Source organism: Nicotiana sylvestris, chromosome 12 (assembly GCF_000393655.2).
Source record: "Nicotiana sylvestris chromosome 12, ASM39365v2, whole genome shotgun sequence".
Classification (NCBI taxonomy): domain Eukaryota; kingdom Viridiplantae; phylum Streptophyta; class Magnoliopsida; order Solanales; family Solanaceae; genus Nicotiana; species Nicotiana sylvestris.
In genome coordinates this window covers 49,819,103-49,891,191 of record NC_091068.1, presented here as the reverse complement: position 1 = coordinate 49,891,191, position 72,089 = coordinate 49,819,103, and the positions used below count along the sequence as shown (strand labels likewise).

The 72,089-nt window shown below is 37.7% G+C and overlaps 4 protein-coding genes across 4 annotated transcripts; all 4 read right to left on the bottom strand.

Moving 5' to 3' along the window:
* Positions 1 to 18,954: 18,954 nt before the first annotated feature.
* On the bottom strand, positions 18,955 to 19,863 carry LOC104246603 (protein MIZU-KUSSEI 1). Its single transcript, XM_009802447.2, has one exon. The coding sequence runs from the start codon at positions 19,851 to 19,853 to the stop codon at positions 19,110 to 19,112; it is 744 nt and encodes a 247-aa protein (XP_009800749.1). The 5' UTR covers positions 19,854 to 19,863; the 3' UTR covers positions 18,955 to 19,109.
* Positions 19,864 to 33,029: 13,166 nt separating this feature from the next.
* On the bottom strand, positions 33,030 to 35,935 carry LOC104239080 (small ribosomal subunit protein uS10y). Its single transcript, XM_009793609.2, has 3 exons — positions 35,667 to 35,935; positions 34,841 to 34,954; positions 33,030 to 33,353 (listed from the first exon to the last, which is right to left on the bottom strand). The coding sequence occupies exons 1-3, from the start codon at positions 35,776 to 35,778 to the stop codon at positions 33,211 to 33,213; spliced, it is 369 nt and encodes a 122-aa protein (XP_009791911.1). The 5' UTR covers positions 35,779 to 35,935; the 3' UTR covers positions 33,030 to 33,210.
* Positions 35,936 to 42,456: 6,521 nt separating this feature from the next.
* On the bottom strand, positions 42,457 to 44,559 carry LOC104249983 (uncharacterized). The gene is made up of 7 exons (XM_070163670.1): positions 44,397 to 44,559; positions 44,214 to 44,305; positions 43,695 to 44,090; positions 43,576 to 43,640; positions 43,416 to 43,473; positions 42,827 to 43,256; positions 42,457 to 42,590 (listed from the first exon to the last, which is right to left on the bottom strand). Exons 1-7 carry the CDS (start codon positions 44,557 to 44,559, stop codon positions 42,457 to 42,459), a joined length of 1,338 nt encoding a protein of 445 aa, XP_070019771.1.
* Positions 44,560 to 44,584: 25 nt separating this feature from the next.
* Positions 44,585 to 45,911, bottom strand: LOC104249982 (uncharacterized). The gene is made up of 2 exons (XM_070163669.1): positions 45,316 to 45,911; positions 44,585 to 44,948 (listed from the first exon to the last, which is right to left on the bottom strand). The coding sequence occupies exons 1-2, from the start codon at positions 45,909 to 45,911 to the stop codon at positions 44,585 to 44,587; spliced, it is 960 nt and encodes a 319-aa protein (XP_070019770.1).
* Between the last annotated feature and the right edge of the window lie 26,178 nt (positions 45,912 to 72,089).

The following is a 72,089-nucleotide window of genomic DNA, read 5'->3' as shown; positions in this document are numbered from 1 at the left end:
GAAGAATCTTCTTTGCCAATACATATCCGCTCATATGTGGCCCACAAACTCCCGCATGTACCTCTGTCATCACTGCCATGGCTTGACCAGCATCTATACATCTCAGCAATCCCAAATCTGGTGTTCTTTTGTATAACACTCCTCCACTGAGGAAAAATCCATTTTCCAATCGCCGAATGGCTCTCTTTTGATCTCCGGTGGCCTGCTCTGAGTATATCCCATCCTGAGGTATTCCTTGACATCATAAAACCATGGCTCGCCATCCATTTCTTCCTCTATCATGTTGCAATAAGCATGTTGATCATGAACCTGGATATGCAATGGGTCAACATGAATTTTGTCTGGGTGGTGCAACATCGATGCTAAAGTGGCCAAAGCATCGGCAACCTCATTGTGAACTCTTGGGATGTGTCTGAACTCCAGTGATCGAAATCGCTTGCTCAGATCGTGCAATCATTGTCGATATGGTATAAGCTTCAAATCCCGTGTTTCCCATTCACCCTGGATTTGATGCACCAGGAGGTCCGAGTCTCCCAAGACCAAGACGTCCTGGACATCTATGTCTGCAGCTAACCGTAAGCCCAAAATGCATGCCTCATATTCAGCCATGTTATTGGTACCATAGAAACGTAGTTGTGCCGTAACAGGATAATGATGTCCTATTTCAGAAATAAGTATCGCTCCTATTCTAACTCCTTTCGCATTTGCAGCTCCATCAAAGAAGAGCTTCCAACCTAGTTCTTCAGATAATTCCAACTCATCTATATGCATCACTTCTTCATCAAGAAAATATGTCCTCAATGGCTCGTATTCTTCATCAACAGGATTCTCAGCCAAGTGATCGGCCAATGCTTGGGCTTTCATGGCCGTCCTCGTCACATAGACGATGTCGAACTCCGTGAGTAATATTTGTCATTTCGCTAACCTCCCTGTGGGCATAGGCTTCTGGAAAATATACTTCAGTGGATCCAAGCGTGAAATGAGATAAGTAGTATATGATGACAGATAATGTTTAAACTTCTGTGCCACCCAAGTTAGAGAGCAACACGTCTTCTCAAGTTGAGTGTACTTAACCTCATAGATCGTAAACTTCTTACTGAGATAATAGATGGCTTGCTCCTTCCTTCCTGTGATATCATGTTGCCCCAGTATGCAACCAAATGAATTCTCCGGTACCGTTAGATAGAGAATCAACGGTCTTCCTGGTTCAGGTGAGACCAACACAGGTGGGTTTGATAGATACCCTTTGATTTGGTCGAAGGCTTCCTAACATTCTGCCATTTATTCTACCGCAGCATCTTTCTTTAGTAGCCGAAAAATGGGTTCACAAGTCACCGTGAGTTGAGCGATGAACCTGCTGATATAATTCAACCTTCCCAACAGACTCATTACTTCTGTTTTGTTCTTCGGCGATGGCAATTCCTGGATGGATTTAATTTTTGACGGGTCCAAATCAATGCCTCGTCGACTAACGATGAATCCCAACAGCTTTCCAGATGGAACACCAAATGCACATTTGGCCGGGTTGAGCTTAATGTCGTACCTTCGAAGTCTTTGGAAAAACTTCCTTAGGTCTGCCACGTGGTCTTCCTGACGCTTAGATTTTATGATCACATCATCTATGTACACCTTAATCTCTTTGTGTATCATGTCATGAAACACTGTAGTCATTGCTCTCATGTACGTTGCCCCAGCGTTCTTCAAGCCAAAAAGCATTACCCGGTAGCAATAAGTCCCCTACGGCGTAATGAATGTCGTCTTTTCCGCATCTTCTTCATCCATCAGAATCTGATGATACCCAGCATAGCAATCTACAAAAGACCCGATCTCACGTCCGGCACAATTATCGATCAAGATATGGATGTTAGATAATAGAAAGTTGTCCTTGGGGCTTGCCCTGTTCAAATTGCGGTAATCGACATACACTCTGATCTTCCCATCTTTCTTCGGCACTGGCACCATATTAGCCAACCAATCAGGATATCGAGTGACCCGAATAACCTTTGCCTGAAGCTGCTTGGTTACTTCTTCTTTAATCTTCACACTCATATCTGTCTTGAACTTTCTCAATTTCTGCTTGACGGGAGGGCACGCCGGATCAGTGGGCAATTTGTGAACCACTAGATCGGTGCTTAAGCCCGCCATGTCATCGTACGACCATGCAAAAACATCTTTGAATTCAATGAGTGCTTTGATTAGTTCCTCCCTGATGTTAGGTTCAATGTGGATGCTTATTTTGGTTTCCCTGACATCGTCTGCATTCCCTAAATTGACAGCTTCAGTGTCGTTCAAATTGGGCTTGGGTTTCTCTTCGAACTGGCTTAATTCTCTGTTTATCTCTTCAAAGGCTTCATCCTCATCGTATTCCGATTCATCATCATAATCGACCTCTTGTACAATTAGTTCGGAATCAGATTGATTTTTTAGACTAGGTTGAAGATCCGTTGTGCATGCCATGTCATTAGAACCAGTATAAAGAGAACTGTTCAGAAAAAGAAAAGAAAAAGAAAACAGAATTAAAACAAAATAAAGAGAGAAAACTTTCACTTTATTAAAATGCGGGATAACAGAGTTTCACGCTTTTGTCGAAATAAAAAATAAAACAAAACTAGATTACAACTCTGGAATAATCCAGAAAACAAGAAAGAAAATCCATAGCCTACTACCAAGACTCCCACCGGGTAAGAAGAGGAGTAGCTGTCCAATTGTTGATATTGGCCCTAGGCCCCACAAATTGTATATCTGTCCTACTAGAACCTTCTCCAGCTTCTATCACGTTGACGTCGGCGAACAACCTTTCAAAACCCTAATTCAAATCTTCATCTGACCCAATCAGAGGTCCAAGAATTTTGGGGACTGACAACCTTCTGATACCTGCTCTGACAAAGGATCTGGAAAGACGTGGAACTGGCTTGGGAAGAACCCAAACTTTCTTCTTCAACTTTCGGGCCCGCCTTACATCTGTTGCCGTATGCTTGAATCCTAGCCCAAAAGTGTCCAGGTTCTTGGGAAAAGAAACTGGCTGGACCATACCTTGCAGATCAACCCCCAAACCTTTTTCTGGTACAAACCCGCTGTTTAGCGTTTCCGAGGCTACCATGAAGGTCGCAGCTGCAATCCTGGGAAGTGGAAGGTCCTCGCCTTCAGAAATTTTATCCACTGAAACCGCGTCGAAAACCTGGTACACCCATGGACCTTTGTCATCATCAGTTTCTATGAATGGCACAACGGCATCACTCACAATGCCTGTACCGTCATCCTCGTGCACCACTATCTCCTGCCTGTCCCATTCAAATTTCACCATCTGGTGCAATGTAGAAGGCTGCTTTGGCGGCATGGATCCAGGGTCGCCCCAATAGAAGATTGTATGATACTGCCACGTCTACCACTTGGAATTCCATGGTGAATTCCACTAGACCAATGGTCAATCCCAGTATGATATCACCCACCGTGTTGGTACCACCTCCATCGAAACCTCGGACGCAGACGATGTTCTTGTGAATCCGGTCATGATCAACTTTTAGCTTGTTCAGAGTAGTCAAAGTACAGATGTTGGTGCTTGATCCATTATCAATCAATACTCGGGTGACCAACGAGTCTTCGCATTTCACGGTCAAGTATAGGGCTTTGTTGTGTTCTGTACCCTCTGCTGGCAATTCATCATCAGAAAACATCACTCGGTTTACCTCAAAGATTTTATGCACTATCCTCTCCAAGTGATTTACAGAGATTTTATCCGGAACATAGGCCTCATTCAGGATTTTCATCAGTGCCTGGCAATGATCGCTGGAATGGATCAGCAGTGATAGTAACGAAATCTGCGCTGGGGTCTTCCTTAACTGCTCCACAATGGAGTAGTCTTGTGCCTTCATTTTCTTCAAAAACTCCTCAGCCTCTTCCTCCGTCACTGGCTTCTTTACTACTGCTGGGTTGGACCTTCTTAACTCTACGGGAGCAAAACACCTTCCCGAACGAGTTAAGCCCTGGGCCTCACATACTTCATCCACAACCTCCTTCCCTTTGTACATTACCATCGCTTTACTGTAGCTCCATGGCACGGCTTTCTCGCTGGTTATCGGCATCTGCATTACTGTCCTGATGACAACTGGCCCTATGCATGCTGGCTTGCTTGGTACCCCTCGCACCGTTACTTTGACCGGCTCTGGATTCTTTGCAACAACAGGTGAACTCTTCCCCATCACCACTACTGGCTTGACATCTACCTTTTCCAACTGTACCACCTTTTCTCCACCTGTTGACTTTTCTTTTGGACTGGCACGGATCATCATCACCGTCTGTGAGGGTTTCTTTAGTTCCCCTCCTTCGTGCACAAGCTCGATCATGTGGGTTTCGTGGTGTGCTGGCAACGAGTTCTGATTGATATTGGGTGCCTCTAGTGTCTGAACCTCGATCTTGTTGGTGTCAATAAGATCTTGCACTGCACATTTAAACTTCTAACACTTCTCGGTATCATGTCTGGGAGCCCCCGAACAATACTCACAGCTTACCGAGTGGTCCATATTTTGGGGAAGGGGATTCGGCAATCTGGGCTCAACATGACTCAACAAACCTAACGGCCTTAATTTGTGGAACAAAGCAGTATAGGTTTCTCCCAACTCGGTGAATGTTCTTTGTCTCTGCACCCATTCATTTCTGAAAGTCTGATTCCCCCGGAAACCTGGCCCTGCGGGATTCCTGTAGGCCTTTGGTGGTGGATATGTGTTTTGTGGAGGTGGATATGTATTCTGTGGAGGTGGATAGGTATTTTGGGGAGCCGGCGCACGCCACTGTGGGCGAGCCGGAGGCTGGGTATATGTCTGGGCTTTATGGACGGAGAAATGTGGTTCTTGTGGTGGGTAGTAGGGCTGTGGAGGGTAATTTGGAGTGTGTGGGTAATTTGGGTGATGGGGTATGGCTTGGCAGCGGGGTAAAGGACCTCTCGATATGGACCAATTACCTGCCTCTATTGTTGCGACCTCTTCTCTTTTCTTCTTCCCGAGTGCACCTCCCGTGCCGCTCTGAATGTCATGAGTTGTTGCTTTGATTGCCGAATAGCTCAGGATTTTGTTGGACTTAAGTCCCTCTTCAATCATACCGCCCATTTTCACCACCTTGTTGAAAGATTTGCCAACTGACGTCACCAAGTGACCAAAGTAAGTTGGCTCTAGAGTCTGCAGAAAGTAGTCCACCATTTCCCCCTCTCTCATCGGAGGATCAACTCTTGCTGCATGTTCTCTCCATTGGAACCCAAATTCTCTAAAGCTCTCTCCCGGCTTCTTCTCAAGTTTCAGCAATGTGAGACGGTCAGGGACGATCTCAAGGTTGTACTGGAAGTGACCTGCGAATGCTTGTGCTAGATCGTCCCAGGTGTACCACCTGCTCGGATCTTGTCTTGTGTACCATTCCAGTGCGGACCCGCTTAAACTTTGACCAAAATAAGCTATCAGCAGCTCATCCTTTCTACCTGCCCCTCTCATCTTACTACAGAAACCTCGTAGATGTGCCAGGGGATCACCATGTCCCTCATATAGATCAAACTTTGGTATCTTAAAACCTGCCGGCAATTGAACATCGGGGAAGGGACACAGATCTTTATAGGCCACACTAACTTGGCTGCCCAATCCATGCATATTGCTGAAGGACTGCTCCAGGCTTTTCACTTTGCGAAGAACTTCGTCCTGCTCCGGATTCTTAGCCGGCCTCTCAATTTCCGCCGGGAGCTGAAGGGGAGGGGTGTATATGTATGGCTCGGGTGCTTTGAAGGTGAGTTCGGGAGGACAGTATTGGTTGTCATGAACCTTAAACACTGGTTCATCGGATGATTTTTGCAATGTGGCGGGTGGAGGTGCCACGAAAACAGGAACAGTTGGTGGAGGAGGGTTTTGTTTGGGTAGTGGAGCTTGGGGATTATAGGAAGTTTCCCCCTGATAGTATTGGGCAATGGGGAAGCTCGTTGATGGACCAGTGGAAGGGTGTTCCGGAGTCCAAGCTTGTGAGAGGGTAGGAGTAGGGGGAGGGATTGGTGATGTTTGTCCCCTAGCCCAGGCTAGGTGCATCCCAGCTATCTCTTGTCTCAACCTGTCTACTTCCTTCTTCATCATTTGCATCTCCGTCTTTTCCTCCTCAACACTTTTGTCCGAACCAGACATGCTTTTCGAAATGGGCCCTTTAGATCTTGTGTGGTAATGGTAATCTGCCAGAACGTTCTAACGAGCTAACTGTTTCGAAATCTGGATTCAACAAACTGGTTAGCGTTAGAGTTTAACAAATATTGCAATTACACGTTGGGGATGAAATGTTCCTAAGCAGTTTAACCATTTCTATCATGTCTTTGTTCTGACTGCATGCGTCATTCCGGCTTCTTTTAAGTGCCTCCAAACTTTCCTTTATTTGTTTTTTTTTCTACTCTTCTCCCTTTCCCTTTTTAGTGGTGGTCGAATCTTATATCAGACCGTGACTCATAAATACGAGAGCAAATTTTGGGAATTTTACTGAAACATTATAATACAAACTAAACATTTTTTGGAAAGGAGAACAAACCCGAAGTAAAACCAAGTACGGACTAAAAAAAAACTACTGACACATTTTGATGCAAAAGAGAACATATAGACAGACAACAGACTCTAAAAACAAGAACACTGAGTCGAACTATGAATGCATTAAAGCTCCAAAAGTTGGTGCCCGCGAGGCATCGTTCGGCCCTGCCGCGGACTTAGGTGCGAGATCCCTTTCAAGTTGCTCCAGTTCGTACATTGTCCGCTTGACAAAAATCATTACCGCTGACAAGAAGGTAGTGCGGGTCATGTCTTCACACATTCGGCATCTCCTAATAATGGCATGGGCAATAGCCCAAATCTTGTTCCTGGTTCGACCTTTTTCTATGAGCAGGCGCCTTATCTGATCACTACGGCCTCCCAAAACCTGAGAATCCTGGAGATGCTGCCTTTGCAGCTGCTGTATTTCATCTTCCATTCGAGCCATAAATCGTAACATTGTCCACTTTCGATTTCATAAGCTTCAGCTTGCTTAGCTGCCTTGTCCTCAAGGGTGGTCATTTTTTCCTTTAGTTTGGCAATGGTTTTTTCATATTCCTTCTTCACCTGCTGCAAGTACTGTGTGCGCTCTTTTGTTCTTTTTACCCATTGTGCCCGGAGCTGTGCTACGGCACCCTCGGATTTCTTCAAGTCATCCCGACGCTCAATGATTTCCTTCTTTAGTCCGTTAATCAATCTTTCATCCGACCGACTCCTTTGCTGGTTGTCAGCATCTATCCTCATTTGTCGGATCTGAGCCTTGAGAGCCTCATTTTCTTGGGCTAATTTGTTCTTCTCTCCTTCGTCGGCAGCAACTTGCACCCTGTTCTCAAATTTCAGATCCTTAATCTATTGTTTCAGCTTGCCTACTTCGGTCCGGTATTCACGCTCTTTGGCTAACCAGCCCCACGGTTCTTGTGACGCCTCAACGAACTCTTGAATGTGAGGTTTTTTGGTTGGTTGTTCTGGTTCGTCTCTTATAATGCCCTTCTTTCTGTACCAGGCGAGATAAGCCGGTGAGACTTCGCCTCTGGATAGGCCGCGCACTCGAGTGTTTACCGTCAAATACTGGCATTCATTCCATATATAACGGACGATTTCTTCATGAAATTGGCCTTTGGTGCTTGTCTTGACTGTATAAACACTGAGATCTTCATCTGGGTGTACCACCTGACACCTTCCTAATTGTCTCATCACCCGGTAGGGTGCTTAAGGTTGAATACCTCGGAGTCCCATTAAGAGGAAGTAAGGCCCTGTGGCGGGCATATACACAATTTCTTCAACAGGAAGCCAACCCAATGTCCACCCTATTTGTGCCGCAGTGATGGCGCGAAGGCAAGATACCCAATCTTCAGACCCTTCTGGCAATTTGAGCCCTGAAACCCTCGTGTTATATCCTTCAATGCAGCCTTCGTTTGTGGATATATAGCTCATATACTAAGGATGATGACACAAGTGCTCGATCATCCACATCTGCAATAAAAAATTGCATCCTTCAAAAAAATTTGCCCCGGCTTTACAGGCTGTGAGAGCTCGGTATATCTCGGACACTATCATAGGGGCAAGCGTGCTTTTGTTGTTGGTAATCAAGACCTTGACGACTCCAGCCACCTTCAAATCAATATTTCTGTCTTTCCGAGGAAACACCACAATGCCCAAGAATGTCACCATGAAGGCGAACCGCCTATGTTCATCCCATTTTGTCCGATTCCCTCTGCTGCAAACCCCGCTTTCCAGATCGTCGAACCCTCCTATATGCCCATACCTCTGGTATATGAACTGCAGAGTATAAAAACCCATATCCAACTCAGAGTACAGAACTCCCTTGCTTATCTTCAGTAGATTCATGAACTTGTGTGAATTGACGGCTCTTGAAGCAATCAGATATTTGTGCCTTAGCCCCTCAGTAATGTCCATATAACCTGCTACCTCTTCTAAGGTGGGGGTGAGTTCAAAATCTGAGAAGTGGAATACGTTGTGGGCTGGGTCCCAAAATGTAACCAAAGCCTTTATGATGTCACATCTGGGTCTGACGTTCAACAAACTGGTGAGACCTCCCAGATGTAGTTTGGTCTTATCTCGCTCTGACTTTTCCAAATCTTCCCACCACAAGCACAACTCCAAAGGGATCTTGCTCCTAACTGTTACCGGCAAACTTGGACTCGTGCTCATTCTGCATGTTTGTTTGGGGTGATTAAGACTCATTGGACTCAAAGAAAGAATAAATTAAAATTGACACACATTTAAATAAAACTATGGTCTTGTCAATACGGCCTTTCAGCACTTCGAAGAAGATTTAAAGGCTGTGTTTTACCAACCGGACTAAAACCTTGAAAATGACCAACAGTGGCTGTTCTCACAAAAACAGCCTTCCGACGTCTTTTCAGGGACATTCGGCTATTTTTTACAAGAATGGAATCACCCGACTTATTTATGACGAAAGATTTGAAATTTTGACATTTTTGGCTATTTTTGCAAAAAGGGAGGTTGGACCTGATAAGGGTTGCCTACGTATCTCACATCCGGTGGGAATCAAACCAGCGCAATTCGGACAACGAAAATAACCTAATTCTGAAAACAAGACTTGTTTAAATAAATTACACTAAAAACATTTTTTTCATTTTTTTACTAAAAAACAAGACTTGACAACATTTTTTTAAAAGGTAATTATCTCTCCACACTGCCATTTTCTTTTTCTCTTTTCCCGATATTCCAGTATTTTCAGAAGCTGGTCAGCATGCATGTCTGCAGTAAATAAATGCGTAAAACAAACAGGATGCAGCAGGATGGTCTTTTTCATTTCAGGTCGCTTGTCCTAGACGGACCCAACCCCTGTGTTGAGTCCCCTAAGTCAAGTACACATGATGCAAATAAGCGTTCCTACTAGGGATCCGGCATGAGGTTTTGTTATACTAGGTTTATCCTAGGTGTTTATCCTAGACCTGGCTTACCCGAGCGAACAACTCGAGCCGAAGGTGGGAACTGCGTACCGGTAACCAAAAGATCATCCGGTTTTGCAACTCCTCCGAATCCTCATTATATTTTGGGATATGACGCTAACAGAAAGAAGTCACGACCAGCGTGCACTCCTCAAGAGAGAGAAGAGAGGTATTTTGTAGCAGTTTATGTATACAGTTCAGATAATATCAAAGCGGTAAAAGCAACATTTAGCACATTAGGACAAAACATGTAATAAAATAAGATAATAAATAAAGCCAAATATAACCATTCATCTAAGCTCGAATTCTGAACCCTGAACCAGAGATTCTGGGTTCATTCCCCAGCAGAGTCGCCAGAGCTGTCACGCCTCCTTTTTACCTACACCCCGCAGGGGCGCAGAGGGATTAGGGGAGTTTTTCCAATTAAAGGACAATCGAAACGGGATTTATTATTTAATTCAGAGTCGTCACTTGGGAGATTTATGGTGTCCCAAGTCACCGGTGAATCCCGAATCGAGGAGAATATTGACTCTGTATTATAGTCCGCGAACCAGAAATCCGGATAAGGAATTATGTTAACCCGGGAGAAGGTGTTAGGTATTCCCGAGTTCTGTGGTTCTAGCACAGTCGCTCAACTGTCATATTCGGCTTATTTATCTGATTTTAATACATGTTGAACCTATGTGCAAATTTTAACTTTTTACCGCTTTTATTATTATTATTATTATTTTAAAAGAGAATTGCAATGTTATTAAAACACGTTTTGAACCACGTCACATCAATGCACCCATAATTTTGGACACGTTTTAACATTGTTGAGATTTGGATTTGGGTTGCATAAATGCGCACCCGAGTTAAGGGAAGTAATGTTATTAAAGGCGCGCCTAAAGCGACTAGTGTATTATTATTTTTGGGTAAAGCCGTGAAATTTTGCTAAACGGCCCATCCGAAATCTACGTAATTTTACCAACACGTATAGAGGGCCCCGTAGCTTGTGTACTTTTGTTTGTCGAGGCTCGTCTCATTCATTATTTTTAAAGGAATTTGCAACGTCGTAAAAATGCATCTCGAACCACGTCACAATCAATGTACCCATGATTAGAGACACATTTCGACTCCGTTGAAATTTGGATTTGGGTCACATACATGTGCACCCGAATTTGAGAAGGAAATGTTATTTAAAGTATGCGCCTAAAGAGATTAACGCGTGGTTATTTTTGGAAAAAGGCCGTGAAGTTCGCTAAGCGGCCGATCCCGAGTTCTAAGTAATTAATACGTACATTTGTGAGGGCCCCACAATCTATGCGTTTTACTAGGCGAGGCTCATCTCGTTTATTTTAAAAGGATAATCCTAAAATGACTACATTTTTTCTTTTTTTTTTCGTAAAAATGAAAGAAGAAAAAGTTCTAATTAAATTATATGCTTCGCAAGTTTGGGCCTCTTATTAATTATTAGATTACAAAAGATGCTTAACGGAAAATTGCACTCGAATTCATAAAAATGAAAAATTGTTTCGTGCCTTATTCTATAAGCGAATATCGCTAAAATTGAAATTATATATATAAAAAAAATACGAGATTGCAAGTTTGGTTCTAGTGACTCGTAACGCCAACTACTGAACTTACCAATGTCTGCTCTAAAATAATGAACTCAAAGGCATATTAATTTTGACAATTGAAACCTACTCTACTGATTTTTAACTATTGTATTTACTAAGGAGGCATGGACTTACCGATTTCAATCTAACAGCATGCTTAAACTGTTCCTAATTTTTAACTTCAAACAAAAAAATGCTATCATACAAATAAAACTAACTACCGCTATAAATACCACCTAATAGTTTATTATAACAATATATTCAATTAATCCAAATCAACTGAAAACAGTCCAGCTATACAAAGCAGCAGAAATCTACATAACAGTAGTATACAAAATGTTCTAACTACAATCAGTAAAAAAAGAAAAAAATGAATCAAACTTCAGACTTCCATTTTTATATATATTCATGCTTCCACATATTTCAACTTACAATAGCCAATGTTATAGTCGTATACCTTGTATTGGAAACAAAAGAAGAGGAAGATGAGAAACAGCACATGCAGTAGCAACACAGCAACAGCAACAAACAGCAACAGCCCAATAACAGATTAAAATCAGAAAAATCCCAGCAGTAACCAATGGAACAGTAACGAGAAACCCACAACAAAATCAGAAAAACCAGTTGACAACCCCAGCAATATCAAACTGAACCAGAGAACTCCCAGAAACAAACAGAGGGCAGAAATTAACTCAGAAATGAAATGAAATAGTACTTTCTGATTATCTATTCTTTAATTCTCAAAGAAGAACAATTTCAAGAAACTCTACTCTTTTAACTGATTTTCAGCAATCAAAGAAGACTAGACTTCCTTCGTCTCAATATTGAATTCTTAGTATTGAAATCCGACCTGTTTTCACTCTCTAACTAACTGAAATTTTGTGTTAAAATTTAGCCACTTTCACTCTCAAACTAAACTGACCTCTTCAACATTAAAAGCCAGCTTATTTTTTATATTTCTAATACTGAAATTCTGATCTCCAAAATTTCCCCTATTAATTAGTCCAAATGTCTTCCCTTTTATAGCCATTACAGACCTGCCCCCTCTTTAAAACTTAACTACCAGACCCTTTTGACCACTAAAATCTGCATATTTCCACTTAAAACCCACTAAGGAATGCTTTTCCTTATTTTCCGCCCCAATTCCTCTTGTTCCTCATTAACTTATTAATTTAAAGACATTTAATACCCCACTAACAAGATACTAACATTAAAATATTATCCTAACTGTTCCATTCCCAAATCACCCCTGAAACCCCTTAATATTACTGCCCTAATACAATCTATTCATCTGCATTAAAACCTTTAACTCTAAAATCAGTTCAAGCTAACAATTATCTAAAACTAATTCTGATTAACAGCTATAACCAATCCTCCTGACAACTGAATGACTAAGGTTGAATTCTAATTAAAACAAATGAACTGAATTTAAATCAAAAACTAACACAACACAGAACTCAACAGAATCATTAAAGCTGAGCTGAAACTGAATCAAAATCACCTGAATGCAGGGATTAAACTAACACAATTCTAAGTCAAACCTATACAAGAATGCAGGACCATTGTCAGTATATTGACAATGCCCTAAAGCTAATTGCCTAAAGATCAGTACATACAACATTCGACCTCAAACCATCTGACGAAAACTACTAGTAAAACTGAATTAATCGACGATAACTAATTAACCGATTGCCTACAACAATTGACAACAATCAATCAGAAATAGATAATCAGGCAATTCAAGCGCATTGACAAGAACAGGGATTTATAATAAGACTTAACTAATCGACGAAACTTATTCGAATCGATTACACAGCCTATAATTATACACAACAACGAGCAGAAACAAATTCGACCAAATAAAAGGTCTGAGGGAGAAGAACAGAACAATCGACAAAAAACTGAAAAATTAATATAACAATACTAAACAAATAAACAGACATTTAAAACATCAAAAATAGAATAAAAGGAAAGAAGGAAAAATACCTTAAATGGAACAAAGAACAGACGGACTTGAATTGACTCGGACTTGAACTTTTTGAGGTCAAACAGACCTTAATCGAGTGTTTTCAACTGAGAACACTTCGACTAAGGTCAGTTAAACACCCAAATTCCCTTCAATTTCGGACAGAAACCAGTTTTGGTTTTCTAGGATTCTTACGTTTCGATTTGGGGTTCGGGTGTTTCTAGCCAGATTCGACCCAAACCAAAGGTGGTTTAGGCACGAGGGAGGTCAGGGGGTGCCAGGGTATGAATTTGGGGTGGATTGGTTTTGGTTTGTGGTTTGCTCGAATCTTCAATTGAAGATTCGAGAAGTTGGGGGATGATTCGAAGGGAAATGAGTATGGGACTGGAACGAGGAAGTCTTGGGGAAGCTGTAGTGTCAAATTGGAGGCCATTGGACGAGATAGGGTTCCGGCCTGATTTTCGATCTAATATTCGAAGCACACGGCTGGGATTCGAGGGATAAGAGTTAGGGATTCGGAATGGGGAGGTCGAGGGGAATCAGTGGTGAAAAGATGGGGTCATTTGGACCACCGGAACCACCGTGAGGCGATTTCCGGTGGGCGGAGCACGGTGGTAAGAGGCGGAGGGTCTGTTTGGTCTCTGAAGCTCAGAGACAAAGAGGTGAGGGGGGGTTTGGCTTTGGGGGGGTTGTGGTATATTAAAATTGTTGATTTAATCAGGGCCGCTGGATGAATGAAATCCAACGGTCCTAATCGAGTCAATAATCAAAACGGAGTCGTTTCAACCACATGGGTGCTGGACCGGACTGGGTACAAGGTGGGTCGGGTCAGGGTTTGTGAATGGGTTAACTTCTGGACCGTTTGATCAAGCTGATTCAACGGTCCAGATTGACATGACCAAAACGTCGTCGTTTGGTCGACGCTGGGGCGGACCGGGTTGGGGCGAATTTGATTTGGGCTTTTCAATTTAAACTGAATTTGGCCCAAAATTCTGATAAACTATTTATTATTCTTTTCCTTTTATTATTCTAGAATTCTAATAAAATAAATATATATAAAAAAAATCCAACCTAAATTTAAACTTGATTAATTTATCCTAAAAATGTTAATTAACTCTAAGTAGTAATTATCACAGAATAATTAAATACCAAATCACATCATTAAATACTAAAATGCAAAGTGCATTATTTTTTATGCTTTTCTTGTAAAAATACAATTTTACTAAAAATAAAATCCTAAATTTAAAATGCTATATTTTTGTACTTTTCCATTAATTTACACAAATAAACGTGTACACACAAATGCAATCAATAGCTGAAAATATCTCGAAAAATTCACAAAATTGCACACAAAAGAAAAACTATTTTATTTTGAATTTTTGGGAGTAATTTGTGTGAGGCAAAAATCACGTGCTCACAACGACGGCTAGAGTTCATGAGAGTTTCAAAGAGAGTTGAGAGAGAAGAGGATTCAAGGGCGGTGGTAGGTGAGAAATGAGATAGGTTTAGGGATCGTTTGGGGTTTAAAAAGGAAAGGGGGAATGGTGGTCGTTGATCTAAATGATCAACGACCAAGATTAAAGGGGTTAGGTGGGAGACTGGGTTGGGTCATGTAAATTGGGTTAAGGGTTCGGGTTTGAGTGGGAATTGGTCCGAAAAAATTGGGTTCAAATTGGGGTCAAATTAGGCTATAATTGGAATGAAATTGGGCTATCATTTAAATAGCCAATTTTCCTCTTTTAAAATTATAAAAATAGTAAAATTTATTTCTGGAAATAAATTGAAAGTACTAAAATGTTTTATAACATATAATTATCAATTTAAAAATACTGGACTTAATTTTTATAAATGTAAATGCAACTAAATCTTAAAAGAGGCTAATATTGCAATTATATGCAATTTGGTTTTAAAAATACTAAATAAATTCGTAAAAATATGCAAAAATTATATTAGCTATATTTTGGCATAAAAATTAAAATCCAATAAATGAATCACCAAAATGATAATTTTGGGAATTATTATTGGATTTTTTTTATGAACAAAATATGGAAATAAATTGGTTAAAAAATCTTTAAAAATTAAGAAAAAATAATAAAGCATTTGGACATACTTATATATTCACACATATGCTATTTTGAAGGTATTTTCATATTAAAAAATATATAGGGAAAAATTGGATATCAACAGGTCCTGTATCTCTTGTTTTGTATATAACATTTTGAGGTATAGTTGGACCCTTGTTGTCGGTATTGTTATAACACTCTTTTGTTTCTGTTAGAGGCTCTATAGACATTGTGTGTGTCTTATCTTGTTTTGGGAAGGTTAAACTAAAAATGTTGTAATCGTATCACCTGTTCCACTTCAACTATGATTGTATAGTGTACTATTTTGGAGACTTGTTAATGATGTAACTTATGGCTACGAACTGGTGTTGTTCACATGACCTCTTACTGTCTAATTAATGAAATGTATTCTTCTCTTTATTCATGGGTGAGTTGGGTTGACGGCATTGCGCAGGCTTGCTCGACCGGGGTATCTCTGTTGAGTGCCGGTCGCGCTCCCCAAGGTCAGGGCGTGACAATAAATTGATTAAAAAAATATCCTAGGTCAATTAAATATAATTGAATTTCCAATTGATCCACTGGTCAAGTATCTGAGCAAAGTACTAATCAGGTGATCGAGAATAACTAGATTATACAATCGACGTTCTATGTGAGTGCCTTACATCACCTGATTAGTATGTTGCTCGAATACCTGATTAATAACAATTCAACAAAATTAATTAGTACTTTGCTCGGATACCTGATTAATAACATTTCAACAAAATTAATTAGCTGGTACAAGTTAATGTAAGTTTTGCGTGTGTGTGTATATAATATTACAATTTAGGATGTTTAATATATGTGGATTGTAGATAAACATAATCTATAAATGGCTGACCATGTTTGACCACTAATACCGGCCAATATCGGCCGGTATTTACATCAATTCTTTTGAAAAAATTATATTAGTTACAGAAAAATAAAACATACATTGGGTGGGAAAAAATGAATTAAATATTCCGTTCGATATCGGCAGAAAATGAGGATCTTTTTTTATTTAAAGATTTTTTTCGTACATAATGTGCAAGTTTGACCAACTTTTGGTCAATGTTCATTTCGACCTACATCGATCGATAATGTGAAATGTGTCAGATAAAATAATATTTCGATATTATGGGACCACATTTACCGACAGATGGTGATCGGTATGTTTATTTGAAATTGGTTATTTGTCTTTTGCAATCAATTTATATTCTTTCCGACCAATTTCGGTTGGTTTCCTCTTCCGTCCGATTTCGGTCCGTAGGCTGTGGACGGTTTTCCGCCAATTTCTAGTAGTGCTTTTACTCGCCTTTCAGAGATGGCTGTTGGGCATCGCTCATGTTAGCTATAGTTTGTTATCCAAGTCCATTAAGCAAAGTAGAATTCCAAATTGTTCTTTATTTTTAGCAAAATTGTTCTTAACTAGATTAGTTACCTCCAATAGCAAAGGTTGATACCTTAGTTATTTTAAATAAATACCCTTTTAAAAAATTATATTCCATAGATACCTTTTATTTTTTATAGCCAAATATCTATTTATGGTCACCTCCTACCTTTAAGCCATAAAATAAGCTTTGTATTATTTTTTTCTCTCATATCTCCTCAAATTTCTCCTATCCCCTGCCCCATATCTATTCTCCCTCTCTCTCTCTCTCTTTACTTCCCGATGTCTTCTCCTCCGCTGGACGCTGGAGCAATTGCCACCGTCACCTTTTTGACCGTGGCCGTTATTCATTGATACTGCCGCCCTCAGCCTCCCAATATCATTCACAGTCAAATTTCAATCTCGCTGGAGAAGGAGAAGAAGTCATGAAATTTCTCTCTCAAGTCTAATGTTTTTATTTGCTAAAAGAGTACACAAAGCCTATACAGCCAAACAAAAGACAATGAAATTGTCGTCATTTACAGACAGTTGCTCTTGAAAAAGCAATGGAAGAAGGAAAAATTTTGATAGATATTTTCTCGTTGTAATGGAACTTGTATTTTCTGTTAATATATTTCAATGTATCTCGCTGTATTTTATTGTATTCATTATTTTTTTTCATTGTATTTCAATGTATATCGTTGTATTCTATGTATTTCATTGTATTCGTTGTCTTTTTTATTGTATTTCAATGTATCCTTATGTATTCTATGTATTTTATTGTATTCACTATCTCGCTATATTCCATGAATGTATTCATATGTTTTTTGTAATTAATATAATTTATTTATTCAGATGTATTATATAATTTCTCTGAAGATTGTTATATTTTTGGGGTATTTTTCGGCCGAGAATCTTTTTTCTAGTTGGAAATACAAAATTTGTGTGTTATAATTGAGTTTGTTGAGCTATATTAGGAGTCCATTATGTTAATTGATTCACTTTCCGTTTAAAAATAGTGTAATCCCCTGTTTCACGCCATGAATACAGTCGAATACAATAATCTGTCCAGTTATAATCCCATGTTTCACGCCATGAATACAGTCGAATACACTCGAATACAAAAATCTGTCTAGTTGTAATCCCCTATTTCACGCCTAGAAATGTTACTGTATTCATGAATACGGTAGCTTAAATACATCGAATATACTCTAAAAAATCTGAAAACATAGTTATAGGAAGTAATATAGTAAATGGTAGCTACAACTAGCTAATAACCACTAAGGGTGTGTTTGGTATGAAGGAAAATATTTTCAGGAAATTTTTTCCGATTTTCCCGTGTTTGGTTGGCTAAAACGTTTTGGAAAACATTTTCCTTATCAATTCATTTTCCTCCTGGAGGAAAATATTTTCCTTATCAAGAGAAGGGAAAACATTTTCCAAAGCTCCTTCCCCACCCTCACCAACCCACCCCACCCCCTCTCCAAAAAAAGGTTTTTTTTTTCAAATTTCAGTTTTTCCGTTACCACCCACCCTACTACCCCTTCACCCCTTCCCCCGACCCCTGCACAAAAAATCTTTTTTACCTTAATTTTTTTTTTGGCAATTTCAAATTTCTGTTTTTTCATTTTTCTACACCACCCACCCCTCCCCCACCAACACAAAATTTTAACTTTTTTTACTTTTTTTTTTGTAATTTAAATTTCTATTTTTTTTCGTTTTACTGCTCCCCCCATCACCCGAAAAAATAATTTTTTAAAAAAAATTTTAAAATTCAGTTTTAATTTTATTATTTATCAGTTTAAAGGCTCAAAATTTTATAAGTTCCAAAATTATGAGTTCGGATGTTTATGTGTTTGGAAGTTTACAGGTTTAGAAATTATAAAGTTTACGGGTTCGAAATTCCGCGATTTTGAAAGTTTAGCGGTTCGAAAGTTTATGAAATTTGTGGGTCCGGAAGGTTGTTGGTTTGAAAGTTTATGGCTTCATGTTTATTATATCTAAATTATTTATGAATACTTTTGAGAAGTCATTTTCCTTAATTTGCATATCAAACACCGAAAAATAAATAAGATTACTACTTGTTTTCCAAGAAAATATTTTCTTGGAAAATATTTTCCACGGAAAACATTTTCTGTTACACCAAACACACCCTAAAACATAGTGGTTTTTGAAAGTTTCTCTTCTTAATTAGCCCCTGCAATTAGGCACTTTTTTGTAGTGATACTATCATTTTCTCAAACCAACACTATGTTATTATTAATCGTTTATACTTAAAATTTTATTAAAACACTATCTAATTTGCTAATATTTTTATTAATTTTTAATATATATTTTAAAAATATTTTTCACTCACCAACCAAATAAAATATTATCTAACAAACATTAATAATGATTTTCATTGAACTAAACATATGTTGATGTAATTGACATGCTTCATATAAGGTGCGCTTTGATCCCTTCATGTTGCTTTGACAATAAGAAAGATTGCTCCGATGTATATAACCGAGCTATCTAAACGAAAATTCAAAAGGGGGACAAATGAAAAGGAAAAACAGAATTAAAAAGACAATTCTCTTTGCTATTTCACCCTTTCTTTCTATTTGCATTTGAATATGTATTGAGATCAAACCCTAACGAAAAAGATGCTCAGCTCAGGGCCACTGGTGCCATTGGGGTTCATCATGTAATAAGTCTCCGAATCTTTAGATCCAATTGCCCGTTCAAAGAATGCTCTCATGTAAGTAAGCTCCCCCTCTGGGGAGTCGGCCTTCTGACTGGGCAGAACCCCGGCTCCCATGGACACTGCATGCAGGTTCTGCATGACCTTCAAATCATCCTCAGTGGGTCCTCTCTTCACAGCATAGCCAGCTTTCCGTCCGTTGCAGTACATGGTCCATATGGGTTCATCGATAAGTTTGAGTTTCTCGGAGGGGTTCTTTTCACACTCAAGAGCAATTCTAACAAGTCCGGAACCCATGTCTTGGAGCAGCTTACCTGTATGTATGGACAGTTCCAGCACAAGCAAAGGAACGCTTCTAGGGGTTTCTTGAATGGCAAGATTAACCCTAGCTTTTCGGTACCCAAATAGGGTTCCTGTCATTTGTTTTCCACCATGTATGTGTCCTTCGTGCATCCGGTTTCCATGGAGAGAAACCGGCATCTTGCACGGAGGGTTTATCACTGGAAATGACCGGAAAACTGACTTAACTGCACGTCGGAAAAGTTTTGTGGATTTCCATTGACCTTTCTTGTGAGATGATTGTGGCAAGAGAACCGGGGCGGCAGGTAACCGGGAGGGTGACCTGTCGGGAGCGACAACATTTCCTGGTTGAAGACGGCCCATCGGCAGTGTTTTTGGTGATGGCATTATTATTTGTTAATTTTCTTGAAAGAGCTTCGACTTCGAGGGTTCAATACAAGAAGGGAAATATATGATATGCCATGATTGTAGACGTGGAATGTGATATGAAGAAGATGAAGTGGAAAGCACGTTTGTGTTTACTCGGATATATCATCGTGCTGATTTTGTTTTGTTTGAGGCTTTAAAGGACCTTTTTGACTTTGGTTAGGTAGCTTATTTTATTAAAAATGTATTTAGTATGAGTATAGTTACAAAATGGATTAAAATCGAGTAATTACTCCTTTCCTTCCAATTAAATGATAGTTTTGACTAAATACCAAATTTAAGAGGAATTTTTTTTTGACACGCTTCAAAAATATTCTCATCTTGAATTGTGGTGTTAAACATATTATGTCATTTATGTGGTTATAAGAGCATAATATTAAAGATAAAGCAAGAAAATTAAATCAAAGTATTCTTAAATATAGAAAGATAATATTCTTTTAAAAAGAATAAATCAATACGTGGAAAAAGGGAGTAGTATTCGAAGCTTGGCTAATTAGAACTGCTCCGCAAGGTTGAAATACTGGAGACATGATTCGATATTCAATCTGACAAGATCAAAAGTATTTTACTTTCTAGAAATACATTAGCTCTGCTCATATTATAGAAACTATGATTTTTTTTTTTGGTTAAGTGGATATGTATACGGTTAAAACCGGCAGGCCTGCCCGATTCTACTATTTGATCGAGACCAGGGAGTTGCATCAAAGGTCGGCCCCGCAGTGAATCAGACCAAAGCACGAGGATAAGGTATCGGGTTCGAGAATCGAGGTACCTGTCGAGATCCACTACTAGAATTCCGGAAAAAAGCGACCAAACTTTAGCGACCAAAGTTGGTCTGTCAAGAAAAGTGGCCAAAGTTGGTCGCTAAATTGGCGAAAATAATAAAATAATTATTTGATATACATTAGCGACCAAGGTTGCTCGCTAATTTCGTCAAAATATTGACCGGACTGGTCAGACTTGCTTGGTCAAAGGTATACTGAGATTAGCGACCAACGTTGGTCACTACAGGGGGACCCACTTATAAAATTATAATAATTATAATATTATTTTAAAAAAATTATAAAATACAAATAAATATAATTTAAAATTAGCGACCAAAGTTGGTCGCTAATTAAGGGGTAAGTTGGTCGCTAAAATGGGACCCAGTTATAAAATTTTAATAATTATATTTTTATTTAAAAAAATTATAAAATAAAAAAATATATAATTCAAATTTAGCAACCAAAGTTGGTCGCTTACAAAAATAGAGACAAACTTTGGTCGCTAATCTGGGACCCAGTTCTAACGTTTAACAATTATATTATTATTTTAAATATTATATAAAATATAAATAAATCTGATTTAAATTTAGCGACCAACTTTGATTAGTGTTGGTCGCTAATTTAAATTTATGTATATTTAGCGACCAAGGTTGGTCTCTTTTCAGTTCAACAATGGTTAAAATTAAAAATCACTTTTGTATGTACTATCTAAATAATATAAATGTAACTCATTAACACTTTTGTAATACAAAGGATGAATAGACTAAAATATACTCTAACATGTTATATATGCAGTTAAGCAGTACTACGAAGTGTGCGTGTGTGTCTATATATATATGCACACTTACACTATACTATGCACTAAGTATTAGTGCATTAGCTAATATTATATCGAATATATATATATACACACACACACACATACTTATACTATACTATGCACTAAGTATTAGTGCATTATCTAATATTATATCGAATATAGCTTATATATGTATAATATATATACTTACATTATACTATGCACTAAGTATCAGTGCATTAGCTAATATTATATCGAATATAGCTTATATATATATATATATATATATATATATATATATATATTTACACGATACTATGCACTAAGTATCAGTGCACTAGCTAATATTATATCGAATATAGCTTATATATATACATATGTACATAATTTTAAATTGAATTAAAAGTAATTTAATTTTTTTTTAGAAATAGCGACCAACGTTGGTTGATATTCTGGTCAAACGGTCAGAAATTAGCGACCAACTTTGGTCGCTATTTTGGTCAAAATAATCAAAACTTATTTTGCTACCAAAATAGTGACCAAAGTTGGTCGCTATTTCTAAAAACAGTGTCAAAATCGGGTTTCTCTCGCATTCTCTTATTTTCTTCAAAATATTTCCCCAAACTCTCTCTTTTCTCTCTTACACTCAACCCCCCCCCCCACTCCTAGCAGCTGTGGTGCCACCGACGCCCACCGACGGCAGCAGCTCCACCGCCGACGTCCTCCACTACCCAGGTATGTTTCTCTCTCCTTTCTTTGTTTTTTTTGAAATACAATGATTTTGTTTAATTTCTCCTAGTTTGATTTGTAAAAATTAATTATTCTTAGCTAAATTAAATCTATGATAATTGTTAGTAACTAAAATATTTAGTTTTACCTACTAATTTGGGGAAGAAATGGTTTGAAGAGAAGAAACCCTAAACCCTACTAATTTCTATTAAATTTGTTATGTGTTGTCTTGAATAGTTTAGTTATAATCTAGGGTTTATGATTTGTTCTTGTGAATCGAACTTTTAGGGAATGGGTTGAATCTTTGTTATTTCTAGTTTTTGTTTCAATTATACTTTGTATTGTCTTGATAGTTTAGTTAGAATCTAGGGTTTAGGATATGAATTGGACTTTTAGTTTATGAATTGAACTTTTAATTTATAAATTGAGTATTTTAGGATATGAATTGGATTTTTAGTTTATGAATTGGACTTGTAGTTTATAAATTGTAATTTTAGGATATGATTTGAACTTTTACTGTATGAATTTAAACTTTTTGGATATGAATTGGACTTTTAGTTTATAAATTAAAATTTTAGGATATGAATTGAACTTTTAGTTTATAAATTGAGTATTTTAGGATATGAATTGGACTTTTAGTTTATTAATTGAACTTTTTGGATATGAATTGAAATTTTAGTGTGAATCGAATTTTTTGGATATGTATTGAACTTTTAGTTTATGAATCGAACTTTTAGTTTATAAATTGAACTTTTTGGATATGAATTGGAATTTTAGTTTATAAATTGAAATTTTAGGATATGAATTGAACTTTTAGGATATGAATTGAACTTTTAGTTTATAAATTGAGTATTTTAGGATATGAATTGGACTTTTAGTTTATGAATTGAACTTTTTGGATATGAATTGAAATTTTAGTGTATGAATCGAATTTTTTGGATATGAATTGAACTTTTAGTTTATGAATTGAACTTTTAGTTTATAAATTGAACTTTCAGTTAGTAAATTGAAAATTTAGGATATGCGTTGAAATTTTAGGATATGAAATTAATTAATTAAAAAAGATTAGGATATGAATTAACTAAATTAATTTGTTCTTGTTTTATTTGTATAGATGGAATATCGTACTTGGATGTACAATAGGAATTATCCTAATCGGCGGGGATTGCGGGAGGATTTTGTAGAAGGGATTGATGACTTTATTAGACATGGAAATTTTCATCTCAAAGCTCGCAAGCGGTTGTCACATACTTTCTCCAAAGCTAGAAAGTTGAACCAGAAGCCTGGCTGGTTGCTTCAAAATTTATGGGATGATTTGCAAAGGCAATGGCTTACTGCAACATTCTTAGAGAAGAGCGAAAAAGGAAAGAAAGTGCGCGCATCTGATAAGGGAGGATCCTTGCACATTGGAGGTGCGATCAGCCTAGGGACAATAAAAAGAAGAATGGTATGTAATTGCTTCATTTATTTTAATTTTCAAAGTGTATCTATTCTATTTATTAGCTAAAATTTATGTGTTTTTAGGAAAAGAAGTTGGGGCGTCCGATGAACCAAGATGAGTTAATCAAGGAGATTCATATTGTGAAGAAGAAGAAAGAGACGGATCAAGACAGGTGGGTCGAGGGACGAGCCTCGACTGTACATGTAAGTTTTCACTTTTCATTAAGTATTTTGATTTACTTTTATATAAATTTTGAAATACTAATTCAATGTAATTTATTTTATAGGGTCGCTTCACAGTTGAAGTGGAGGAATTCATACGCAGTCAGCCACCTAATGAGTCGGGCGAGCCAATCCAACCTTCGGACGAGGATGCTGAAAGAATGTGGACGGAGGCTGCAGGCGGTCCAAAATGGGGGAAGGTATACAGGCTTCCTACTAAGAAATTTCATCACTATAAGTGTGGAAATGGAAGGAATAGGGACTTCCTCGCAAGCCGAGCAACTTGATGGGGAGAGCCTCTCCGCTATGCGTGAGACTGTGACAAAGCTCATATCCGAGCTAGAAGCGGCTAAGGAAAGAGAAAAGCTTAGAGATGCTCAGTACATTGGCGTGGTCGCTCAGTGTCAGGGCATGCAAGAGCAACTCAAATCTCTCCTAGCTTCTGGAGGTTTTCCGATTCCCCGGTCTCGTGAGTCATCGCCAGAGGCTCGCCTTCCCCATGCTCGTTCCTCCCGTCCTCCAAGTGCTCATTCCTCCCGTCCTCCCCGTGATTGTTCTTCCCGTCCTCGACAAGTAGACCCTTCTAAATACCGTCATGGTGATGAAAGTTCATCAGACGGTGATGATAATGATGTACACAACACTCATTGACTTTTATAAACTTTGAACTAGACAATTAGAATCGGTTTTCGAATGGGCTTGTAATAAGAGTTAACTTAGTTTGGTTAGCTTAATGTGGTAGTTCTATTGAACTTTAAACTTTGTTAGTTTTAATGTTAGTTTTAATGTTGTTTTTGTGTTGTTGTTGTGTTGTTGTTGGTATTGTTGTTGTTGTTGCTTGTAATAGGGATTTGGTATGACTGGCAGGTGGTGTAGCTACCAAAACAGGCAATTTCTGCCAAAATAATACCCAGAAAAGCGACTAACTTTGGTCTCTTTTTGGTCTCTTTTCTATTAAAAAAATAATTTTCTGGGCAATAGCGACCAAAGTTGGTCGCTTTTTACCCAAAATTCCCCAAAAGCAACCAACCTTGGCCGTTATTCCATTAAAAAAATATTTTCTGGAAATATAGCGACCAACTTTGGTCGTTTATATTTAAAACAAAATTAAATTCTTGAAATTAGCGACTAAAGTTGGTCTCTTATTTTTAAAAAAAAATTAATAAAAAAGCGACCAACCTTGGTCTCTATTTTTCAGATTTTAAAATATAATATTTGGATTAGAGACCAAAGTTGGTCGATTTTTTATGATTAATAATAAATAAATAAAATGTATTTTACATTTAGAGACCAACTTTGGTCGCCAAAATTATATTATTAAAATAATAAAGCGACCAAAGTTGGTCGCTATAGTCTTTACCCGGAATATTTGATCCTTTTACCTTAGAGACCAGCAATATTACGACCAGACATGTTTGGTCGCTTTTAGGCCTATAAGCGACCAACTTTGGTTGCTTTTTGTGGTTGCTTTTTACCGGATTTCTAGTAGTGATCGAGGCCAGTAGCGATCGAGGCCAAATGAGACAGACATCGAGCAAAGCACAATAACAGCAAAGCAAGGTATCCGTGATTGTTCGAAGATCAAGTGGGAAGCTCGGAACAAATCAAATCAAGGGCGGTTGTTTAGTTAATCATGGGATTTACTTCCGTAATTATAATTGTACCATAGATAGAGCCGAGTCATAGGTTCACAAAGTCATCGGAGCAGGATACTATTGGGCCGATATGGAAAAGGACACTAAAGAGTTTGTTCGAAAGTGCGACAAATGTCAAAGGTATGCACCGATGATCCACCAACCCGGAGAGCAACTCCACTCAGCCCTATTCCCATGGCCGTTCATGAAATTGGGGATGGATATCGTCGGCCCTCTATCATCAGCCCTGGGTAAAGCTAAATCCATTTTGTTTATGACTGACTATTTCTGTAAGTGGGTTGAAGCATAGGCCTTCGAGAGAAAGTCAGAGAAAAAGAAGTCATAGACTTCATTTGGGACCACCTTATATGCCGATTCGGAATGCCTGGCGAGATCGTATGCGACAATGGAAAGCAATTCGTCGGCAACAAAGTGACAAAAATTTTCGAAGACCACAAAATAAAAAGGATCCTCTCAACGTCGTATCATCCTAGTGGGAACGGACAGACCGAGTCGACAAACAAGACCGTCATCCAAAATCTGAAGAAAAGATTGACTAAAGCTAAAGGAAAATAGAGAGAAATATTGCCCGAGGTCCTTTGGGCATATCAAACAACATTGAAATCCAGTACGGGGGCAACACCATTCTCTTTAGTCTATGGTGCCAAAGCCCTGATCCTGGTCGAAGTCGAGGAACCTAGCTTTAGGTTTCGGTATGCAACAGAATAGTCAAATCACGAGGCTATGAGTACGAGCCTCAAATTTCTAGTTGAAAGACGAGAAGCAGCCCTCGTTCAAATAGCCGCGAAAAAATAGTAGATCAAATGGTATAACAACCGAAGAGCCAATCTTCGACATTTTAAAATCGGAGACTTAGTTCTGAGAAAGGTCACACTCAATACTCGAGACCCAAACAAAGGAAAACTTCGCCCAAACCGGGAGGGTCCGTATCAGGTCCTCATTATCATCGGAAAAGGATCCTACAAACTTGGCACGATGGACGGCGAGAAATTACCAAATAATTGGAACGTATCACTCCTCAAACGATACTACTGCTAAGGTACGATCTTCTCCTTTTTCATTTACATTTTATACTAATCAATTGTAGGTGTTCAATAGAAGACATTAAAGGATTCTTCATCACAAAGTCCTTAGGTCTGAAAGCACGCATTGCACTCTTTTTCCCTTAGACAGATTTTTGTTCGAAGTGGGTTTTTTCTGGCAAGGTTTTTAATGAGGCAACCATTGTTCGTGCTAACTTAGAGAAATTCAACAGTATCCGAGGCTTCATTACAATCAACCTCGAATACTGGGTGGCATCACCCTTGTATATTGACTTTGTTAGAACGAAGATATTTTGTGTCGACCGGGTCTCGATAGGTAAAACATTGTAACGGTCAAACAAATCATCCCCATGTAGATTACTCGAGCTCTAAAGGCAAATGTGTATGCATGTATAATCTATTGAGAGAAGTATTTTTAACTTGCCAAAAATTTCATGCCTTAGAGAAAATTTTACCTTACAATTTCATACTTTGGTCTGTTGTGGAAACATGCTTAAGGGTCGATCACAACTGAAGTTCAAACAACTTACCATGTACTCGGAGACTGCCGTCCGAAAAATCGATGTAATCAAATTATTAAAATCTAGAGATTATAAGACCTTAAAAGGCCACCCTCATTTTTATAAGCCACGGCCACCCCACTCGGGGACTGACACTTCGAACAAGTTTGAAGTGTAATCGGGAAACAAGCCCAAGAGGCAAATCCTAAGTTAAAGGCAACGGTCAAACTAACACGGCTTAGAGACGTCCGAATTCCGTAACAAAAATAGGCATTCTAATATCTTCACAAAACCAATTAAAAAGGTTACCCTTGGCAAAATTATAAAGGGTTTCGATAATATCAACACCCTAAAACCCTAAGGGGTACCGGATCATTCGAACTCTCGAACAACCTTATTTCATGCTAAGGCATAACAAATTTTTTATGTGATTAACTTTTTTAAGTCGAAAAGGGAAAAGAGCCATTCTTTTGAGGCCATATCGGCCTAATACAAGAGCCTAAGGGCCACCTTTTTTGAGTTCGAGGGATCATCACTCAATTCAAACCCAAGGGTTACTCTACTTCGAGTTCGAAGAAACATTCACTCAACAATAGTTCAGTTTCGGTCCAAATCTTGAACCTATGAATGCAATCCCATAAGGCATCGATAAAACAAGTAAAGACAAAATAATAGAAAAGAAGACAAGTTCAGAAAGGAAAATTTTTATATACCAAATATTTTCTTACAAAGACCACATGGCCCGATCAAAAACTTTTTACAAAGGCCAAAAACAGCCTTAAAAGAAATACTACTAATCCTAAGGGCCTATTCTTCTTCGGGGGCAGTTTCTTCACCCTCAGAGTTTTCTCCACCAGTTCTGCTTACATCCTCGAAATCTTCATCGGGGAACCCTAACTTCCGAGTCGCTGCTTCCTCAGCCTTGGAAATCTCGAGCTCAGCGGATATATCGACACTTTGAGCAAGGATTTCCTCGAGAACCTCCCTTCGAGCCTGCCACTTCGAATGATCAACCATGCCCTTGGCCTGCTCGAGGGTGGCTTCGACATAGACTTTGTATTGATTACCAGTAGCATGGGCCTTAATATTGGACGCAACCACTTCGGATCTGGCAACCTCGAGCTCCTTGGCCAAATTGGCTAGATTGGCTTCGAGTTCCTCAACCTTCTTCACCTGGACCGATGCATTGTCCCTTGCCTGTCGAAGCTGCGACTTAGTGGAATCCAGCTCTTCCTGAACGTCTCATTTTGTGCAGCTAGAATGTCCATACATCCCTTGAACCGCTCGGCCTCAGCTCGCACTTCGTTTATTTGCCCTTGAAAGCCTTTGATTTGTTTGAGCTTCTATCGAGCCTGCAAAATGGGATTGTTAGTCGTTATCTCCGAATCGTCCTCACTATCATGAAGAATTCAGAATACCTTCTCGGCCATCTCTTCATGCGCGTTTCGAGCCTCCAACGGGTACACCTGAAGTTTCTCACTGAGAATCTTATAAGTGTTGCACTTCTTAGTAAAACCCTAGACCTCGACCTTGCGTTCCTCTCGGAGTCGAAGAAAGGCCTCGTGGTGCAACACCGAAGCCTGCAAGAGAAGAAGAGATGTTAGAAATATCTACAAGACAAAAATCATGAAAAGGCAATAGCCCTTGAACTTACCCGATTCAGAGCATGTTGGGCCTCGTTGAACAAGCAGGCAACATCTACTGCGTCCATTTTGGCTTGGTCCCCCTTAGTGACCAAGCATCGGAGATTACTTGCTACCCCTCTAGGGGCTGAAAAAACTTGTGTATCTTCCAGAATCGAGATGATAAGAGGCCGCTTCCAATCGGGATCAACGCTAGGAGCCGGTAACTGATTGGTCAATGTATAGCTCGAGGAAGCCTTATTCGAGCTCTTCCTTGGTAAGACCAAGTCACCCAAACCGATGACGTCTTCCACATTGGCAAAATAGCCACAAAACAAATCTTCCTCCCCTTGGGTCCCCTCTCCATGATAAGTCTCTGCAACATGGGTGTCACGTATCATTGAATCTAGAATTGGAGGGAATGAGGAGGAATCCCCGATCACTATTGCCCCAAGTAGATCTTTGGAGGCATCATCTTCATTCTGGGAGCCTCGAGCTTGATTTCTACTCCAGTCTCGACCGTCTCCTCGATGGCCTCTACATCCTGGGGTGAGGCATATTCAACTCTTGTTGACTCAGGCTCATTAGACCGGGAAAAGCAGTTTCGACCCCTGCCTGTTCAGAGGTTCTTTGAACTTCGGTGCCAGCCCGCACACGAAGCACCAAACCAGAATTTTCTTCTACATCCTCATCTTCGGTCTCATCTGATAGCTGGTGGACGGACTCCAGAGTTACGGGGATGACATCCCCCTTTGGTTTACAGGGCCTTCTAGCCGGCCTTTTCTTCTTTGGGGTTGAGGAACTCAAAGCCTCTTTCCTTTTCTTCTCCTTGCCCTGCTTCGGGGCAGACGAGGAAAGGAGTGCCACTTCTTCAGCAGAGGGGGGCCTCATTGGCACGTCCTTCCCAAGGCCTGCAAAATAAAAAAATGAATAATTATAAGAACAACGTATGAACGGAAACCTTGCAAAGAAAAAAAATTACTATGGTTTCGAGCCTCCCATCTGCCCCTTGACAACTCCATCCAGGCATGCTCGGAGTAGGCTTTTTGAGACACCAATCCCTCAACCCATTGCCTCAGGTTAGGGATCACTTCCGGCATAACGGCCTTGGCTGCAACACAAAAAGTTTAGATGAGGGGCAAACAAGAAAGCGGAATGGCAATAGTAGGTACTCGAAAGGCCAAGCAAACACTTACATTTCATGTTTCACCTTTCGGGGAACGGCATATCTTCGGCAGGGATTAGGTCCAAAGTCCTTACTCGCAAGAACCTGCCCATCCAACCTCGGTCTCGAGTCTCATCTATAATTGAGAATGGGGGTTTGGTAGCTCGACGATAAAGCTTGATCATACCTCCTCGATAAAGCCGAGGGTCATAGAGGCGCATGAGATGATCGAGGGTAAAAGGATGTCCTTCAATCTTACTTACAAAGAATCGAAGAAGGAGCACGATCCTCCAAAACGATATGTGGATCTAGCCCACGATAACATCGTACCTCTTGCAAAAGGCAACGATGATGGGGTCCAAGGGACTTATTGTGAAGGGATAGGTGTAGACAGTCAAATACCCCTCCTTGTAAGTAGTGATGGATTTTTCAGAGCTAGGCACTACGATGCCCTTGCCTACCCAGTTGCACTCCTCTTTTACCTTCTCAAAGAGGTGTTCGGTAATCGTACACATATACCTCGACATGGGTTCACATCATCCCGGTGTTGAGGGTGTGTTCTCCACCTTGAAATCGGAGGAAGTTGCACACTTCGTCGGAACGAAGTCAGCAAAAGGATGTTTCACCGCGACGGTGGCACCGGTGGACTTTGATGAAGAGGCAGTTTCTTTGTGAGGGACAATTTTTGAGGTCTTAGCCATTTTTAAGAGCGGGTAAGAACCGGGAGTAAGAGATCTGGCATCTTAAGAAGAGGTTAGCAATGAAACTTGATGATTTGTAGAAGAAGAACTTGAAAAATGCAAAGATTTTTGAAGGTTAGAGCAGAAGAGATTGAAGGTAAAGTTAATTTTTTTTTTGGAAAAGAGGTCTATTTAAGGGATTCGCGGCGACGGTTCAAAGGCACTGGTGGCCGACCACCAACTGACGCTCATTAATGACTTAGTAAACTGTACTAACGGGACGTTTCAGTTGCTTCCGTCGCTTACGTCACGAGGATGACGTCATGACAGGTCGAAGTACAAAATCGAAGGCTCAATTCGTTTCTTCTCATTGTACTCCATGAAACGAGGGGACCATCTGTCTACGGTTAAAATCGGGCCGGCCATATTCTACTATTTGATCGAGACCAAGGAGTTGTATCAAAGATCGGCCTCGTAGTGGATCAAACCAAAGCACAAGGATAAGGTACCGAGTTCGAGGATCGAGGTACCTATCAAGATCGAGGTCAGTAGCGATCGAGACCAAATGAGATAGACATCGAGCAAAGCACAATAACAAAAATGCGAGATATCCATGACTGGTCGAAGATCATGGCGAAAATCTCGGAACAAATCAAATCAAGGGCGGTTGTTTAGCTAATCATGGGATTTACTTCCGTAATTAGAATTGTACCATATATAGGATTCCTCTACTATATAAAGAGGGTTCTAATAATTTTGTATCCACCTTACATTCACGCATATCAAAGTAATACAATACTTTCTTTTTAGCTTATATTCTTGTTTATTTCTTAACTATTTGGCACCGACCAGTTCGAGGGCTGAATTACGTTTCAATGTTGGTTTGCTTTATATCATTAATAATTTATATTACTAATATTCATATTTACCAACTGGTATTAGTTGAAATCACGTGTCCTTAAAACCACATTATAAGCTTAATTGTTATCCAATTTTTAGGGTAAACATGATATATTAATATATCACCAAAAATATTGTAAGAACTACAAAGTTGGTGGAGCATTACTCCTATTTAGTACATCATTATGTCCCATTTGGTTAATATTACAAACCGAAATTTTTCCAGGTAAAGAAGTAACTGTTGCATAAACAACGAATTTATCAAGAAAAACTTTCTACTATTGCGACTACCTCTCTTCTCTTTTAGAAAGGTAAAGGACCACCGGAGAGGCAAGTGCTTTCATGAATGCAGTAAACCAATCAATCTTTTCGTTATATATTGGGGACAGGAACTAGCCCAATGAACTCGATTTCCCGAAGAAAAGAGAGGGCGCTCTTCTAATATTTAGCTCCTAGGTGCTCTACCTCTCTATTTTCAAAAGCCCTGCTCACTTATAGCCCTATAAGTCGGGTGGTCATGTTTTATCAAACTTGATTACCTCAATACTGTCAGATGAAACTTTTTGTTATTACTCTATGAAAACGAGGATGGAGACTTAAACCTTAATTCCTTTTACAAGATTGACTTGCAACCATGTATATTTAGATGTTATGCTATGGTGCTCTACTATTAAACTCGTGACTTGTTTAATAGGCTGGTTTGGTTGAACTAAAATTAACATGCTCTATCACTTTTGTATGGTGCGGGCTTATTTGGACGGCAAGAGATATCTCTAATCTTTTTTATTGCTATCCCTAAACTCTGCAGAAATTATTTGTTCCCTCTAAGTTTCTACAATCCCCTACATTTGAGGGTAAATATCTACCTAAGATTCTAAACCAACGAAAAATATAGAAAGTCATATACTGTGACAACTTATCCGGATTGAAAATTTAAAAACTCGATCAATTTTAGCCTGAACTTATTGAACTTTTGCAACTAATACAATGTTTGTTACAATTTTAGTGATTTTTCACATATATAATTACATTTCATAGTATTAAAGTATTGAGTATTGTTGAACTTGAACTCCGCATCACAAAAGCTCTATCCGCCTATGTTTGGACCCTGAGGAGAACCACCTTCTCCGACCCAAGTATTGTGATGGTCCTTCTACCATACAAGTCGTAGAATATCAATTTCAGTGACAACAAATTTAAATGTGCACCATATGTTTAGCCGATTACGAATTTTCATTTGAAACTCAAGGCAATTTTCTTGTAGAAAATCAAGCCAATGTTGAAAGCAAATTCCTCATTTTTACTATAAAGTCTATAATAGCTAAGTATCGTAGCCATAGTTACCCAAAGCTCGTAGATAATCATAAATTTGATTAATTTATTTGCCAAAATGAAATGATGCAACCACAGATTTATAGCCAGAATGAACTTTCGTAACTAATATGAAACTTCTGCCATGTATTTGAAGTTACGATAGCAACAGTAGTATTTTCTAGAGGCCCCAAGGCAAAACCAGATCAACTTTTTTCTTTTCGTGCTCTTTATATTCTCAGGTTGGTGTTTTTCTGCTAGCCCAAAAACAAGTAGTCACTGATAATTCATCTAGAAAACCACACAATAACGGACAAATCCTCTTCCCAATATCAAATAGTATTAGTATCTGGTTTAGCTGCAAAACTTTAATTGGAATAAAGAAAACCTTAAGCCCATAATTTAGACGGCCAAGAAAGAAACTCCAAACCACTAGTACTTGAACAGATAATGAGTAACTCAACAACCTAATGAAAACAGAGAAGAATCTAAGAATCAGCAATGGTGACCTCAACCTCAACACCGGGTTCAATGGTGATTGAGGTGATCTGCTTGACAACATCTGCAGAACTGAAAAGGTCAATCACACGCTTGTGCACCCGCAGCTCAAACCTGTCCCATGTATTTGTGCCTGCAAGAAAAATAAAATATTAGTAATTAATACTGTAAACAAGGAGTTCCATACAAGAAACAAAAGAAAAAATCAGATCTACTATATATACCTATATTTTAAACTATTCCAAGTAGGAAACTCTACACTGTTGTCCAACAGTAAGCACCAAAAATATCGTTACAAAGAAGTTGACACTGAATATATCAACAAACAAGGATGAACCTCACTCACTCGGAGTCTCAGACAACCTCCGCAACTGACAGTGGAGACAATGTCCTTAAGACTAACCAATGCTCTAAACTAGGCAAGGGGGATCAAAAAAATTCACCTAGTAGTACCATTTTTACTTTGTTTGGCACACACAATAAAATGTTTGTGACAACCAACTTCAACCATGTTAAGCTTCACAAAATTGAACTAAGAACCAATTAAGCCCTGGAAAATACTAAGCAATTCAAACAAGAACCAGCAATTATTTGAATCTAGACATATCATAAAATCACAAAAACAAGCTCACCCACAGAACTGAAACAAGCAATAGCACCTTATCGACAGGGATTCTGTGGGTGAGCTTGTTTTTGTGATTTAATAATGTCTAGATTCAAATAATTGATACAAACAATAGCACCTTATCGACAGGGAGACTCTCTACTAGTAATGTGAAGAAACTTTGTGGGCATCTCACATCTGCATAGACAGGGCCCTTCAGACTGACAAATGTTCTAAACTGAGAAAAGGGGGTCTGATAATTTCATGCAGTAATATCATTGTTATTTTGTTTGACGCACAACAATATGTTTGTGACTGACCAATCTCAACCATGCTAAGCTTCACAAATTGGACTAATAAGAAACTGAATCCAGCCAAATACTAAACAACTCAAACAGAAAACAGAAATACTTGAACCTAGACATATCATAAAATCATGTTGATAATTTGATACTAGCAATTAGGGGTGTTCAAACCGAACCGGAAAACGGCACCAAACCGAAAAACCAAACCAAACCAAACCGATTAAAAAACCCGACTAAGTTTGGTTTGACTTGGTTTGGTATTGAGTAAAAAAATCTGAATCAAACCAACATATAAATATATAAATTTCATTTATATTTTTAAGACTTTATAGTGATTTTTCTTTAGAAAACGTAGAAATATTTGGGATCCTCTCATGTATTAACCTTGAAAGCATAAATTAACGAAAAATTATTGTTAGACGACTAAGAAAATAACTATCATGTGTTACTAAAAAGATTCTCCCATTAGAATATTTTAATAGATCATATATTTGTCAATTTTTTCCATATTTACTAAACATATATTCACTTATCAAAGCTTTATCTATAATTTTAACAAAGTAAGATTGAAATAATATTCATGTAACAAAAAAACCCGAAAAAACCGACAAAACCGAACCAATCCAAACCAATATAGTTGGTTTGGTTTGGTTTGGTTTTGATAAAAACCGAACCAACCCGGTCCATGTACACCCCTACTAGCAATAGTACCTTCTCCACAAGGAGACTTTCTAGTGGTAATGTTGAGAACCTTTGTGGGCATTCGCACAGGTCCTTTTACCCTGAGCCTCTTGTCCTTGGCACCACGAACCAGATCAGCACACACTACATTTATAAGTCAATACAAACAAGAAAACTACAAGTCAGTTATTGATGCAAGATACAAGCAAATAGCCACTTTATACCAATTAAAAATTCAATGTTCGAAAACCCAAAAATAGTAGTACTAGGGGACAATGGGTACACCTGTCTGCCCTTCTCCACTTAAAATGGCATAGGTCTTGAACTTGTGACCATCAACCTTTGCCACCTGAACTAAGACCTGGGCCAAATAGTACTACTAGTAGTAGAACCCTAAATTATGCGGAAAAATTTCTGATTACTTAAGATGACTTATCTTCGTTGTATTTCAACATGTCTGCCTCACAAATCTCTCCCCTGTGGAAATTCTCCTACTGATTTCATAAACTATTTGCAATGTAAAATATTCCCAATATGGAGGCTCGCAAGCAAAAATCAGTTTTAAAACAAAGACAACCAATTATCTCATACCATCTCAATGAGGTATGGGTTAAGAACTTAAAATCCTCATCTAAGATGTTCAAAATCCTGCATTTTACTACAAAACTAGATATTGATTTTCACTATTATAAGGTTGAAAGCCAAAGTCACACTCTACTTTCCTCGATAGACAAGATCTTCCCATACATTTCTCAAGGGTCTTGAATGCAGAAAACATAAGCACACGGCAAGATCTGTAAGACTCAAAACCTTAGTCCTAAATACTATTCAAAAAAGATAGGCAAAAGAGAGAAACCTTTCTCAAGATTCTTAACGTTTTTGGAAGAAAGAGTGATTCTAATCTTGTGAATCTGCTCCTGGGGCTCCTCTAGCCCTGGTTTTGTTGCCTTCATTGCTGCATACGCCATAATTTGATTTGATTTGTTGAGAGTGATGCGACGAAGATGCAATGGACGTAGCCGCAGCTTCGATTTTCTTTAAGGAGGATAATGGGGTAGTTGATTTTGAGTGTACCAGTTTATATGTATAAGATTAGGGTTTCTCTTCCATGGTTTATTACACGTTAGTCCCCAATGTATTGCTTAGTTTACCTTTTCATTCATTCATTAAAGAAAAGTATTTCATTTGTTTTACATTTAATTTTATTTTCCTCATTACAAGCACACAATTCAACTAATTTTATTGGTACCTGCTACATCTCACCAACATAGGTAACGGTTAACTCTGTCCACTAAAATTTGGACAGATATAGTATGTTTGCCTCTGCTCGAATTTGAACTTAATACCTCATAATTTTCAACTCACTTCATTGACTATTAGGTCACACCTTTGATGCCATTATATTTTAATTTTTATTAATACAACATTACTATTTGATAAGTTAGATAAATTTTTCTTTTACTATTTTTTCTTAAATAATTTTTTGGTAGTTTAAAATATTAGTTATTGTGACTTATAGTATTTTTATTTATTTAAAATATTTAATATTTTATTTTAATAAGATTAAACATGGAAATTTTACCACCTATAGAATAGGTTAATACCCTATTTATATTCTATAAATACCCTTTTAAAATATTACATTCTATAAATACCCTTTTTAGTTTATAGCAAAAAATTTAAATTTAGTTCCATCCTAAAATTAAGGCTTAATATATGCTACAAAATATTTTTCTATCTCATTTTTTTTTATTTTCTCTCACCTAATTAGCGTATATCTCCTCTCATCAGCTTTTCTCTCTCTTCTTCAATACACTTTTCCCTCTTCTCCCACAAACACACGTTCCATACACTTCAAAAACTCTCCTCCGCCATTATCGCCTATACTTCTCCGCCATTATCACCCCACACGCCATTCTTCTTCGCAATTGTTTTCAAGCGTATTTTTACGGGCATGTTGGTTCTCAAGTGTTTTTTAGAGCTTCACAGTTGTATTTTGAAAAGCTTCTCCCCGTAGGTAATTCAACTACTTCGAAATTGCTTTTTCATTAATTTGTTTCTATAAGTTTTTTTAGCGAATTTACACAATTTTCTGATATATCTTTCATTTGTATTGTTAATCACTAGGATTCTTTGAGTTTTCTCTCTAATGTCGGATGCAACGCCACTCAACAGACTACCTAGAGGTATACCCACCAAAATTCTCAATTTTGATGGGCCCTCTTTCTCGTTGCAACTGACTCAAGCGGAGAAAGATTTTGCAGGTTTATCAGCATCCAAAGTTGATGAAAGAAGAAGTAAATTACACAATGACAAGTTGAAAGAAGTCCAAGTTGATGAAGCTTCAAAAGAAACCAAAAATCAAGTTGGCTCAAAGAGGAAAAAACCTATGAAAGATTCAAGAAACCAAAAGGTAATTGGTATTTGTTACATGTATTCTGTTGTATTCATATGTATCTTCTTGTATTTTTGTACCTTTTTGTATAGTGTATTCTGTTTCTTCTATAGTATGTTTATGTATTCATATGTATTTGGTTGTTTCCAACAGTTCATTTTTAATGTAATTTTACCTATATTCATATGTATTCATATGTATTTAGCATTTGCTAATGTATATTTGCGATAATTCAATTGTCCAGTTTGACCTCAAATGTATTCATATGCATTCATATGTATTCAGGTGTATTCATCTTAAATATTTTGTATTATATCTGTATGTTACAAAGTATGTTAGCATATATTTAGCCTTGTCACTGTATCTAGTCTTCTGTAAGTGTTTGTAGTTGTCTGACATGCATTTAGCCTTGTCACGGTATCATGTCTTACATGTATTCCAAAAAAACTTAATATGTATTTTTGCAATGTATTCATCTGTATTAACATGTATCTTTCAATGTTCATTGCAGGGAATTGATTTGTTTGTGAAACACCAGCCAAAATTAGCACCCCATATTAGTAGTTACACTAACACTGATATAGTATCCCAGCTAAAAGATAAGCTTACTCTCGATCAGTTCCAACAATTCGGCAATACATGTTTTGGCTCATTTCTTCAAATGAAGCGATTTGATGTTCAACATCAACTCTTCAGATGCTTCATGGCTCGACAGTTAAACGGCACTCCAAACAATGTATTTGCAGTATACGTCAATGGTACTGAATTACATTTCACATTAAGGGAGTTTGCGCTTGTGACTGGCCTCAAATGTGTAGGTAAAGATGAAGATTTTGAGTTTAGTGAAACTCCTCCTAACCGGCTTATTGCGACTTATTTTGGAAGTGCTAATATTGTAAAGAAGAAACACTTGAGACAATGCTTCAATGACAAGGCATGGGGCCCCGACAATGATGAGGATGCTTTGAAGATATATTTGTTGTATTTCATCCATACCTTTATATTTTCATCTGAGAAGAATAGTGCAACTATACCGAGGCTAGATTTTGACTTAGTAGAGAGTGGGCGCTATTCTGAATATCATTGGGGTATTAAAGCATTTGAGCTGTTGATAAACTCGATTAGCAAGAAGATGGATGCTTTGAAGAAGTTTTACATGATAGTTGGGATGCCCCTAGCTATGCAGGTGTGGTTTTATGAGTGCTGTTCTTCTGTTGATTCAAAAATTACAGTCCGAGTCTGCGACGTGGTCCCCAGAATACTCAATTGGAGAACCACCGGAAATCAGCCAACATTTTCTTATCTGACGAACGACATGTTCAAAGACACCGGAAATACGGTAATATACAAATGTTATCAATATTCTGAAGATAATTGAACACAAATACATCTATAATTTGCATACATTTGCATTCAGTTAGAGGGGAAGCCTACTGTAATATACATTGGATTCATAAGCTTATATACATGAATACTTGCATACATATTAATACATTTTAATACATTCTAAATACAACAGAGTTAAATACACCTGAATATATCATTATACAGTTATGCATTAATATGTTTTTTGTCAGTCATATCTTATTTTTGTTCACAGATTGTGTTCAAGGACATCACTCCTCTAGATATAGAGCTTGCTGTTATTCAGATTCCTCAAGTGTGCGCCGATATTGAGAAAATACCTACTCCTGCGCATTCAGACAAATCGGGACAGGATACGGATGACTTTTCTCCTACACCCAATCTTCAATCTAAGAAGAAACATGTTGAAAGTGTTGGTCCATCTTCATCACCGCCACATAAGAAGGTCAAGGAACAGCCCAAGATTCCTACAAAAGAACCAGAATATCAGCCCAAAGTCCCTCCTGTTTGTGTTTCTGACATTGGACATAAACTTGTGCATGACCATCAGCTCCCAGAAGGCCAAAATGAGGAAGTATCTTCTTTGAGGAAAGACCTAAAATCATTCAAAGAATACGTGAGTATTTACCCACCGATTAATCAATAAAGTTTGATAGCTATGTGTTTTAGTATTTTTCTAACTATTTTGTACTGTTAAGGTTGTTGGAGAGTTCAAGTCTCTAAGGACATTGATCAATGATAACTTCAAGATGCTTTCAGACCAACTTCAACAAAATCAGCAAACTGAACCCATATTGAGACATGATGGTGGCATTGACACAGATGTCGGAGATAATCATGAGGTATAAAAGCAGTTATCATATTGAACATATGTATTTAGCTGTATTCATATATGTTTTAATCTAGCCATTTTACTGATGTATTTAACTGTTATTCAGCTCTATATATATGTATTCTGACTTTTAAATCTTAACATATTGAGCGTATTTTTTTAGATGTATTCATAACTGTGTTACACTTAATCTGTAATATCACTTTAAACTGCCGTATTTATTTTTATTTCAACTGTATTTACATGTATTCTGCTTGGTTAATCTGCATTTTCTGTAATGTATACTAGCTACTTATATGTATTTAATCTTTTTTCTAACATTAAGTTACCATGCTAACAATGATACATACAACTACCAGAAAACTACTTCAGAGGTACCGTCCATCATACCATCTACCACAAACCAAGAGGATGTATCTAAAGAATTCTATGTTTCTCAATTTGAACTGGACGACAAATTTCTACCCAGTCAAATTCCAGAAACTAGAATAGTTGTTCACGCCAGTGCAAAAGAAGATGAAGCCACACCAGTGTAACCTCAACGAAATAGGCGACCAAGTAGATGGAACTCTTCGCCTTATCAGTCTAACTTCGACTCAGGAGGTAAGTGATTTTACAAACGTAATATTCAGCATTTATCGTGATTGAATCATTTATAGTAGTCCATAAACACAAATTCAATTTACAGCATGTTCCTCTGTAAAGTTGACACCCATCTTTGAGAAAAGACACCCGTTTGAGGAAGATCCAATAACGGGGCCACATCCTATGTTACTCATTCAAGAATATGACAAGTGGGTTCGTGAAGGTCTTCTAGCAAGACATGATCAGAAGTGAGTTTTCCCCCGTTCATTGTATTATGTTTTCATTTTTTTAAGGTATGTACATAATGAGTTTTATATCATACTTGTAGAGGTAATCTCGACGACCATTACAAGAAAAACAAGTCTATACTTCACATTCCATTGGATTTTGGAGTTGATCAAGTTGATTCCAAAAACTGGTTTTACCTTCTATCCATTGACGGGAAGTTATGGGATGACAATGTGAGTCTTTCCCAAAACTGATAATCTTATCTTTAAATAATAACATGTTGTTTTATTAACTTGTATTTAGTTGTATTATTCAGCTGTATTTTTCTCTGATTTCCTATGTATTCAGCTATAGTCAATTGAATTGAACTGTATTATTAACCTATAGTCAACTTTATTGAAACTGTTGTATTCAACTATATTGAACAATTGAATTACCTGTATTCATCCAATGGCAGTTAAATTCAACTGTTTCAACCAACTGTCCAGATCCGTATTCAACTGTATTACAGTGTATTCCACCAAAGTCAGTTGAATTGAACTGTATTATTAACCTATATTCAACTATATTCTACATGTTGTATTCACTTATATTAAGGAATTGAATTAGTTGTATTCATTCAATGTCAGTTGAATTCAACTGTAGTCCATAATCTGTATACAGTTGTATTCACCTGTATTACAGTGTATTCCTCTATTTTCTGTATTCATTTGTATTCAACTTTTTTTAGCATCTGTATTGAGGTATTCATATATATTATTTCTTAGTTCAAGCAAATAAACTCACACTATCTACCAACCTCTTTTGTTTATAGCATATGGATGTCATATACTACTATTTGCGAAAGATGGGCAAGTACAATCAGCATAGGGACTTCATGTTTACTACTGTTGATTGTATATTCAAGACAAGAATAGCTGAAATATATGACAGGTATGAAGATACAGATAGTGATGCTAATGTAGCCAAACAAGAAGACGTTGTATATGAGTATATTAGGGGCTACAGATTGCATGCTAATGTACCATGGCATACAGTGGATAATGTCTTGATACCAGTGAACTTGAAGGAAAAACTTCATTGGGTGTTGGTTGTTGTGACTTTCAAAGATAGATGTATCAAAGTGTACGACTCGTACACGTCTTCCGGTCATGATGCATATGTAGTCTCTGAGATTGTAAAGCTAGCTAAGCTACTACCTCTGTATCTGCCAATTAGTGGCTTTTACAGAGATAGTCAAGGCATTGACTGGTATGCTTATCCCGCATACACAAACAAGGATCATAACGAACCTTTTGAAGTTATCTTCGTTCCAAATTTGCCTCAACAGAAAGCGGGCAGCATGTAAGTATCCAATCATCATTCTTATATGTTTTATACAAATCTAATTGTATTAATTTTTTTATATTCTGTTTCAATCAATTATTGTTTAGGGATTGTGGAGTGCATGTTGCAGCCTTCGCGGAGTTTCTGAGCACTATTGAAGAGATTACACAAAAAACACCATTTGATGCCACTCTTCTCCGTCAAAGATATGGTGCTCTGTTATGGGACTATGCTATGCGCAAGATAGATGCTGATGCAATAAGCGAGAGTGAAGCACCTTCAAAGATTGAAAGGCAAATCTCTGAGTCGGAGGCAAAGAAGCAGATAGTTTTAGAATAGCTTTAGTTTTTTTTTAGTTTAGCTTGAACAATGATACTGATTGTAGTGGTTTTGGTCGCAGATGCTATTTACTTACATGCTGAAATTTGGTTAAGTTTGCTTGAACAGGTTTTAGTTAACGCACATGTTAGTTACAATTTCTGAAACTTTATGTATGCTGAATGATTTTTGTTAATGCCAATTTTTGAATTGTATTCAGCTGCATAAGATCAACTTTATCTTTCAGTATTAAGTAGTTGTATTTAGTTGTATTATTCTGTTTAGCTGATTGTATTAATCTATATTATTCAGTTCAATTCAGTTGTATTAAAGTGTATTTATCAGTTGTCTACAGTTGGTATGCAAGTATATTCAGCTGCATCCATTCAGATATAACTTTGAATTGACTTGAAACAATACAAGTTAGATTTATTAACTTGTATTTAGTTGTATTATTCAAATGTATTTTTCTCTGATTTCATATGTATTCAGCTATAGTCAATTTCATTGAACTGTATGATTAACCTATAGTCAACATTATTGAACATGTTGTATTCAAATGTATTGAACAATTGAATTACCTATATTCATCCAATGTTAGTTAAATTCAACTGTTTCAACCAGCTGTCCAGATCTGTATTCAACTGTATTACAGTGTATTCCTCCAAAGTCAATTGAATTAAACTGTATTATTAACTTATATTCAACTATATTCAACATGTTGTATTCACCTGTATTAAGGAATTGATATAGTTATATTCAACTATACTAAGATACTCTCACAGCCACTTCATATATATTTATATATATAAAAATACTTCAACTAAATAAATTCAGAAAATATTAACGAAAGTCATTCCAAAATATATTACTTCGAAAAAAGAATTTATTATAGCTGATAATGTCATAATATGTGTTGAGAAATTGTCGAATCACCAATACATGTCAGAATACAACTATTTATTACGTGGAGCATTCCTACAAGTTCGTTTGTTATGTCCTCCCTGCCCACATATGCTACATGAATGTTGATTTTTCGGCAACAGCAATTCACTTAAATTTTTGTCGCGCTTCTTCTTTGGCCTTCCAGGAGGTCTTTTCCATTTGGGTGGTAGTACAACCTCCTCTGCAACATGCTCTGGTATATTCCAGTCATTTTTGTCCGGTAGCGGGTACACTGGCACATCGTATGTCATTACAATTATATTTGGCTTGTAATAGCTAGAGCAATATTCTTCAGGCATTAAAAACTTGCTCTTCAATACAGCCCAGGCATGTGGGCATGACAATTCATCAATTTGGAACCTCCCACAAACACATTTTCTCTCGAGCAGGCAGACTGTGTAATTCCTCCCACCATCGTTAACAGTATGTAAGTATTCAGTTGAGGGTACCACCTACATTTAAAAACAGAAATATAAGTTTTGAACACATTTACATGAATTAACAAATATATACTACTGAGTTAAATGGTTACTATCAACTTCGAAAATTGCAACTTCATCCAATTTCAGTTAAATTCAGTTGATTCCAGCAACTGTATTCAACTGTATTACTGTGTATTGATCTACAGTCTGCATTTGTATGCATTTGTATTCAACCTTTTTTGAGCAACTGTATTCAGGTATTTCCAATCAATTTAAACTGTATCAATCACCTGAATTCCATTGTAATCATTATCACGTGCATACAGTCTTAATAATCATATGTATTTACCTGTATTCATCTATATTATTTACTAGTTCAAGCAAATATTCATAAAAAATAACGGGTAGTTCTGCCTAAAAAAAATTGTATTCAGTTGTATACAACAATGCCATAAAAAATTAACTTACAGTCATATGGGTAGACATGGTCTCATTCAACTCCAGCATTTCCTGGTATTTTTTCCCAAGCGTCTTGTATGTCTGAGTAGCTTCTTTACGGTTATTACAATTCCAACGACCAAACATCTTCCTAACTTCTTCGAGGAAGTCATATATTGGCAATTCCCTTGCTGAAACTAGTGTTGCATTGATTGACTCAGCGATATTTGACGTCATTGTCCATCCCATGTTAACAGGTGCATACAACCTAGCCCACTTTTCGTAACCAGCTAACTCTAAGTATTCTTTCACCCTAATATCTACCTTCTCAACCTTCTCCATCAGACTATCAAATTCAGTTTGTGTGTATGCTTTTGCCATCGAGAAGTATATCTCACTCAACTTGGCATGGCTCTTTTTGAATTTCTTGTATAAGTTATTCCATAGATGTCATATGCAAGCACAATGCGGTACATCCGGATACACTCTCGATACAGATTTAATGATGCTCTCATTTCTATCCGAAAAAATGCACATGTTTTCCCTTACACCGTATGCTATCTTGAATTGCTCAAAGAACCACGTCCAAGCAGCATCGTTCTCTGAATCAATAACACCGTATGCTAGTGGCAATATATGACCTGTTTAATACAATTGAATATAATTGTTTTTAAATACATGTTTTCCAATGCTTTAAATATTAACAAATTGTATTATTATTGAGGTACTCACCTGCACCATCCAACGTGCTTGCAGAAACGAATGTCCCGGTGTAATAGGATTTTAGATGACTTTCGTCCACTACAACAATTGGTCTATAATGATCAAACCCCCTTATAAATGCATACAATGATATATACACGTACATGAATTCATTCTTTGACGATTTTTCCATTCTTATGTGAGAACCTGGATATGTCTTATCCATTGTATATAAGTATCCTGGTAATTTTTTTGTATGAATCAGTCGGTTCACCTCTAAGAAAATTCATTGCCTTTTCTTTAGCCCTCCACGCCAACATGTAGCTAACATCAACACCTAGATCTGATTTCACATCATCAATAATGTCCCTCGGAGTGTATTTCCTCTTATGGTTTGTAAGCTTTGTCCTTATAATACCACTTATAAGGCTGCTACTAGCCTGCCGCTGCTCGTACACTTTATCCTTCAGCGGACATGTATGGTTGTCATTGAATTCTCTCACCTTGAATAATTCCGATTTGTTAATGCTTGAAGCCTTAAACCTCCAATCACAATCTTCTGAAATACATATTAATGCATAGCTGGAAAGAAAAAGTTCATACATCAGACAACTTAACGAATCTGACATATATACTTCCTATTCATAAAGTACCAAATTGATATCTGTGTATATGTAATTTTGTATACTAACGAATTCCAATATTGTTAGATGTGATTAAATACAATAAATACAACTAAATACATTCGTATGAATAATCAAACACTTAATAACATTATAGACATAATATGAAAATAATCATAGCCACTGTTGTATTTTTTCAATAGTAAAATACACCTGAATACATATTATTAAGAATACTAAACAAATATAAATTTTCAAAGGTGTTCATCATCTGGAGGAAACACACAAATACAACTAAATACAACAAAGTTAAACAAACATCAAACCTGACAGCATTAGACCGATCAACACAGAATTGAAACCTTTGAGCTATAGCATAATTCTCCATCACCTCTTTCAATGTAGCCTTATCCTTATAAACTTGTCCAGCCATAACCTCCTTTTGATTAGTTTTTGAAATTATCAAATCCTTGTGGAGTTCGAACACTCCAATTGCTTCTCCTGAATTGGCAAGTTCTATAGCTAGTGTATCATCTGTATCGGAATCGTACATTTGAACTGCTTCGTCTATCTGCACAATGTCGCCTTGATTTAAACCATCTCCGGAGATAAGCTCTTTTTCCATAGTTGTAATGCACAGAGGATACATCCCAAATTCTCTGTTCTCTTTTTTCAATTCTACATACACTCTGTAACCCATATCATTGTGTATTTCCATTAGCGTGCGATTGCCTTCAACATTGTATTGTATTTTAATGGTATTTGTGCTCAAATCTATACCCAGTTGATTAAAAATTGAACCAACTAGATCATTAAAGGAAGCATACTCCTTAATCAGTATTCCCTCAATGAAAAAGTCGATATAATTGCCCTCATCGTTCCACTTTCCAGAATGATGCAACAAAACTGTCAAGCTTGCCATATATATAGAAGAGTTATACTTTCTTTTGTATATAATTTGTATCAATCGATAAGGAGGAGAAGAAAATCGCACGATATAGAAGCATGTTGCTCTATTTCTTCGCTTCTTTCACGTTTCTGTATTTCTGAGTTTGAGAAGAATACAGATTGATGGGATAACTTTTAAGTTTGTTGAGTAAAATTAGGGAAATCAGAATTGATTTGATTTCCTTCCGTTTTTAACATCTTCGTCGACCCAGATATTGCACAGATACGTTACGTATTTAGCGCTACATACGTTTGAATACAAGTAAATACATATCAGGATTAGCTGGATTTCCTTTTTGTACGCCGCTAATTTTTGTTGTATTATTAAATACACTACCTTAAATACATTAAATACATTATAGAATTGCATAAAAGATATCTATAGGACGTAATATATTGTAAAAAATTCTCATTAAACATTTTATGCTCGAATCCGTATCAAAAGTTAATTAAATTCTAAAACATACTAATAGGTTTGTTAACAAGGACTTATTTAATTTCTAGTCACTTTTCATGTTGCAGTGTACCTGTATTATTATTCAAAAACTATATATTTAATCGCATATATATTCCAAAATATTTATCTGTACTATAATTAAAGAGTTAATGACTTTAAAAATCCAAACTATCACTATTTTGCAAGTTTCATACTTAAACTATCGAGTGTTTCTCTTACCTCCCGAATTATAATTTTAGAAGATTAACCCCCTCCCCCTCCTCCCCTTTCCCCAAAGAGTTAGTGATGACTTTTTGAATGGTGTGTGAGATATCACGTTGGACTTTTTAACATGTAATTAAGTAAAAAAAAATTGTTTTTTTCAATTCTAATATTTTTTCTCTTATTTATTTCTTTAATAACCTTTTCTCCTTCAAGTTTTTTCCCATATTATTAAAATTATATCTTCTTCAAATACCCTTTTTTGATTTCATTCAATCTTTTTTGGAAAAGCAAACACTTTCTTGAGGATGAAAGATAGTATTTTATGTAAAAACAGATAATCAGCATCAAACCTAGGAAATCACTATTTTTTGAAAGAAGAAACCTTAATTAAAATTCTAAAACATAACATCTATCAATCCCTAATTTCAACGGGAATGAAGTAGCAAAAGAACTAGTATTTTTCAAATTTTATGGCAAAACCAACTACCGGCCCTTCTCTAATTTTTATTTTTGGTTATTTTTGGTTATTTTTTTTTACTTTTAACTAGCTTATTCAATTTGTGTGTATTGACTTTGATAGAAGTTTAATTTTGACTAAAAAATACATTGCCATGTGTAGTGCCACTAGGTACATTTAGAAATATTCTTCTAGTGGTTTTTGACCTTCAAAAATTAAGTACATGTTAACTACAAGTTTGTATAATCCATCCGGCCAGTCGGTGAGAGTGAGAAGTTTAGGATATTGTTCGACATTTCTTTCATAAATCATCCGAAACTACACCATATAGAAAGATCATGCTTTTGATTGTCATTCATTTAACTTCGTAATATGTCTTGATGTCACACCCTAAAATCGAGTGACTGACACTCAATATTTTACCTGATCTGAGCGGACCAACCCATATAATAATACCCACCTATATGCCTAATAGATGAATGCGAAAGCCTTTTTAAAGTATCATCATTTCAATAAATAAAACAAAGCATGAATACCGCCTTTAAGTCCAACCTTCTTCATTTAAAAAAAATTCATAAAGGTAAAGAGTTTCATTATTGTGTGCAACATGAGTATCCATATAATTACAACATAAAATAAAATACTACTATTGTCTTTGGAATCTCTATGACAAGAAATGAAATAGTCATCCGATGCATACTCCAGTGACTCAAAAGAATAAAAATAAAATCCTCCACGAGTAAAAGTGTGGAGTTTCACCAAAAGGTAACAACAAGAAATGTGAAGCAACCCTACCATAGTGCTCAAGCTGCTCAGTCCGGTCCCTGAACACAATTAGATAGAAATTTGACCAATGAGCCTAAGCTCCACAAGCCTAGTATGAATAATAAATCGTTTTCCCGAATAAAGAAAGTGGGACAAGATTCGAGAAATATTAGATATGCATAGCAATTGATATAATTAAGAAGGAAATATTTATATCAATTAATAATTCGGACAATGAAATAAGGCAATAATTTGAAACATGTTTCAAGGTCTTCATTTAGCATCAAGCTTTAATAAAATCAAGTGTAATTTATCTTTAACCGGGAGCACTATACTGACACCAACATAATAGAACAACACTAGGTGATCAACCTAGCAACAGGTATTTGACTCTGCTTGACTAGGCGACTTCCCACAGTACTATACAAGTTAGTTTAATGTCATCACTTTAAGTAATGATCAATTGCCCTCATAATGGGGGAACTTTATCCCACAAATCTCAGCTTAGCCTTGAAGTGCGTCCCTACACCGGTACATATAGTTCCATAGTAACGAACTCAACATTCGAGTCAATCTCGGTGATCTCTACTAGTAACTCCGAAAATATCTGATATTACAAATAGATTCATAGCCTAAAATTCTTAAAGGACCTATTTTATCAAATCATGGGAGTTCATAACCGATCCAACTTTTTGAATAAAATCACGTAAAAGTCCTTTCTCAATTTTTTGTAATAGTAATTAACAAATGAAAAATTATCACTCTATTCAACAAGTGCTACCTCAATGTATAAAGAATTTTTAAATAATTTTACTTCACATTTTATAAGAAAAATTACATATTAACACTTGAGTCTTTTACAATACAAGGAGTGGTGCAATCCCAACGCGCTCGACCCCGCACGCTTGGACTCACATTAAGAATTCATATCTAAATCGATATTTGATATGAATTTGGAGAGAAATCTTCGAAGGGTAGTGTCACACCTCCTTTTTCCTACCCCCGAGAGGGTATAAGGGAGTTTTTTCCAATTTAAGTGACATAATTTGAAACGGGATTATTATTTATTCAGAATCGCCACTTGGGATAATTTATGGTGTCCCAAGTCACCGGTTTTAAATCCCGAATCAAGGAAAGATTAATTCTATTTATAGTCCGCGAACACAGAAATTCGGGTAAGGAATTTTATTAACCCGGGAGAAGGTGTTAGGCATTCCCGAGTTTCGTGGTTCTAGCACGGTCGCTCGACTATTATTATTGGCGTAATTATCTGATTTTAGAATATTTTTAAACCTATGTGCATTTTTAACTTTAAAACTGCTTTTGTTTATTTAAGGAATTATTTCAAGGTTATTTAAAACACATCGTAAGTCACGCTACATGAAATGCACTCGCAGTTCACGATACGCTTTATTTAACCTTGTTGGAAATTAGAATCGGGTCACATGAAATGCACCCCCGGATTTTAGTAATTACAAATCACAACTACATCACGGGAACCATACTCGTAGCCATGATAATTATTTAATTAACACGCCTAAAGCAAACTACGAAATTTATTTTAGTATCTAAGTTATAAGATTAATAAGAGGGTCATAAATGATTTAATTAGGATGGCAAACCCCAATACAATTAAAAAGGTTATTCCTAATTAGGCTTATAGAACTAATCTGTTAACCCTTTCAAATAACAATCACATTCTTAATTCTAACTTAACAGGCACATTCAATTATCTTTTAAACAAATCTGACTTTTCACAGCATATTACAATACCTCAAAACACTCCCCAAATTCTGAAGTTCTTTAACCAAATCACTGAAAAACTCACAACAGATCATAACACAATTTTGTGCGAAGCAACTCTCGATTGAATTTTCCATTATACAACATACTTGACATGCTAAAAGCATCAGAAATCTCTAAACTGAATGGGCAAATACTCATGAATAGGGCAGTTCTTTCCTCCCAAACTTTAATTCTTCGACAACACACATTGCTCGTATTTGAAAATCAGAGAACACCGTCAAGGAATCATACAAAATCCGTAGCCAATTCATGATTTACTAACAGCTACAAGGCCAAGCAAATTGCAGACAACCACAAGAGCAATACAACCCCAAACACTAGCTCAAATCATGTTTAGATCTAAAGTGAAATAAAAGAGATTAGAAGTAACCTGAAATTAGCTTTCCAATGAATATTATTTTTGACAGTTACAACAAGTAACTCGAGTCAAATTGAACGAATCAGAAATGAAGGTCTTCAAACGGAATCACTAAAGAGAAGACGAAAGCCTCGACCGGAAACTACGACGCATTCATACGGAAACTCAGACTCTAACCTCGAGTAGCAGTCACTCGACTCGAACTTGAACACCTCAAGCAATCTCCATCTTCTGTAACCAAAATATAATTTGAAAAGAAGAGACGAAACCTATATTATTTTTTTTGTATTTTCGGATTTGCGGCAGAGATGAAACAAGAAGGATCTGAGTTTGCTGTTATGTGTTTTAATGGACTTTAGATAGAATGAAATCCCAAACTAAGGGGGTAAGCACAAATCTGAAAATCTCCGTCCGTTTCCCCCAAATTTCAGTCCGCTTTTTCTCTGTTTCATTCTTCTTTGGCTGTTTTCCTCTGTTTCGTGTATATGACTGCTTTAAGTTGAAGAGAGGAAGGTGAAGATGGGGTCCGGTTCGTGTCTGTTTGGTTGCTGCTATGTGGGTGCGTGTATGGAGATGAAGATGAGGTCTTGGTTGCTTGGGGTGTGGAGGAGATGAGGAGTTATATTGTTTTTTGTCAATGGTGAAAGGGGTGGGTGTTTGGTTGAAGAAGAAAGCAAAACCGATGGGGGAGGGGACTCTTCTGAGTTCTCTGCGGCGGATGTCAGGTCTTTTAGGTCCCTAGGGTCTAGAGTCTTAGGTTTGTTTTTAGCCTCTTTTTCTAATAGATTTTAGGCGTTAGGTGTTAGCTTCTTTTTATAGGTTTAGGGTTTTAGGGTTATATTTAGGTTAAGGGGTATGGGCCTAGGAGTTATAGGCTTGGGAATTATGGGTTAGGTTCAAAATTAGGCCTAAAAATGGGTTGTTCGAGCCCAAATTTTATTCTTTCTCCGTGAACATGACTAAAATACGACCTCATTTATTAATTAGTCTTACTTAAGTAAAATAGCTGTTAAAATAAGACGGACCATTAAAACAAAATTATTTTTGGTATTTTTAATATTAAAAATGACTACAAAACATGAAACTATTTTTTTTGTAATTTTTATTTTCTTGTAATAAAATAAAGTAAAAGAGTCAAAATTAGTTGAAATACCGATATTAAACCTAAATTAAATATTTACATGCTAAATATAAAAAATCTTGGGGAGGGTCAAAAATCACTTGTCTACAACTACCCTTCTTTGACTGAAAACGCGAAGAGTTTTCAGACAAAGAATGACTAGATAGGTTTTTTGACCCGACCCTTATTTAAAGAGACCAAAAGCTAAAAGAAAGGAGAATGTGACCGAGCCCTGGTATCTGAACTGCCTACATATCCTTGGCTATAAAGGAATTAGGCCACGTGTAGTTCAGAAGTGAGTGAGATGATAGAGTATACTGAGGTGGAGAGCCGATCGAGGTGCCATTCCGTCGAGGTTCCGGTCCGCGGTCCTATTATTACATCAAAATCAAAAAATGAAAAAGACTAACTAAGCCTGTCAACTATGAGTTACAAGATTCCTATCTATAAGTCTTCTGAAGCTTGATCTTGAGTCTTGAATGGTTCTTCATGCAGACTTTAGATTTGAACCTTGACGCTTGCTAGTTGCAGGTGTTAGTTCATTCTTCTTCAGCTTTTCGGACGAAAACCGGACATACCATGCTTGTGACTTCAGTCATGTCTTGAGCAGCTCACATTTTCATCAACTTTTGCATCTGGATTCACTTTCTGCCTTTCCCCTTTTTTATTCTAGATTGTGACTAACTTTCGTTGATCATCTCGGACTGTTGACTCGCATTCTTGCCGCGAGCTTCTTTCATTGTTAACTTGAATTGCATTCTGAAGTGAATTCTCTTATTCTCCAGGTAGGCGCCTGATTGCCAATATTCGAACTGTTTTTCCTCGAAACGTGAATTGTTTGCCCTTTGTTTTCCATGTGGGCGCCTGATTGCTGAACTTGAAGCGTCTTCCTTTGAACATTGTTGCTTTCCCTTTGTTCTCTAGGTGGGCACCTGATTACCAATATTTGAATTGTATTCCTTCCCTCTGAAACTTGAATTGTTTTCCCTTTGTTCTCCAGGTGGGTTCCTGATTGCTGAACTTGAACCGTCTTCCTTTGAACATTGCTGCTTTCCCTTTGTTCTCCAGGTGGGCTCTTGATTACCAACATTTACACTATTTTTCCTCTAAACTTGAACTGTTTCCCTTTGTTCTCCAGGTGGGCTCCTGATTACCAACACTTGAATTGTTTTCCCTTTGTTCTCCAGGTGGGCTCCTCATTACCAACACTTGAATTGCTTTTCCTTTGTTCTCCAGGTGGGCTCCTGATTACCAATACTTGAATTGCTTTCCCTTTGTTCTCCAGGTGGGCTCCTGATTTCCAACACTTGAATTGCTTTCCCTTTGTTCTCCAGGTGGACTCCTGATTACCAACACTTGAATTGTTTTCCCTTTGTTCTCCAGGTGGGCTCCTGATTACCAACACTCGAATTGCTTTCCCTTTGTTCTCCAGGTGGGCTCCTGATTACCAACACTTGAATTTATTTTCCTTTGTTAAAATTGCTTTCCCTTTGTTCTCCAGGTGGGCTCCTGATTACCAACACTTGAATTGTCTTCTCTTTGTTCTCGGGGTGGGCTCCTGATTACCAACATTTGCACTGTTTTTCCTTGAAACTTGAACTGCTTCCCTTTGTTCTTCAGGTGGGCTCTTGATTACCAACACTTGAATTGCTTTCCCTTTGTTCTCCAGGGGGGGCTCCTGATTACCAACACTTGAATTGTCTTCTCTGAAACTGCTGCTCTCCCTTTGTTATCCAGGTGGGTGCTTGATTGCCGAACTTGAATTGTCCTCTTCTTGAAACTACTTTTCCTTTGAACCTGATTACAAAAAAAATAGACAAAACAAAAGAAATTTTTTCTGCCCCAGTTTGATATTGGGAACATCTGTGAGTGTTAATCGAATCATATTACCCAATATCTCTAAGAATTTAAAAGTCAACTCCCATTATCCAGGAGGGTCCTGAAAATTAAATCTTATCTAAAGAGTGAAAACTTGAAAGCTAAATTAAAACTTACGCTAAATCTTATTACCTATGAGGGTCCTAAAAACTTAAAATTAAATCTCATTATTCAGGAAGGTTCTAACAACTTAAAACTACATCCCATTATCCAGGAGGGTCCTGAACACTTAAAACTAAATCCCATTATCCAGGAGGGTCCTAAAAAGCTGAGAATGAACTTACCTGAGCCATGCTTTCTTCCTGGAGGATCTCTGCAGGACGAACAAAATTCCTTGCTCCTGAACCACGCCTTTCCTCATGGAGGGTTCCTGCAGATCGAACAAATTTTTCTTTCCCCTTCTCAAACCGCTTTTATGCTGACAAAATTTGGGCACGATACTTGAAAAATTCAAGCTTCCAAGCTTTGATTTGAACATAGTCTTCATCCCTATTTCAAACACAGAAACTTGTCAGTTTAAACATGGTGGTTGGTTTGTGGCCTTGACTTTGCGGCGATTGCTCCTTCACTTCCCATGATAACTTCGATTTCAACTCAAAAGACATTGCTTGTTCATTGACTGACCATTTCTCTGTTACCCTTATCACAGAAAATACCTCTGAACCGTTCAAACCCAATATCATTCATCTGTTGCATTGTGCTCATGCATTGACATAACTGAACCTTTGTATTTCACACAAATCCCAAAACGCGTCAATTGCCACCCACTCAGTGCGCTTGTTGTTCTTTCCTTACGTATGCTACTGGTCTTGGCTTTGAGGTCTGTTGCTCCTTCACTTGCCATGATAACTTTGACTTCCACTTGTGAGACCTTGCTTGTCATTGGTCAACCACTTTCTCGGTCAACCTTATCATAGAAAATGCCTTTGACCCGTTCAAACCCAACACCCTCTTATCGGTTGTATTGTTCATGAATTGACATATACCGAACTTTTGTATTTCACATGAATCCTAAAGCATGTGGATTGTTACCAACTCAGTGTACATGTTGTTCTTTCCTGACTTATGCCATTTTGATGTGCTAGCCAGATCCCGTTTTGTGCAGTTGGAAAACTGGATGCAAATTTTGAAGGTATTTCTCACTTGTTCTGACCAAACAGACTCAGGAAGAGGAAGTAAACAAGATAAAAGGAACAGAGTAAAGAACAATGGAAAGAGATGATTCCTAACAAGAAAACTACAAAGTGAAACTTATCATATGTGGATACCAACTCTAATGACCATGACATGCACCTGTGGCCTCATCTGTCAAGCAAGTCTGATGCTCAACTCTTGTTATACCCCTAAACCATGAAACTGGGCTTCAATGCTCTGACTATCCAATCTGATTCACGATCCCTATTCGACTTATAGTGCCCCAAGTGTTTTCATTATCAAGCCTCTCTCATTTTGTTCTTTCTCTCAACTTACCATCGCCTTACGGTGCCTGTGAAAGTTTTAACTGACAAGACTCTCTCATTTTGTTCTTTACTTCTTATTTCATCTGATTCTGTAGATGACAAGGCATTAATCATGGTAAAAACATCATATACTCTTGGTATGTCTAAACTCAGAACTCTCAAAGATTATTTAGGAGGTCTTTTTTTGGACTGTAATATGGCTTTTGGACAGGGTTAAAAGGAAATAATATCATAAAGGCTCAAAATAACTAAGACAATGGGGTCAATTTATTTACAACTTTTGGAATCCATTCTAAAAACTTTGCCCCAATTTCTAAAACAAGAGAATTTGATTCTCTCTTTTTTTCCTTTTTCTTTTTCTTTTTGAGATGGTATTTCTACGAAAGACTGTCCCACGCACGACTTCGTGGGATTATGAAATATTTTATTTGGTGCGACTGAACCGTAAGGCTTCCTACGTATCTTATGGTGACAAGAATCAGGTCAGACGTAGTTCACAAAACTACTTTTTGTTACTATTTTCCTTTTTCTTTTTCTTTCTTTATTTTTCCCTTTTTTCCTTTTTTTCTTTTTTTTTATCTCTATTTTTCTCTTCTTCTTTTTTTGAATTTCCCTTTTGGAATGAACCTTTCAAAATAAACATATGGGGACATAAACTTTTTTTCCGCATGACTCTAACTTGATTCTAAAAGAGGGGAGGTCAAAGAAATTAGTACATGCTCAAAAGGGTATCAAATGGTATAAGTATTTGGGTAGCTGAAAGAGGGCCTCCTCATACCTAAAAATGCCAAGTACAATACATGCAACTTAAAAATGAAAAATACAAATCATGCACAATATTTCTTTTGCAGCATCGACATTGGTATCACTGATATGCCTTCCACTTTTGTTTAGTGCCTTGTCAAGTACAAAACCCTCGTTGGGTGATTTTCTTTTCACAATGGATACCTTCCTTCAGTTCAAAGCAAACTCCCTTGGATTTATCTTGCTACTTGAGGTGCACTTGAACTCAAAACTGCTCACTTCAAATTGTCTGGGATGCATTCTCCTTTAACGAATTCTTGTCACTCTATTAACTTTCCGAACTATTTGCCCCAGTTTCACACAGTTCGGGCTTCAAATGATCTCAAAATGCCTTTACTTATTTCCCTCAAATGTCCCTATCATCTTCAAAATTGTTTTATTGATTCATGATTAAACTAACTTTTAAGACCAGGTCTAGAATTATGTGTGCATGTAATGTTACTAGAGTCAGCAGGAAAAGAACTATAGAAGGAGAAGAGAACTATAACAGACACTGACTAGGAATAACAGAAAATAAGAAATTGCATTAGACAGATGTTAAAAGAGTTTGGACAATAAAACAAGTAAAATAAGCTGGGATCACAACCCTGGAACAAAACTAGACAACACTAAATGAGCTACTACGACTAAACAAACTAAGCAAAATAAAAGGACATAAGAGTTTGAGTCACAAGACAATATCCGGATTACAACCCTGAAAATAACCCGGACAACAAAAATGACAACAAAATAAACCACCAAGACTCCTCTCCGGCTAGCCAAGAGATGGAGCGTCTTTCCAACTACCAAGCACAACATCTTAGCCACTGTGTTCTGCATCAACATTACTAGAAACTTCACAAGTCTTCATCGAATTGTCCTTAGCAAATTGCTTTTGGGTCCCTTTGGCAGGCTCGTTCTTAGGATCAACTTCCGGAACCAAGAGTGATAACGCTGAAAGCTTTGCGGCAAGTGGCCCTCCGAGGATCTCAGAAGAGTTCTCATATTCCTTTTCCACACAAATCATGTCCACCATATGCGTCTCATTATGAACAAGCAATGGACTTTGGCTAGTATCTGTTGCATTTGAATTTTGCACGGTAATGTCACCTGCATCAATAAGCTTATGGACTGCTCCTTTCAGATGCCAACACTTTTCTATGTCATACCCCGGGGCATTAGAGCAATATGCGTACATTTGAGAAAAATCAAAATTCTTTGGAAGAGGGTTTGGTATTTTTATCTGAATCGGCTTCAACATGTCCAATTGCCTCAGCCTTTGGAACAGACTGGCATATGATTCTCCAATAGGAGTGAAAGACTTTTTCCTTTGCTTGCCTTCTCATTTTGTACTTTGACCTCGGTTGAAACCTTTTGCGGGTAGGTGGTTGATATGCTTGAGGAGGCGGGTAAGATATTTGCGGAAATGGTGCAGGCCATCGCAGGTCTTGTTGATACCCAATTTTTCCCTATGTATTTCTTTTACATGCAAATACTTTCAAATATCATATACATACATATATAAGTATGCCCAAGTGTTTTAGTATTTTTCCAATTTTTTAAAAGATTTTTAAATTGATTTATTGCTCAATAATTATTCCCAAAATTATCACTTTGGTGAATAACTTATTTTATTCTCATATTTATACCAAAATATAGGTAGGTTACTTTTCATATATTTTTACAAATTAATTTGGTATTTTAAAAGCTAAATTGCATATAATTGCAATTTTAGCCTGCTTTAAGATTTAATAGCATTTTATAATTATGAAACTGGTTCCAATATTTTTAAATTAATATTTATATACTATTAACGGATCCAGTGCTTTTAATTTGCTTTCAAAATCATTTTTTACTATTTTTATAAAATAAAAAGGGAAAACTGGCTATTTAAATTTTGGTCTCAGTTCGTTTCAATTGTAGCCCCATTACATTTCGATTTTAGCCTAAAATTGACCAAATTTCAAACTCAAATTCGGACCAGCCCAATTCCTTTTGACCCAACCCCTAACCCAACTCAAACGACCCAACCTGGTTCCCCACCTACCTTCTTAAATCTAGGCCATTGATCATTCGGATCAACGACCACTATTCGCCCTACCATAATTAAACACAGGTGACTACCCTAATCCTTCATTCTCACCTGACCCGCCGCCTTTGAATCCCAAACTCTCTCAAATCCTCTCAAAAACTCTCCGAAACCCTAGCCTCCTCCTACCCCCCCTTTTTTCAACCACCGGTCACCGGAATCCACGGCTTCTCAGGCCATGGATAGTTGGTACTCACCTATCTTCACTAGTAAGCCAGGGTTGTTCGAAGCTTCGAGGCCTGACCTCGATGATTCCCTCTCCGATCTTCTCAGACCTTTGATTTCATGGCTCCTCCAGCCATGCTCCAGCATATTCAAGACTCAGGATCCTGATTCTTGACCTCTCCGACTCAAGATCGGACCTGTTTCCAAGCCTTTCTCATTTCTAGGGTTTCTCTGAAACCCTAAGCTATTCAAGGTCCTTTCACCGTTATTTGCTTAGATCTATACTGTATCTATGTTTTTCTTGCCATCTAAAGCGTTTTCCCCAAAAGTTTCTTTTCAAAATCGTTCCTCTTCGATTTTAGGGTTTCTGAAAGGATTTTTTGGGAAAAATCTTTCTGATTTTTCTTCTTCTTTACTTTATGTGTGTTTCTCCATACCCTGCTGGTGTGATTACTCTTTATTACGCATGTACTGTCTTCTACCTTTTCTTTTCTGCTATGCATATTAATCCCTGCTTAGTTTTCTTTACTCTTTTATTATGTGTGTTTACCGTTAAGTTATTTGATCTTGTTTACTGGACTCTATTCATGCTCTTACTTGCTTCATCTATTTGTGTTCACGTTCGTATTATCTCCTTCTTCTGAACTTGTTTAGCTTCCGAGTTTTCTCAAATATGTTCTTCATGATTTTTCTTCCTTTGTCATTCAAACATGCTATCATATCTGTTTTGTTGTGACTCTAAAACAAATGACTTGCTTTCTCACTTCCATGTCTGATTCAATTTTGAAACCCTAGGATTTGGGGGGTTTCCTTTGACGATTTTGATTTTTGTGTTTGAGTTAAGGCTCTACTTTGGGACCCTGAACTCTCAGACTCACTATGAGTTTGCAAATTGAACCTGTATCTTTTTGCTTATGATTCTGAACTTCTCTTCGATTAAACTCTCTTCTAAATAATTTGACAGCCTCTTTTTGATTCACATATTTGTGTGCTTTATATATGAGAACTCTTCTTTCAAAAGGTTTTGCCAACTACTAATTGATTCTGAATTTCTTTAATGGTGTTTACTTGATTGTTACTGATTTTCCCCAATTGAACCTTTCTTTACCCTTTTTCTGACTTGGTTCATTCGAACAAAGCTTGCAACTTTGATTTTACTGGCTGTTTGATTGATTCCCTTTCCTTATTTTTCACAAACCATGTACCATTGGACTTTTGCCTTAAATAAACCCTGTGTATTTACCCTTATTATGTTACTTTGGAAAAGGTTTTAATCAAATTCTTTCCTTAATTGTCTTATGCCCGTTCGAAATCAGAATCCCTTAACCAAAGGGAGACTTTATGTGATTGATTGCAAACTATTTCCTTACCTTTTCTTACTTGTTTTCTGCACTATAAAAGGGGACTACCCTTCTGCACTTGAACACACTTTGAATAGCATACTCTTACACACACACTCTCAATTATAATACTCTTTCAATTCTCTACTTTCTTCTGAGATCTTTTGTACTGCTTGCTTGCAATTTGGCTTACAAGACTTCTGCTTTCACTTATTTGTTTCCCTGAAACTGGTATGTCCTAATTTTGATTCCATCATCATCCCTATGTGTCTACTTTACAGTTGCTACACTCTTGGCTACTTTCCTGTTCATGTTCTGTATTGAATATGTTACTCTTTCTTTGCATCTGCTATTTGTTGTGAATTCCCCATACCCCTACTCCCTTCTATGTGTTTGAGTTAAGGTTTATGGCCTGGCAGTATCCAAATTGCTACTCAGGTCTGAACCTGATCCTCAATGGATCTTAACTCCCAAAATGTGGCCTAGTAGACTAGTTAGGGTGTGCCAGCACTCTTTATTGTTGGGTATGACCACCAGTCTACCCTGGACTTCCCCTAATTCCCCTCTATTGCACTTGCACTTACTCCTAGCCTCTAAGTTCTGCCCCTCCTATAAGCCTTGGCTTGGGACTTTGAGTTCCCTCTAAGCTTGGACATTTGAGGGCTGACCCTTCCACACTACACTATAATCTGATTCCGCAATGATATTTGGGGGTGTAAGCATTGCCTGGAGTTCTTGAAGCTCCTTGGAACTTTGACACATCCCAAATAAGATAAAGGCTTTGGAAATCTGATCTTTGGAAGTTGGTTTATTTCATATTTCAGACCTGGGGTCTGAATTAGGCTCTCCTTGGTTGGAATTTTTAATTTCTGATATATTTTTATCTTTTTCTTATTCATTCCGGTCGGTAATAATCTTGTAATAAACTGCTGGAGTGTTTGTGAAAAAAGGAGGGTCAGTCCTACATGCAAAGGGGTAGATACCATGTTCATAGGGAATTACTATACTTTTGAAATTCTGCATCTCATGTAGATACCATGTTCATAGGGAATTACTATACTTCTGAAATTCTGCACTTCATATAGATACCATGTCTATAAGTCGTTTTTGAAATTCTACATATCATATAGGTAATATGCCTATAGGACTTCCTGCATTTTGCATATGCATCTGTCACTAGGCAAACCTGTTTATAAGATTTAAATAACTAACTGTATATAGATGACCTGCCTATAGGATTTTTGCATGACAATAAAAGCGCTTAAAATCAGTAACGCCTAGAAAGCATGCCTATAGGAGCTGTCAACCAAACCTGAATCGTCAACTCGCTTATAAGCCCAAAATCAGTAGCAATAATGTTTAACGCCTGCAGATCTTATGTCCCTGTAATTGACAATTCTTTTTTCTGCAATCAGTTTACTTCTTATTTCTGAAACTAATAGATATCATGCCTATAGGTTCCGTTTAACGCCTAGGCAAGCTTTAGGGTAAAAACTATAATTGCATCAGTCTTTGATAATTACAACCAGCATGCAGGTCTAATTCGGACTTCTTATTTAAAAATATGTGATAAACCAGCCTGCCTTAATGTTTAAGTTTAATTCAGACCTAATCAGTACGTGTAAGACATGCTAAACTATATGATTTTCTCTGATTTAAGGAGGTTTATTTGAGCCATATCTACTTACTTGCTTTCCCAATACTTGCTGTATATGTTTTGAATGTCGCCTTAGAATTTTATCCTTTTTAAAAAACTACAAAAGCCCCAGCTCCCTCCCCTTTAGGATTAGTAGTCCCATATGCCTCCGGGACTGATAGGATTGGGACGGGTAATAGCATGCAATAAGTAACGATACTATTCCACGCTTTAATACCTTAACGGGGTGGGAAAGGTAGATATGAAGATGATGACCGATGCGTTAATATCACGTACGACCCCTCTTTTTTGAGGAGTGATTGCTGGGTATTGCATTGAAGTGATCCATATTAATCGTAAACCTAGGACCCCCTCCTCTTATTTGCTTTCATCTCTTCTCGTGAAACCATTCAAATCTTTTTTTCATAAATTTCTGTCCTCTCTACTTACCTTCAAAAGTTTTCAACCTAATTGCAATGTTGTATGCAAGTCCTTATTTTAGCCTTGATTGTTTACTTGTAAAGTCACAATTGTAACATGGCCGGGACCACACTAATGGATCTTGAGGGGTGCCTAACACCTTCCCCTCGAGATAATTTCTAGCCCTTACCCGAACTCTGGTTTTTCCAACACAAACCTTTCTTAAAGTGTCCTAATGCACTATAATCATTAGGTGGCGACTCTTCAAAATTCCAAAACCCAATTCTCGAAAGGGAATAGAGTTGTCCTCCCAATGTCGTATACCCGATTTCGACCCATAGAAAAAGGGGGCGTCCGACAGCATGGCGACTCTACTGGGGAACTTCTTTAGGCTTTTACCATTGCATGTTGCTTGTGACTTTACTATCTCATTAATTGCTTTATTTACTGTCTTTTATTCTTTCACTACGAAACTGACTTGGCTCTTCATGTCTTTTCTTTCCTTTAACTGCTTTTCTTTACTGCGTTATTTCAATACTGTTGTGATTACTACAATTATTGTAATCATTTTATCTTATGAACGTGGAAATACATGTCAATTTGTTTCATTCTTGTAAACGGCATCTTCAACATCATATTCCACTCGTGCCAAACAAATACCATAGCGACGCTTATAATGAGTGGTTGCGCTCTTCCAATATTATCACCCTTTAAAGTTGGCAAAGGCGTATTTGCGGTAAAACCAGTCGATCAGCGGTGCAGTCGACGGTTCCGTGCCTTTCCCTCTTGAGTTGTCTGCTCAAGGGTACCTGTCTAATACCCCAATAGAAACCTTACTCTGTTTAACTGTGCATGCATCATGGTCAAACCTAGCCGAGTCAGTTATGTTGTCCACATAATGACTCATTAAGACAGCCTTGTCCGAAGTCCACTGGGTTTTCTTGAAACCCAAACGGACACCACCATATTCTATACATTTATTTGGAGAACTAAATGCTTTTTATGCTGATTATTGGTATTAAATAGTCGAGTCTGGTGGGGGTGAGGTCTTAACCCTTTTGTTTTGCAGAAAATGAATGACAAAGTTCCTGACTTCGGTATGGTAAACATACCTTCACTCTTGCAGACTTGGTGGAGAAACCTCCCATCGAGCAACCAAATCAACGAATGGAAAGAGAGAGTCACCAAGGCTAGTGAGAAGCTAGAATACCTGGAGTACAACTTGCTGGAATTGGAAGGGAAAGTGAGGAAAAGAGTCATCGACTGTCAAAATGCTGAGGAAGGCGAGAACATCTGGCGATAGCATTTTTACTGGAAAATCTGCGCGAGCTGGAGGACTTGATCAACGAGAACATTCAACCTGAAGAAGGTCCTTCTGGGACCAAGTAGTTAGGAGTCTTTCTTTTCGCTTTTAATGTAATAAGGCCAATGGCCATTAGTGACATTTTTACTTTCCACTATTTTAGTGTTATTTTGGGATTCGTCTTATTTTTGTCAATAAAATGAGGCATTTAGCATTATAAGTTCTCCAAATTAACTTGTCTCTAGGCCTACCTCGGGCACAACAAGGCACTCAAATTAGGAAACGATTTATATTCTTGCACAATATGTTTAAATATTGCAACATTTTTTCCTCATAATCCGCACTAACTTGTTACCTTTTTTTGTTTTTCTTTTCTTTTATTATTCCCCTCCCCAAAGGTTAGTTTGTGCATTCTGGCACCATCATCATACAGTACAAGATCCAAGGGCCCTCCACAACCTCCTCCTCCGAGTCCTATCCGGAACAAGAACAAAGGTAGAATGGGATATTCAAGAGCCAGAAAGGAAATTGAAAGAATTGAGATTCCTCAGGGTACTCCGATTTCTAAGGAAACTGCTGCCCAACTTGAGCAGAAATTATTGAAGTTTCGAGAAGAACTAGACCAAGTTCGGAACTTGGCAAATTTATCATTCTCTCTCACCGCTCCTGATGTCAACTTTCCAAATGCTCAAAATCCCGCACCTCCACAGAACACCCCACAACCACAGATGCAACCCACTCATGCTCAACACTGCAACACATGCCACACTCCAAACAACAGTCCACTACTCATTCCCGAACCACGGAACACCACAAACGACCACCTCCACAACACTCCCATCTACGTAGATACCGTACCCCACTACACTCAACCAATCTCAAGTGCACTTGAGTCTGATGACAAGGACTCTCTTATCAGAAACTTGGCAGCAAAACTCAAAAAGTTGACCAGCCGAGTCCAGAGCCTTCAACAAAAGAGTTAAGCCAAGGAAGTTTACACCGGGGCAGCTGGTATTGAAGAAAATATTCCCACATCAAGATGAAGCCAAGGGGAAGTTCTCTCCCAATTGGCAGGGTCTGTACATGGTTCACCGGGTTCTAACTGAAGGAGCCCTTATTCTTGCAGAAATGGACGGAGAAGTCTGGCCAAAGTCGATCAATTCAGATGCAGTAAAACTATATTATGTGTAACCACTTATGATTCCCTCTATAATGTAATTTGAACTACGCCTGACCTGATTCCCGTTTAAGAGGGGATACGTGGGCAGCCCTATGGGTTCGGTCACAATTTAATAAAAATTCCATTTTCCCCGCTATTGGAACTGGGGTAGAATTTTGAGGAGGACCCTCAAAATTCCGAAGTTGATTTTAGTCCATGCATCGCCAGAAGCGCCAGCCCAGTAAATTGGGACAGAATTTTGAAGAGGACCCTCAAAATTCCGAAGACAATTTTTTTAGTCATTCAGCACAGCAGTCAGAAATGTCCGCTCAGCAAACCAGGGCAGAATTTTGAGGAGGACCATCAAAATTCCGGAGCGAAAGAGGTTGCAATGTCTTGAACCACGTCGCAGTCGTTGGTTCATCTAAAGAAAACTATTTTCGATTATATACTTAAGTTATATTTACTAAATCATGCATAACTATTATCCGAATTGTTGTTGTTTAGTGACGCTACCCCAATGACACACAATGTCAAGAGCCCGGGGAAGATGAACTAACCTTTTCCCCTTACAGAACTCATAATTTTTCTTTGGATGCAGGCACTCGACTTGCAGTATCGTTAAGTATATTTATGTATGCATACTTTCCCAAGAATGCAACTTCTTAGAATCATCACTGGCCCGCAATTGCTATCCGTACACAATCTCCCCAACAGTCATATTGTCGTAATCGGCTATCAGCTAAGAGATCTTACTACTAATCGTCCTTTTCATTCTTGCACTGCATAAGGCTACTTATCTGCCTTTCGAGACTAAGCTCTGTCTCCATCTGCATTTTGCATAAGGCTACTTTTCTGCCTTCCGAGGTTAAGCTCTACCTCCATCATCATCTGCAGAAGGCTACTTATCTGCCTTTCGAGACTAAGCTCTGTCTCCATCTGCATTTTGCATAAGGCTACTTTTTTGCCTTCCGAGGTTAAGCTCTACCTCCATCATCATCTGCATAAGGCTACTTATCTGCTTTTCGAGACTAAGCCCTGTCTCCATCTGCATTTTGCATAAGGCTACTTTTCTGCCTTCTGAGGTTAAGATCTACCTCCATCATCATCTGCATAAGGCTACTTATATGCCTTTCGAGACTAAGCCATGTCTCCATTTGCATTTTGCATAAGGCTACTTTTCTGCCTTTCGAGACTAAGCCCTGTCTCCATCTGCATTTTGCATAAGGCTACTTTTCTGCCTTCCGAGGTTAAGCTCTACCTCCATCTGCATTTTGCATAAGGCTACTTTTCTGCCTTCCGAGGTTAAGCTCTACCTCCATCATCATCTCCATAAGGCTAATTATCTGCCTTTCGAGACTAAGCCCTGTCTCCATCTGCATAAGGCTACTCTATCTGCCTTTCGAGACTAAGCATTGTCTTCATCCTACATGGCTGAAATATCGCCTCTTTACTTTTCTCGCACGGCTGCAACATCGCCACCTTTATTTAAGTTCTGTACCGGTTGAAAGATCGCCAACTTTTGCATTTCATGGGTTGAAAGATCGCCAACCTATTCAAAGGCATCATAGTTCGGAGGCACCATCTACATGGCCCGAGAACATCATTTCATGGCTTGCGAATTTTTATTTACGCTCTTCATAGCCCAGGACGTCATGGTCCAAGGACGTTATCCTAACCGTCCAAAGACAGCATTCATGGTCCAATGGGAACTTGCATCACGTTTAAATTTATGTACAATCTATGCTGTATTGCCCACTTGCAGGTACACCGGCTAGCAAACGACCGTCTCAGTAGTAGCGATCCCGCTCCGGTTCTCGCAGCCTATCAGACTTCATCTATCCTTCTCAACTAAGGCATCACGTCCGTTCATTTCAATAACTCTATCGACATATTTCGCCGATGGATCTTTAACTACATATGGCCTATTCCTGTAAGACCAGGGATATGTAGGCATCTCAAGAGCCAGATCTCGGTTAGAATTCTTTGCAAATCATCTTTTTCGGTCAAAATTGGTCATCATATCTTTACCCGACAACTCTTTCATCCTTCCCAGGTAAAGAGGGGCAGCTGTTGATACCCAATTTTTCCCTATGTATTTCTTTTACATGCAAATACTTTCAAATATCATATACATACATATATAAGTATGCCCAAGTGTTTTAGTATTTTTCCAAATTTTTAAAAGATTTTTAAATTGATTTATTGCTCAATAATTATTCCCAAAATTATCTCTTTGGTGAATAACTTATTTTATTCTCATATTTATACCAAAATATAGGTAGGTTACTTTTCATATATTTTTACAAATTAATTTGGTATTTTAAAAGCTAAATTGCATATAATTGTAATTTTAGCCTGCTTTAAGATTTAATAGCATTTTATAATTATGAAACTGGTTCCAATATTTTTAAATTAATATTTATATACTATTAACGGATCCAGTGCTTTTAATTTGCTTTCAAAATCATTTTTTACTATTTTTATAAAATAAAAAGGGAAAACTGGCTATTTAAATTTTGGCCTCAGTTCGTTTCAATTGTAGCCCCATTACATTTCGATTTTAGCCTAAAATTGACCCAATTTCAAACTCAAATTCGGACCAGCCCAATTCCTTTTGACCCAACCCCTAACCCAACTCAAACGACCCAACCCGGTTCCCCACCTACCTACTTAAATCTAGGCCGTTGATCATTCGGATCAACGACCACTATTCTCCCTACCATAATTAAACATAGGTGACTACCCTAATCCCTCATTCTCACCTGGCCCGCCGCCTTTGAATCCCAAACTCTCTTAAATCCTCTCAAAAACTCTCCGAAACCCTAGCCTCCTCCTACCCCCCTTTTTTCAACCACCGGTCACCGGAATCCATGGCTTCTCAGGCCATGGATAGTTGGTACTCACCTATCTTCACTAGTAATCCAGGGTTGTTCGAAGCTTCGAGGCCTGACCTCGATGATTCCCTCTCCGATCTTCTCAGACCTTTGATTTCATGGCTCCTCGCTCTGGCATATTCAAGACTTAGGAGCCTGATTCTTGACCTCTCCGACTCAAGATCGGACATGTTTCCAAGCCTTTCTCATTTCTAGGTTTTCTCCGAAACCCTAAGCTATTCAAGGTCCTTTCACTGTTATTTGCTTAGATCTATACTGTATCTATGCTTTTCTTGCCATCTAAAGTATTTTACCCAAAAGTTTCTTTTCAAAATCGTTCCTCTTCGATTTTAGGGTTTCTGAAAGGATTTTTTGGGAAAAATCTTTCTGATTTTTCTTCTTCTTTACTTTATGTGTGTTTGTCCATACCCTGCTAGTGTGATTACTCTTTATTACACATGTACTGTCTTCTTCCTTTTCTTTTCTGCTATGCATGTTAATCCCTGCTTAGTTTTCTTTACTCTTTTACTATGTGTGTTTACCGTTAAGTTATTTGACCTTATTTATTGGAATCTTTTCATGTTCTTACATGCTTCATCTACTTGTGTTCACGTTCGTATTATCTCCTTCTTTTGAACTTGTTTAGCTTCCGAGTTTTCTCAAATATGTTCTTCATGATTTTTCTTCCTTTGTCATTCAAACATGCTATCATATCTGTTTTGTTGTGACTCTAAAACAAATGACTTGCTTTCTCACTTCCATGTCTGATTCAATTTTGAAACCCTAGGATTTGGGGGTTTCCTTTGACGATTTTGATTTTTGTGTTCGAGTTAAGGCTCCACTTTGGGACCCTGAACTCTCAGACTCACTATGAGTCTGCAAATTGAACCTGTATCTTTTTGCTTATGATTCTGAACTTCTCTTCGATTAAACTCTCTTCTAAATAATTTGACAACCTCTTCTTGATTCACATATTTGTGTGCTTTATATATGAGAACTCTTCTTTCAAAAGGTTTTGCCAACTACTAATTGATTCCGAATTTCTTTAATGGTGTTTACTTGATTGTTACTGATTTTCCCTAATTGAACCTTTCTTTACCCTTTTTCTGACTTGGTTCATTTGAACAAAGCTTGCACCTTTGATTTTACTGGCTGTTTGATTGATTCCCTTTCCTTATTTTTCACAAACCATGTACCATTGGACTTTTGCCTTAAATAAACCCTGTGTATTTACCCTTATTATGTTACTTTGGAAAAGGTTTTAATAAAATTCTTTCCTTAATTGTCTTATGCCCGTTCGAAATTAGAATCCCTTAACCAAAGGGAGACTTTATGTGATTGATTGCAAACTATTTCCTTACCTTTTCTTACTTGTTTTCTGCACTATAAAAGGGGACTACCCTTCTGCACTTGAACACACTTTGAATTGCATACTCTTACACACACACTCTCAATTACAATACTCTTTCAATTCTCTACTCTCTTCTGAGATCTTTTGTACTGCTTGCTTGCAATTTGGCTTACAAGACTTCTGCTTTCACTTATTTGTTTCCCTGAAACTGGTATGTCCTAATTTTGATTCCATCATCATCCCTATGTGTTTACTTTACAGTTGCTACACTCTTGGCTACTTTCCTGTTCATGTTCTGTATTGAATATGCTACTCTCTCTTTGCATCTGCTGTTTGTTGTGAATTCCCCATACCCCTACTCCCTTCTATGTGTTTGAGTTAAGGTTTATGGCCTGGCAGTATCCAAATTGCTACTCAGTTCTGAACCTGATACTCAATGGATCTTAACTCCCAAAATGTGGCCTAGTAGACTGGTTAGGGTGTTCCAACACTCTTTATTGTTGGGTATGACCACCAGCTACCCTGGAATTCCCCTAATTCCCCTCTATTGCACTTGCACTTACTCCTAGCCTCTAAGTTCTGCCCCTCATATGAGCCTTGCCTTGGGACTTTGAGTTCCCTCTAAGCTTGGACATTTGAGGGCTGGCCCTTCCACACTACACTATAATCTGATTCCGCAATGATATTTGGGGGTGTAAGCATTGCCTGGAGTTCTTGAAGCTCCTTGGAACTTTGACACATCCCAAATAAGACAAAGGCTTTGGAAATCTGATCTTTGGAAGTTGGTTTATTTCATATTTCAGACCTGGGGTCTGAATTAGGCTCTCCTTGGTTGGAATTTTTAATTTCTGATATATTTTTATCTTTTTCTTATTCATTCTGGTCTGTAATAATCTTGTAATAAACTGCTGGGGTGTTTGTGAAAAAGGGAGGGTCAGTCTTGCATGCAAAGGGGTAGATACCATGTTCATAGGGAATTACTATACTTCTGAAATTCTGCATCTCATGTAGATACCATGTTCATAGGGAATTACTATACTTCTGAAATTCTGCATCTCATGTACATACCATGTTCATAGGGAATTACTATACTTTTGAAATTCTGCACTTCATATAGATACCATGTCTATAAGTCATTTTTGAAATTCTACATATCATATAGGTAATATGCCTATAGGACTTCCTGCATTTTGCATATGCATCTGTCACTAGGCAAACCTGTTTATAAGATTTAAATAACTAACTGCATATAGATGACCTGCCTATAGGATTTCTGCATGACAATAACAACGCTTAAAATCAGTAACGCCTAGAAAGCATGCCTATAGGAGCTGTCAACCAAACCTGAATCGTCAACTCGCTTATAAGCCCAAAATCAGTAACAATAATGTTTAACGCCTGCAGATCTTATGTCCCTGTAATTGACAATTCTCTTTTCTGCAATCAGTTTACTTCTTTATTTCTGAAACTAATAAATATCATGCCTATAGGTTCCGTTTAACACCTAGGCAAGCTTTAGGGTAAAAACTATAATTGCATCAGTCTTTGATAATTACAACCAGCAGGCAGGCCTAATTCAGACTTCTTATCTGAAAATATGTGATAAATCAGCCTGCCTTAATGTTTAAGTTTAATTCAGACCTAATCAGTACGTGTAAGACATGCTAAACTATATGATTTTCTCTGATTTAAGGAGGTTTATTTGAGCCATATCTGCTTGCTTGCTTTCCCAATACTTGCTGTATATGTTTTGAATGTCGCCTTAGAATTTTATCCTTTTTAAAAAACTGCAAAAGCCCCAGCTCCCTCCCCTTTAGGATTAGTAGTCCCATATGCCTCTGGGACTGATAGGATTGGTACGGGTAATAGCATGTAATAAGTAACGATACTATTCCACGCTTTAATACATTAACGGGGTGGGAAGGGTAGATATGGAGATGATGACCGATGCGCTAATATCACGTGCGATCCCTCTTTTTTGAGGAGTGATTGCTGGGTATTGCATTGAAGTGATCCATATTAATCATAAACCTAGGATCCCCCTCCTCTTATTTGCTTTTATCTCTTCTCGTGAAACCATTCAAATCTTTTTTTCATAAATTTCTGTCCTCTCTACTTACCTTTAAAAGTTTTCAACCTAATTGCAATGTTGTATGCAAGTCCTTATTTTAGCCTTGATGTTTACTTGTAAAGTCACAATTGTAACATGGCCGAGACCACACTAGCGGATCTTGAGGGGTGCCTAACACCTTCCCCTAGAGATAATTTCTAGCCCTTACCCTAACTCTGGTTTTTCCAACTCAAACCTTTCTTAAAGTGTCCTAATGCACTATAATCATTAGGTGGCGACTCTTCAAAATTCCAAAACCCAATTCTCAAAAGGGAATAGAGTTGTCCTCCCAATGTCGTATACCCGATTTCGACCCATAGAGAAAGGGGGCGTCGACAGGTCTCGTGGGTGTGGAGCATATGGCGACGCATTGTGGATAGGGTACTGGGTAGGTAAGGTATGACTTTGGGGATTTTGTGGAGAGAAGTAGCATTGGGGAGAAATATTTGGAGCACAAGGATATCCATGAGGTCGATATTGAGGCTGAAAGCGTTGAGCGGGAATGCCCACTGGATCCTGTCGTTGGCAAGGCTCAGCAACATCTTTTCTATCAACGGGAAGACTGTCCCGAGCAATTTGTTTGTTCCATCTGAACTAAAGCTCCCTAAAACCTTCCTCCGATTTCTTTTCCATATTAGATAAGGAGGAACGGTCTGGGATAATGACTATATTGTATTGAAAGTGTCGCACAAAATCTTGAGCCATGTCATCCCATGTTTGCCACTTACCGACATCTGGATGAGTATGCTATTCCAAAGTTGCCCAGTCAGGCTCTCACTGAAATATGTCCTCAGCAACTCATCTTTCCCTCCAACACTTCTTATTTCACTGTAATAACCCCTTAGATGGGCTACTGGATCTCCACGCCCATCATACAAGTTAAACTTTGGCATTTTAAACCCCGCGGGCAGACGAACATCAGGGAACATGTTAATCTAATTTTCCATCCCTTGCATGCTCCTTAAGGACTGTTCTATACCTTTCAGCTTCCTGGACATCTCATCTCGCCCTTTTTTTTCTGTGAACTTTTCATTTTCAACATGAGGCTCATCCCGAGAGCTCTGCTTGTATGAGTCAGGAACCTTGTGGGCAACCTCTAAGGGGTAATATTGGGCATCATGAGCTTTGAGTGGGTGTTCATTGTTGGATCTATGAAGGGAAGATTGTTGATAAGTTGTGATCACGGGGGTAGTGGATATGACAACAACGCAATTTTGGGGAGAGGTAATTGGAGGATGAGTGACGGAGCTACTAAGGTAGTTGGGAAAACTGTGATAAGTGGGTGGATCTGGAGAGTATGGGAAATCATCTAGCACTATGACCAGAGTTTGGGTAAGGGTAACATCTAAGAAGCTAGGTGGTGGCGGGGGTGGTGCCTTCCCAGTAATCCAAGCATGATACATGTTTGCTATGTGTTGTCTTAATATCCTTACCTCTTCAATCAACCCATTTCCCTGTTCAACCAATTGCTTTTGGGCACCAGTAACAAGCGACTCGATTCCATTGCCGTCTGCCATTGCCTTTCGACCTTATGTTGTAGAGAAGAGTTACCACTTTAAGAACTACAAACCAACCACCTTTATGCTATGATGATGAAGTCATCACGTTAGCGTTAGGGAATTTAACATAAGATAATCTCACTTTATGTGCAATACACCTAGCCACAATTATCGGTTATAAAATGACTTCGAGGGTACAGAGGTCAGTTAGCATCATCCCATTTTGTTCATTTCAATCCTCTCCTTTCTTTTCTTTTCTGGCACTTCTTGGCTTGCTCATTTTTCTTCCCCCTTTTTTCTAATTATCATTCTTTTCTTTCTTCTCATTTCTCACATCCCATAACTTCACACTTTTTTTATTTCCTTCTTTTCCTTTTACTTTTAATAAAATAAAATAAAAATTCGATCGAACCCTATGTAGGTTGCCTACGTATCATGATGCCGCTTGAATCAGATCTTTGCGTAGTTCGGGAAGATCAAGAATAAAGTAAACAAACTAACGTTCTCTATTTTTTTTCTTTTTGTTTTTACCTTAATGAATACTCTGATGAGAAATTATTAAGGAAAAAACCCCTAGAAGAGAAAAAATATTTTTGATTCTTTTTTTTTAGGAAGGAAATCTAAACAATAAACCAAAGAAAATATTTTGAATTTTCATTTGATATCCTGACGTAAGATTTCGAAACAAGCAATGAAAAAGATAAAACAAAATATTTTTGGATTTCAATTTGATTGCCTAAAGGAGAAATTCTAATGATAAACAAAAGATAAAGTATGTTTTTTTTCCCTTCTATGTGCAATGTCCTAAAGTTCTAGTGAAAATAGAAAGAATATTTTTTGTTTTTGTTTTATTAATTTTCGAAAGAAGAACCTCAAAGGAAAATCTTTTTGGCTTTTGGAATTAATATCTTAAAGA

Excerpts from the sequence above, each read along its gene's own strand:
- LOC104246603 (XM_009802447.2), bottom strand. The coding sequence starts at position 19,853 with ATGCCATCACCAAAAACACTGCCGATGGGCCGTCTTCAACCAGGAAAT.
- LOC104249983 (XM_070163670.1), bottom strand. The coding sequence starts at position 44,559 with ATGGAAAAATCGTCAAAGAATGAATTCATGTACGTGTATATATCATTG. Across the intron at positions 44,306-44,396 it reads AAGCACGTTGGATGGTGCAG|GTCATATATTGCCACTAGCA; the intron begins GTGAGTACCTCA and ends TGTATTAAACAG. Across the intron at positions 43,474-43,575 it reads AATAATATAGATGAATACAG|TTGCTCAAAAAAGGTTGAAT; the intron begins GTAAATACATAT and ends ACCTGAATACAG.
- LOC104239080 (XM_009793609.2), bottom strand. The coding sequence starts at position 35,778 with ATGGCGTATGCAGCAATGAAGGCAACAAAACCAGGGCTAGAGGAGCCC. Across the intron at positions 34,955-35,666 it reads CGTTAAGAATCTTGAGAAAG|TGTGTGCTGATCTGGTTCGT; the intron begins GTTTCTCTCTTT and ends TTATAAATGTAG. Across the intron at positions 33,354-34,840 it reads AAAGTCTCCTTGTGGAGAAG|GCACAAATACATGGGACAGG; the intron begins GTACTATTGCTA and ends TTTTTCTTGCAG.
- LOC104249982 (XM_070163669.1), bottom strand. The coding sequence starts at position 45,911 with ATGGCAAGCTTGACAGTTTTGTTGCATCATTCTGGAAAGTGGAACGAT. Across the intron at positions 44,949-45,315 it reads GATCGGTCTAATGCTGTCAG|CTATGCATTAATATGTATTT; the intron begins GTTTGATGTTTG and ends TTTTCTTTCCAG.